This window comes from Capricornis sumatraensis, chromosome X, assembly GCF_032405125.1.
Source record: "Capricornis sumatraensis isolate serow.1 chromosome X, serow.2, whole genome shotgun sequence".
Classification (NCBI taxonomy): domain Eukaryota; kingdom Metazoa; phylum Chordata; class Mammalia; order Artiodactyla; family Bovidae; genus Capricornis; species Capricornis sumatraensis.
Window position 1 is genome coordinate 64089044 of NC_091092.1, and position 72089 is coordinate 64161132.

At 45.4% G+C, this 72089-nt stretch overlaps 1 pseudogene; it reads right to left on the reverse strand.

Annotated features, from left to right (window-relative positions):
- Positions 1-8241: 8241 nt before the first annotated feature.
- LOC138071727 (protein SET-like) lies at positions 8242-45433 on the reverse strand (annotated as a pseudogene).
- Positions 45434-72089: the final 26656 nt, after the last annotated feature.

A 72089-nucleotide genomic window follows, 5' to 3' on the forward strand; every position in this document is an offset into this window, starting at 1 on the left:
CTGTAAGTGATATCATATCATATTTGTCTTTCTTACAGTGCAGATTTTTTAGCTTCTTTTTTTCTTTTGGCTGCTTCCTGCCACACCGCTCTGCCCACTTCCTTTCCACCTCCTCATCACCCCTCCCACTCCACCCACAGGTGACGTATGTCAACAACTCAGTTCATGTCCTTTAATATAACCAAATACAGACATCTGTCTATGTACACTTATATATATAGAAAAAATTTTCCCATTTGTGTTTCACAAAGTTGGGCTCACGTTATACACATTTTGGGCCTCCTTTTATTCCTCACTTAGTAACCAACATCCATCTTTCCCAATTAATTGTCATAACTCTGGATCATTCTTTTTAATGCCCACATAATAATTGCGGGTATTGATTGAACTGCTTCCCTCTGTTGGCTATTCACCTTATTTCCAGGTTTTTTCACCACCATGAGAAAAGTAGCAATAAACATTCTTTTCACATATAGACCAGATGTGCAGATTCATTGACAACATTTAAAAGACCAGCAACTCTTAATGCTGACGGGGACGTATTCTGGGAAATGTATTCTGGTCTATTTCAGGTGGAAATGGAAGGGACACAGCCTTTTTGGAAACCAGTTGGGCAATATTTTTTTCTTTCTGGGAATCATTCCCAGAGAATAAGAATAGCCTCTCTGCAAAGTCAGCACTGGTGCACAGCAGAGGGATAAAGAGAGACAAGGAGCTGTGACCATGCAGTTAATGGCAGTTAAGAGCCAGAGAAGGACAGAGAAATAAGCCTGGCATGGGGTTGTGAAGAGTCAGACACAACTTGGTGACTGAATAAGAGCCAGGGAGCCTGGTGGGAGAGGGCAGTGGAGGAGAGGGGCCTTTCCTATGAAGCTCAGGTCAGGGACTTATTGGGAAAATCTGACACTCTGAAATATGAAATTGTTCTACATGGGGGGATGTCCCTGAGGATGTTGCCTCTGCAGAACCCCCTGGGCTCTCTGAATGGCAGGGGATCCTTCATTTACCCAGCAGAGCTAGGGAAGACACAGAGGAGAAGCCGTGTGAAGAAGATACGGAGACTGGAGTCATGAAGCCACGATCCAAAGAACACTTTGGCTGGAAGGTGGAAGCTGGGAAACAAGGAAGGATCCTCCCCTACAGTCCCCGGAGGGAGCCCAACCATGCCAACACTCTTGATTTTGGATTTCTGGCTTCCAGAATCCCGAGAGGATAAATCTCTGTTGTTTAAAACCACTCAGTTTGTGGTAATGTGTTGTGCTTAGTTGCTCAGTTGTGTCCAACTCTTTGTGACCCCATGGACTGTAGCCTGCCAGGCTCTTCTGTCCATGGGGATTCTCCAGGCAAGAATACTGGAGTGGGTTTCCATGCCCTCCTCCCAACCCAGGGATCGAACCCAGGTCTGCTGCATTGCAGGCAGATTCTTTACCATTTGATTCTTCCTCCACCAGGGAAGCCCAATGTTGTGGCAATTCTATAACATATATTGTGCTTGTGTGCTGAGTCATGTCTGACTCTTTGCGACCCCATGAACTGTAGCCCACCAGGCTCCTCTGTCCATGGGATTTCCCAGGCAAGAATACTGGAGTGGATTGCCATGCCCTCCAATAGGGAATCTTCCCAACCCAGGGATCAAAACTGCATATCCTCATCTCTTACATTGGCAGGCAGATTCTTTTACCACTGCACCACCTCGGAAAGCCCTATAACATATATTACCAATACATATATAAATAGAACACAGACATATATGCATGTAATATATTGTGTATATATATATATAATGTATTATAGGACTTCCCTGGTGGTTCAGTGGTTAAGAATCCTCCTGCCAATGCAGGGGACACAAGTTTGATGCCTAGTCCAGGAACTAAAATCCAAGATGCCATGGAGCAACTAAGCCCAAATGCCACAACTACTGAACCTGTGCGCCTAGAGCCTGTGCTCCGCAACAATAGAAGCCACCACAAACAGAAGCCCACGCACTGCAATGAGGAGTAGCCTCACTCGCCACAGCTAGGGAAAACGCACACGCAACAACAAAGACCCAATGCAGCCAAAATCAAATATTTTTAAAAAATTAAAAAATAGGTATTATTTATAAATTATATATAATTTTATATCATTTTTATTAATAGATATTGGAGGTGCCCAATGTCTTGGTCATTTGGTCAGAGGCCTGAAGGGAAAGGACTAGAAGATTTTTGACATGGAAGAAGTCTATCATGGAGGCTTGTGGGTGGACAGCTGGTAGTGGGTATGAAGTATGAAGATTTGAGGATTGGGAGCAAATACCCAGCAAAAAACATCCAGGCACAGAAGAGGCACTGAACAAACAAGTAGACAAATTGATCTGGCCAGCTGATGTTAGCCATCTTTTGTCATGGGTTACCTGAAACTATCCTGAGGGATCTGTGCACAGATGGTTCCCATAGGCCCAGATGGAGGCCCAAGAATAAAGGCTTCTTCCCCTTATCAACCCTGATTCATCTACTGTTACCTCTGAATGTTCAACTTGCCCGTGACAGGAACCAACTGATGCTGTGCCCCTGATGAGTGTTAAAAGAGAGACTTATTTTCATTGTATATCACTGTGCACTATTTGGGCTTCCCTGGTGCTCAGAAGCATCTGTCTACAATGTGGGAGACCTGGGTTTGATCCCTGGGTCAGGAAGATCCCCTGGAGAAGGAAACGGCAACCCACTCCAGTACTCTTGCCTGGAAAATCCCATGGGCGGAGAAGCCTGGTAGGCTGCAGTCCATGGCATTGCAAAGTCAGACATGACTGAGCCAGTTCACTCACTCACTCACTTCGTGCACTATTTGAATTTTACCATGTGCACATGTCACCTCTATAATAAAAATTACAAAACCACTCCTGCTTTGAATGAGAGAAAAAAATGAGACAAGACCTAGTTGAGCAGGAGCAGGAAATGTAGTCAGTTCTGAAGGCAGCAGCAGATGGAGCCAAAGGTAAAGTGAAAGGATGAGCTTTAGGTAGAAACACACAGGCTTGTGGGTGATGGGAACAGGGCAGAGAGGTGGGGGTCACAGCAGGAGTAAGTGTTGGGTACAAGGTGGTCAAGGAAGTGAAGAGCAAGGTCTTCTGCTAAAGGTGAGGGAGGAAGCAGGCAGCAGAGTCCCAGGGATGGAGAGAGCACAGAAGGTGTGAAAACAGCCTTGAGGATTCTTCTTGGGGGAAGGAAGGAGGGAATGAAAACAGTGATCGTTAATGTTTTTAAGATGGGTGCTGGTGTTACATTAGTCTTTGCTTTATCCTTCCTTAACCCTTTCAATGTGTTTGACATCAGTGTCATTGTGGGGCTCCGAGAGGACTTAAGCAGAGATGGGCAAGCACTGCCAGGGTCTGCTTGACATAGGATGGTGTGAATTTCTGGTGCACCCAATCTGCTCTGCTCTGTAACCTTCTTCTGTAGGATAAGCTTCTAGGTATAGCCTCAGGGGAATCAGATAATGGTGGGTTAAGAGGTGTTGACACAGTCCAGGATTCTTTTCTAAGAAACCATCCAGAATAGGGTGTGTCAGGGAAAGGCCATGTTACGCAGAGGAGTCTGAATGCAAAAGAGAGGAAGGGAGGTGAGAAAGAGGGAAGGCCTTTAGGGGATGGGAAATTGTTGAAGTCAAAGGTCTTACAGAATCCCAGGAAGGAACCACTCCTCTGGTGTCAGGGCACTCAGCTCTGGGAAGCTAGGAACCAGAAAGTGCAGAGAAACAAATGATATATCATTGACATTTTCACCCCACTTCATCCCCTTCTGTCCCCCAGCTAGTGGTAGATGTTTGCTGTGTGTCCTTGCAGACTTTTACAAAATACTTTTAGTTATGTATACACACACACACACACACACACACACACACACACACGCACGCGTGCACACACACAAACAACATGCAGGACTTGTGTGCAGAGAGGGTAGTTTACAATTTGTAGCTGACTCTATGTCCTGTTCTGCATTTTGGTTATAGTCATCAGGATGCTTTTTGAAATCAACCTAACAGTGTCATTCTTTCCTTCCCCGCTCCCCCCTGCATTTTAACCTACTAGATGACTATGATCCACTGCATTTATCCATTTACTTACTGATGGGAATTTAGATTGTTCCTAGTTTTTCCTATCACCAACATCCTTGGGCATGTGTCCTTATACACATGAGATACCAGTGTTTCTCTAGATGTGCCAGGCAGTGAGTTATAGAGAGAATGGCCATTTTCAGTTGTAATACTTTTAGTCTGAGGTCAGTATTGTTGCTTATGACCCCACAAGCTGAATGACCCTAAGCAGTTGCAGACCCTCTCAGTTTCCTGTCTGTTTACTCACCTATAGAAGGAGATAATAGTACATAGTTCAATCATAGGATTGTTTCATGGCTTACTTGATACTTATATATGGCTTTGTGTGTGTGTGTGTGTGTACACATTTAGTTTTATTGTAACAAAGCAACTTGTATACTTTTTTTTCAAGCTTCCTGTTTTAATTTAAAAAAGCACATATTGACAGCCACATGTGAATGCCAAGTGATTAAAACAAACAAACAAACAAAAAATATAAACAAAACCAAAAGTGATCTATCGTGCATCTAGGAAAAGCAAACTTCTTGGCTTAAGAGAAATGAGGTGTGTGTGTGTGTGTGTACATGTGGGGATTTTTCAGGAAAACCATTTCAGTCTAGGGTAGGGGTGGGGCGGGACACAGACCATTTCTAGTGACTAGTTTTGTTTCACCAGAAGTAAACAGAGTATTAGGGTAAATTTTTTTTAATAGTAACAATTATACTCAGTAAAAAATCTTTTCACTGAAGAAGGAAAAAATCTTTCTGTTTACAGTGAGACGAGATACCCGATAAAATAAGCATTTTAATTATTTTTACATAGCCTTGGTTGACTTTATAAATTCTCATGTTCACGCACAAGTTAGATTTTCGTTTACCAAACTTCCTTGATGACAAGGGTCATCTCTGGCACCTGTTAAACTTCCGCACTCACATGCTTCATTCCAGACTCCCAGGAAAGCTGAGCAGCTAACAGGTGTCCATGACTCTTATCGTCAACAGAAGCACTCAGTTCAGGGGCGGGACTAGAGTCCTCTGCTTTGCCCATTCCTGCCCACCCCATCCTCGAATATTTTTCTATGGGATTAAAAACCTCAAAGGTGCTCTAATACTAACTATTCATTTTCTCCTGAACATCAAAAGACTTGTCTCCAGGAATGAACATGAACAGATGGAATCCATTTGTGAAAAGGATCGGGTCTCTGAAGACACTGAATTTAGCCTGACTTTTGTCACGAAACAGCCCTGGGACCTCTGGCAAAGTCCCTTCATTTCTCTGCGCCTCGATTTCCTCTTACAAAAAGTGAGTCCTACCTGTCTTCTGGACCCAAGTGTTTCCTTTCATACAAAATTCCTGCCCAGTCTCTGAAGGTCTCTCAAAGGCTGGGTGGCTCTAATACCTCTTGAAGTTTTCAGAACCACTCAAACCTCAAGTAGTTAATCTGTAAATAAATGTAAATGAGGGGACCTCCTATTTGTTATGCAAATAATTACTGGGGGGAGGGATGGAGACCCTTAGTTGTTTAAGTTTGGGATTCTTGGGAAGCAGCTGTGAAACTGGTCAAAGCTGCAAATAAGAAGGCTTTCCCATGGAGACTTAACAGCCTTAACTTAGCATCTTCCTGAGCCAAGCTGAGGATCCAAGCTTTTTTTGCTTTTAAATCTCCAAGCATAGGGTCTTCTAAAATGCTTCACTGTGTGACTTGGATTTTCTCAAGAAACTAGCTTCTGCTTTGGCAGCATCACCTTCATACTTGCTTCTGGCCACTCACCAATCAGTAACTGCCCTCTTGCTTTGCCAACAAGAAAAGATAAAGTGTGTGCATTCGTTTGCTTTCCATTGTTTCTACTTTTCTCTTCCTGTTATTATCTCTTATTGAAAAGAGAACACCCCCTCCCCATTCTCAATACTTCAAAAAGACCTGAAAATTTGGCATAGCCTTGTTCGATTGTGTGTTTTCAAAGCAAGTGACCAAAAAATTAAAATCTCAAAAATAAAAAAGAAGGTCATGGTCAATGCCAGTGGGACTGTGAGGCAGAAACAGAAAGAAGAGGTGGGGCTTGAAGTGGAAGAACACGGCAGGGCCCGGGGACCTGGCTGCCTGGCACCCCAAAGGAAAGCTGTCAGTTACGATAGGAACCTTGGCTTAAAAGGCTAAGTGGAGTCCAATCCAGCTGTAGTGGGGAATACTATTCAGTACACAGCCATGGATTACTGCAAAGGAAGGGCAGAGAAACGGTGTGTTAGCCATGGATCATTGCCAGTCACTGCCAGCTCTCACTTTCTCACTGGTCTAACACCAAAGTCCAGTGTGCCTCATGGTCCTGACAAGGGAGGGCTCTCAACTTCAAAGGGGTTCCCAAAGCCACTATCAGAGCGGCCCCATTATACAAATCCAGGCTAGAAGTTTTCAAATATCAAATCCTTAGAGGCAAAGTTAGGGACCTTCCAAGGCACAACATCTCTTTTCTCTTCTCCGACTGACAGTCTCACCTCCTCTTCTTATTAGGAGACACATGCAAAATACAGATTGAAACTCATCATCATCAAATTCACCAAACAAATTGACTGGAAGATTCCTCAAAGCCAAACTAAAAACACTGATTCTTGACCCACTCAGTCTGGAAGTTTATGACACAGGACGCTTACACCTCTACTGACCCTGCCTTGTTGGGATGGTGTGGCATCCTCAGGGAAATTACAGAGGAGATGCAAGACACCTCATAACAATTGCATAAGACACTACACTGGTACTAATAGTCAGGTTTATTCTCCCTCCTGCATATGTAGGGTACTCAGAATTACAGAGAGGGACATTTATACTATTTTCTTCAGCAGTTGTGTTGTCTGGGAAGGGCTGGGTGCAAATAAACTCATTCCAGGTTCTTAACAGAGTTTGAGTGCAGTCACTTTTGAGTGAATCAAAACTGGAAAGGGCTGGGCTGACCGAAGGATCTCCTTCTGGAACCTTCTGAGGAGAGGCTGTGGTTCCTTGCAGGGGCTTAGTGGTGGTTGGGGAAGCCAACTAAGGGGGAAAGCCCTGCTGACTGGTGCTCACCTAGCCAGGCTGGATGCAAATACCTAGGGGGAACAAACAGCATTCAGAGTTGGAACAGGGAAGCTGGTGGTGCCGTGGAGCAGGCAGAACCCCTGCACATGTTACAGTCAAAGATGGGGTGGGGAGTGGCTGGCTGGGGGTGCTGGGAGAGGCACTGGGATGCAGGATGCAGCTTTAAACCACGTGACTGCTGGCTTCTTGCCCAGAGGCCAGACTCTCGGGCTTCTATAGACCTTGGCAGGAAGAAAGGGGAAGGCATGGGTTGTGTGCTCTGCAGACATGTTAAGGGGGAATTAGAGAAAGGGAGGCTGTTTAAAACTGAGCATCATCTTTCCTTTCCAGTGAAACAAAAAGAAAAATTTTAAAATAAACAGGAACAAAATTACAACAGAGAATGTCAATTGCAAATAAGATCCAACAGGTTCTGCTGATTCTCCCATTGAGTGGCAGGGCTCAGGTCTTCGTTAGGAGATAATTTTATTTTAAAAGTGTCATCTTAAACTGCAAGGATGTCCATTAAACATCATAAGTAAACATCCCAAAGGAGAAGCCATGTTGTTAAAATGCCCACTTAACACACCCAAACATCTCAAAGCCACCCTTTGCTGACCTTCTATAATCCCATTTTTAAAGTTTTTTTCTTTTTTTAAACAAAATAAAGTAGATACATGTTGGCAAATGCTAACTGTCCATATTCACATAGAGACACAGTGTAACCTCTGAGCCCAATATACAGAGAAAGGAGGAAAAAGCTAGAATTCTATGCACAACTACACAGAGGCCTAGCACCCTCCCGCTTCCAGCAGAGCTAAGGGAGCAGAAGGTTTTTCTTTTTTTCCCACAGAACATGGTGGTGTTGATTCTATACAGTTTTTCTTAAGAAGGGATAACAACGAATTTGGAACAGAAAGGGGTAGAGATTATTTTCCCATTGAATTCTGCTCAAGGTATTTCCTCCCCCAAATAAGTTTTGAACCATGGTATAAAGGAGAAAAGAGACCTCAAAAACAGGGCAACTGAGCACAAGAAGAGAAAAAAAAAAAGTAAAAGACTGAAACTTGCTCCTAGGGACTGGAGAAAATTTAAAAAGGTTGGAATCCATCAGTGTTCCATTAGTCATCTTCCTCTCCTTCCTCCCCTTCATCATCATCTTCATCTTCTTCACCTTCATCCTCATCACCTTCTTCACCAGTACCTTCCAATCCTTCTTTCTCTTCATCATCCTTGTCATCTTCTTCTCCTTCCCCTTCCTTGTCATCCATGTCAGGAACCAAGTAGTACTGTAATGGATTTGGCCAAATATCATCTTTGATGACCTCTCCTAACTCGTCTGCACCTGCATCAGAATGATCAGTAAACCAGGTGAAGAAGCTTTCTGGTTCCTCATGCTATCTCTTCCTGCTGGCTTTATTCTGTTTGACTTGATCATTTCGTCAAATCCTTTCCAGATTTTCAGTTGATTTCAGTGGACTTTGAAGATGGATCACCACTCTCATTCAGATGAAATTCTTTGGAGAGAATTTTATTTTCAAAGTAAAGGGTTTTGAAGGGTTTTCATCAAAATAAAAAATCTATTCTGTAACCTGATGTAATGTCTTCAAATTCTGTCACTTCAACTCTTGTCGAATAATGCTGCGCCTCTTCACCCTTCTCCCCAAGCAGAGAAGACACTTGTGGAAGGTTAACAAATGTCACCCCAAAATTTGGGATTTGGGCGATCAATTCCGACCTCCTCTGGAAAAAAAAAAATAAAGGTTGGCGGAGTTGGTAATATTTCTGTCCTACTTTCAAAAGTATTAAATTCATTATGTCTCTATTTCATTTTGTACTTCACCAGTGTGTTCAATTGCTTCTTGCTGTTTTTTTTTTTTTTTTCTGAAATTTCGGGGGCCCCATCGCGGTTGGATTTGAGCTCCTGGGTACTGACTTTGGCCGCAGGCTCCGACCTGGTGCTGCTCCGCGGTCAGGGTAGGGGCGGAGCGGGGATGGGGAGAGAGAGGGGAAGGCGCAGGGGGCAGGCCAGCAGCGTCCCCTTAAAGGCACACGCGCGGGCACTCCAACGATCAGGCCGCTTCCTTCCGGGCGCTCTGTCGCTCACTCGCTGTCCCTCCCCATGGCTCGCGTGCGCTGCCCTTGTGGCCTGACGACGAGGGAGGGACTGGGGCTACGTGCAGGGCAGCGGCCCCGGCTCCTGCTTACAGAGGGGAGGCAGCGCAGGCAGGCAGGCGGCTAGGTTCCCTCACTCGCTCTCCAGCTTGCTGCTCAATCTCTGGAGCCGCCTCCTCCTCCACATTCTCCTCAGGGCGAGAGGGGATGTATGGCTTTAAGAGCAGTACCAGAAGCAGAAGTGAATGTTGCCCACTTTGCTAGCACAGATTCTGCCAGATAACCGCACCAAGTGTCCCTCCAAAGTTTAATATATGCCCCCCTCCAGCAGTGCACACAGGCACTGGTTTCTTCATGATCTTGGTAAATTTAGCAAATCTGATGAGAAAAAATGATTTGTGGTTTGAGTATGCATCTCCCAATTATTGACGGTGAGCATTAGAATTCCCTCCCATTTGGATTAAGTCAGGGATCAGGAAACTATGGCCTATGACCCGAATGCAGCCAGGCAGTAAACGGTATCGGAGCAGATTAGTTTACATATTGGTTAGGGCAGCTGTCCTGCCACAAGTCTGGAGGCCAGGCAAATTGCAATGGATCACTTAGCCTACAGAGCAGAAACTATTTCCTGTCTGCCCTGTCACAGAAGAGCTTTCCAACGCTGCTTTTTGCCAATTTGAGTCCTCTGCTCCTTCACTGAGCGGGTTGTTAGCTACATTTGGGAATGCGAGCTTGCAACTATTCTCTGCCCCAGCAGGCTTCACAGTCACCAGTGCATTTAGTCCCCACAAGCCCAAAACGGACGGGCTGCCACTTCCCTGAAACTAAGGCTTGAGACTGAGGAACCGGAAGAAGCGGGGCCAGAGCCCTGGAACCTATAATTCAGCTTCCCTCCCCCACAACCACCTCTTCATCCGCGATCCTGCCCGAACCACGTGCCCTCCGTCCTCATTGGCGGGAGCCCTCAAAAAACGGGCACCCGGCACACGCTGATTGGTGGGCTGTGGCACGCATGCACCCTGCTGTTGTTAGGGGTAGGGTCTTGGCTCCCATTCCGAGGGCTTCTAGCACCTAGGGCTGTGAGGGTTGTGGAGTCCGCTCTGTTGAGAAATGAGCTCGTCCGACGATGATGAGCTATGTCTGACTGGGAACTGGTCTTGCCCCAGGGCACAGGGAGGGCAGTGGTGGGGACAAGGACCAACTTAGTTGGGTCACCAGGGTGGTGCAGGCGACTGTGTGTCCTGGGTAGAGTGGCCCGGATGAGGGCACTCCAAGGTGGTGAGGGCACAGCCGTTTGGAGGTTGGGGGAGGAGGCCTGGGGACCGGGGAGGTCTAGGAGAGCGATTGCTAGAACATGGCTCTGGGTCTCCAGGGGCCGACTTCACTGGACCAGCCGCCCTCAGACCTGGAGCCCTCCGACCTGTCCTCGGACGAGTTCCAGGAGACACCACACATGAAGGTGGGCATCTTCCGCAAAGAAGGCCAGCTCAAGGCCGGGGGCTTGGATGCTTCTGGAGGCAGGCCCCGCCCGACGGGCTGCCCTGAGCAGGCGGGGCACTTACCTGTGCTCCATCCAACGCGCAATAGCTGCCACCATGCAGAGGCAGTTCACAAGAGTTCAACATCTATTCTTCCAACAAGCCGTCTAAGAAAGAGCCGAGCGTGGGCAGCGGGAAGTGAGGGGGCAGGCCCGGCCACCTGCCCCAGGTCACCCCATGGAAGAAGGGCCCTCAGGAGAAATTGCCGGGTGGCGCCGTCTCCAAAGTCATCCTGGGGAGAAAGGCCCAGGCCTGCCTCTCAGATGGTCCTCTGGCACTAGACAGCTTCCCTCCCATCTCGGGCCTGCCAGTCCTTGGCAGAACTGAGAAGTATTCCTTGGTCCCTCCTGGGGCCAGACAACCCAAGCAAAACACCGGGAGGCCACCAGGGGCCAGCAGGGACTCCAACCTGGTGGTCCAAGGAGATGACAACCGAGGCAAAGAGCCGGCCCCAAAGAGCCAAGTGAGTAGGCGCCCTTCGCCTCCCCTTCCCCTTCATGCACTCCACCCTGAAGCTTGCAGGGGATCTTTTGCTCTTTGAGATTGTCATTAGGATGCCCAGTGGGGCTGGTGGAGGGAGGGTGCTGGCAGCCAGTGAACACTGACTAATCCCTCAAATGTTGGGTAGCTCCTGATTCCTGCTGCCTTCCTTGCAGTGGCCCTGAGCTTTCTCAGAGCCCCACTACTCACCCTGGCTGACTTCTGGAGAGCATTCTCAAGAGTTTAGCTTTTTACTTATCTGTTCCCTACCTTGCCCTTCCCCTACACACACACACACACACACACACACACACACACTCACAGACACACACACACTTCTCAAGAGTTCAGGTTTTTCCTTCTTAAATATTCCCTGCCTCACCATGCCCCTACACACACACACACACATACACACACACACACACAAGTTCTCAAGAGTTTAGGTTTTCACTTCTTATCTATTCCCTACCTCACCCTGCCCCTGCGCGCGCACACACACACACACACACACGTTCTCAAGAGTTTAGGTTTTCACTTCTTATCTATTCCCTACCTCACCCTGCCCCTACACACACACACAGTTCTCAAGAGTTTAGGTTTTTCCTTCTTAAGTATTCCCTACCTCACTGTGCCCCTTCACACACACACACACACACACACACACACACACACAAGTTCTCAAGAGTTTAGGTTTTCACTTATCTATTCCCTACCTCACCCTGCCCCTACACACACACACACACACACACACACACGTTCTCAGGAGTTTGGGTTTTTACTTCTTATCTATTCCCTACTTTGTGCTGCTCCTACACACACACACACACACACACACACACACCCCTAATGAGTCAGGAATGTGTGTTTTAGCTATCTTGCCCGTCCAAGCATCACGGAGGATACAATATCCGGGACCTGGATACCAAGACCTCTCAGGTTCCAGGAAATTCACTGCTTTTGGCCATGGCACAGGGAAGTGTCAAGCCCAGAGCATCTCCACCTTCAGGTGAATCTCCAAAGTTTGGTTTCTAGGACACAGGAGAACTCTTCTCAGACACTCCCAGGACCCCAGCCTCATTCCCAGACCTCTCTGCCTACCCCAACATGTCTCCCATAGGAGACAGTGAAGACAGGGCTGGCTTGAAGCCAGGGCTCCTTGGAAGGCAGGCCCAGAGCTGCTGAGCAGAGCAGGGACAGCTTGACCACAGATGGGGGTACCGCCTTGTTGCATACACTTCTAGGTGCTTCCTGCTTGTCTTCTGAGCTTAGGAGTTGGATTTTATGTTCTCTTTTAGGTTTCTGGAGGCCACTTCGTCTGTCCCAAGAGGAAATGAAGCAGCCACCACCTGGAGCACACAAGTTCCCTCAAGTAATGCTCTCTTGTCTAGGCAGCAGGGTAGGTATCTGGGTTAAACACACTTATCTTGTCCCTGCTTCACCTCCAAGGTGGGAGACTACTTCCTTTTCATGGGAGGACTCATCCTAGTGTAACCATGGGCTTTGAGATGTGGGGTCAGTACCGGGGAGGGATCTGGGAATGAAGGGAAAAAGGGTGAGACCATACTAACAATTTCTTTATCCCTTGTCTGCTGGTCTAGTGTCCTGTGCTGCAGAGAGAAATTGACAGCCTTAAAGATCAACTTGGTATGAGTGGCCTCTGCCTGGGCAGAGGGAGACCAGGGCATCCTAGTGCAGAATGTGTAGTTTGGGTGGGGGGCTGGGGGTATAAGCTGCTACCCAGGGATCAACATTCCTGTGGAAGGAGACTCTGCCAGACCCAGCCCTGGAGCCTGTGCATTTTCACCTCTCTCTGCCTACCTATCTACCTATTTCTCCATGAAGACATATATTGTTGGAACCACATATGCACTTTGCCAACAAGTCCTAGAGATCTTATTTTAGTTCATTTAGAGATACCACATTTATTTTCTCTAACTGCTGGTAGGCAGAGAATAGACATGTTTTCACAGGATCTGAATGATTCGGATACATTCTGGAGTGTGAGAACTACTTGCACATCTTGTTCTCATTTGGAAAAACATGTCTATTTTTAACCTGAGTGATGGGTGGATGAGTTAGTCGCAGGGCTGGATATCACTAGGTTTTCGGGGGGTCCAGTTTCAGGGTTAGGCTTGTCCCACAAGAAAGAGGGGGTTTCTGAATCCCTGTGCCTGGAATGCCTAGGTATGCCTTTCTCTGTTTCAGTGGTCTTGCAGCAGTTCACTGAGAAGTTCCAGAGCCTTTGAAGTGAGTGGGACATGTTCTCTCCTTGCCCAGTCTTCGTGTGAGTGGGCTGAGGGCTCCACCCTGACTCTGCTCCCTTTCACAGGCTGAACACAGCATCCCCTACATGGAAGCAGCTGGTGCTTCTTGAATCCAGAAGCTCCACACTGGCTCCCTTGTTCTCCTTGCCCACTTCTCATCAGAAGGCCCTGCCCTGCTGCCCTACCAGGGTGTCCCTCTTTCCTGAGGGTTAGCACAGCTTTTGCCCCTCATATGCCTCAGTTTTGAATTAAGAAACTTGACAGATTTGGTGGTCTGCCTCCTTTCTGTGGGGAAGCCTGGGTGGGCCCTAGTGAACTGGGTCTGATTGGTGTGTGGCTCTGCTCCTATGTGCACCACACTGTTCTCCTCCCTCTTTTCTGGGCCTTGTGGTGTCGCCACCTCCCTCTCAGCAGGAACCAACTGCCTTCTTCCAGAGCCCAGCCACACTCCTCTCTCTGCACTTGGATCTTACCTTCCTGTTCTCCCCGTGCCTCTGTGGTCATTTGAGCAGCTGCTACACAACACAGTTGACTTTTCCCCCTTCCCAGGGAAGTTGCTCAGTCATGTCCGACTCTGCAAGCTGATGGACTGTAGCCTACCCAGCTCCTCCATCCATGGAATTTTCCAGGCAAGAGTACTGGAGTGGGTCGCCATTTCCTTCTCCAGGAGATCTTCCCGACCCAGGGTTTGAACCCAGGTCTCCCACATTGCAGGCAGGTGCTTTACCGTCTGAGCCACCAGGGAAGCCCAGTCCTTTTTCTGGATTCATTATCTGCCATTGGTACTCCAACATCTTAGCCAGCACCACTGTGTCATCATTGTTTCCCCTTTGATCCTTACCTATCACTTCTTGTTCTTTAGTTCAGTAGAGGGTGGAGGCAGAAGTCACAGCACAGCAAGGTGCAGAGCAAAAGTGGGGACAGGAATCCATTTTGCTGACTCTGAGCCAACTTTAGGGAACTGCCTGCAGTTCAGTTCAGTCACTCAGTCATGCCTAACTCTTTGCAACCCTGTGGACTACAGCATGCCAGGCTTCCCTGTCCTTCATTGTCTCCCAGAGCTTGCTCAAACTCAGGTCCAGTGAGTCTGTGATTGCCCACAGGTGGTTAGAAATGGATGGTCAGAGGGTCCATATCTTCCATGCCCCAGCCACCATGACTAGTCTGGGTCCAGGTCCCACTCTGTCCCCCGTCAAGGCCCATATCACCCCAGACTGCCCAATGTTCCCATGCCTGTGGGCCTGAGCCCCTGCACCTGTGTGCCAACCCCAGTGCATCTCCTTTGCTCAGACAGACTCCACTGTTCCATCATACTTCACTTACATAACACGAGCTGAAATATGAAGTGATTATTTCAAACAACGATAGCACTGTATCAAGCATGGCACGGTGGGGTGGGGGGGGGGAGGGTGCGTGTCCTGACAACAGGGCCATGGGAAAAGGTCACACACCCAGGAAGCCAGTCACACCTAATGACATCTAGGGACAAGGGAATCTGGATCGATCTCTAGCTGAGTGGTAATGTGTACAGGTAAAACTTGAAAGACATTTATTTCCAAAAGAAAGAAGGGGAGACTCCATACAGGAAGGTGATCTGAAGTCGACTAGTTGCAGAGAACGGAGGACACACAGTCTCTGGTTCACAGCATCAGATGAAGCCCCCTGGTTAGGAAGAACACAAGCAGTCTCCCTCAGCAATGGGGCAAGGTCCTTGGCTGGCCCATCAGACAGCCACTGATGTCTGATCATTAGACAGATGATCAGACCTCTGGAGAAGGCTCACATGTCCTCACATTGTCGTCTGTAGCCACTGGCTACGTTATCTAGAGGTCTCTCCTTACCCATCTATCTCCTGGAGCCACTCCTTAAGTGAGACTCTGAGGGATCGCCCTTCTGGGAGGCCACCCAGTGCTGGTGCAGCAAGGTGGGTACTTTAGGGTCTGATGAGTCACTGGCTTTGTAGGCCCAGCTTGCAGTTTCTTACTTTTCAGCCGGTTCACACACACAGTTAGACAGCTAATTTAGACAGTTTTCAAGTCTGAAGCATTTTGTTTACTGGTCTCCATGCTGGCCTGTGCTCCTCTCTGACAAAGACCATCAACTGTCTTGAGTGAAATTCCCTCAGTCGTGTCCAACTCTTTGCAACCTCGTGGACTATAGAGTCCATGCAATTCTACAGGCCAGAATACTGGAGTGGGGAGCCTTTCCCTTCTCCAGGGTATCTTCCCAACCCAGGGATTGAACCCAGGTCTCCCACACTGCACGCGGATTCTTTAGCAGCTGAGCCACCAGGGAAGGCCAAGGATACTGGAGTGGGTAGCCTATCCCTTCTCCAGCAGATCTTCCCTACCCAGGAATTGAACCAGGATCTCCTGCATTGCAGGTGGATTCTTTACCTACTGAGCTATCAGCGAATCTAGAGAGTTCTTAAGCCTGAAGCCTTTGTTTACTGGTCTCTGTACTGGCCTGTGCCCCTCTCTGACAATGACCAGGAGCTGTCTTGAGGCCATCTGAAACAGTATGCTTAGATGCAGATGAAACATGTTCAAGTTGTCCTCCACTGCTTGGTTGGCTTGCATAGTCTCATCTCCTCCTCAGGAGGCTGATTCCAAGCCATCATGTCAAATTGCTGGCATTCAACCTTCAGAAGCAGTTAGCTTTCTCCCCCTGTAGGGTTCTGATTTATTGGGCTCTCAATCTTCAAAGGTTTCAGGTCTCAGGCATCACAGTTGAGAAGAGCATCACCATTAGAAGAACTGCAGTCCTTCCCAGCTCTGCTTGGAGACCACCCACTGTAGCCTGAGTTCCCCTTTCTTTTGTAAGGGATCTCTGAAACTAGAAAGACCATTAACACATCCCCAATATTTTGATTCTTTCTATCACTTCCTCCAACACTTCAGCCTTGGACAGCCTGTAGTCTACCTCCCAGAGTCCTGTGGGAAGCAGCTGCTTTATCAACCATGCTAGGAATACTGAACATAAAACAAACTGCATCCATTTAAAGTGTATTCCTTGGTGATTTCAGAAAAGCACATCTGCCCATGAAACCAGCACCAGGGTAACATCCAGAATGTTCTCATCATCCCTGTGGTTGTCCTTTCCCATCACACCCAACCTGCAGCAACCTAGGTATGTTTCACTCTAGATGTGTTTGCATTTTATATAAATGGATCATCCAATATATAGTCTTGTGTGTCTGAATATGTACTTTGAGTAAAAGCACTATGAACATTTGTGTCCAAGTTTTTGTGGAGACATACAGTTTTCCCTCATAGCTCAGTTGGTAAAGAATCCACCTGCAATGCAGGAGACTCCAGTTCGATTCCTGGGTTGGGAAGATCCACTGGAGAAGGGAAAGGCTACACACTCCAATATTCTGGCCTGGAGATTTCCATGGACTATACAGTACATGGGGTCGCAAAGAGTAGGACAGAACTGAGCAACTCCACTTTCACTTTCACCACCTACCAAAGAAAGGCTGTTTGCACTGGACAAGGGATGTTTTCTCTCTTTGTTGGATGGTAAAGGATGGGCCTGCCCCAAGGGGTCTCTCAGTGACTTTCCAAACCAGTGGTTAAAATGGGAAACACCTTTTCTACATATAGTTCACTTTAAATCCTTGCCTTCCCTGTGGGTTGGGAGGAACACACTGAAAACAGGAAAACATTTCTCCTTCCCAAGGGCAATTACATCATTTGTCTCTAACAAATGAGAATTGTCCTCACAAGGTCCTAGGAGTCCTTGAAGCTCCTTGGTTTTCATTCTTCCAACAGCACTACCAACCTCTCCTTGCTATCTTCATCTGCCTCATGCCCACAGATTTTGCTCTCCTGCTTTAGGGGATCAAGGCTCCAGTGTGCTTCTGAGTTCCTTCTCAGAATCCTCCTGGTGAGAGGTGGGTGAAAAGGACAGCTTGTTTTCACCGGAAGCCCTGAGACCAGGTAGAGAGGCTGGATGCACATCTGGCTATGAGAAGGTGAGTCTTGGCAGTTTCCAGCCCTAGAATCAAGATAACCTTTATCCACCTTTTCCTGCTGGGCTGGTGAAGTGAAGAAGGCCTTGGAGTAGGACAGCAGCCACTTCCTGGCACACTACAGGAGAGAGACTGATGGGTGTTGTAGGAGTACCAAGAACAGAAGACTCTTGGCACAATGATAAGGAGCTTGGAAGAAAAGCAAGGAAGGTTCCTGGGCAGGGGCTTTAACAGGCATCAGGAGTGCCAGCTAATGTTTCCTCAGGGACTGGGGATTGAGCAAACCCCTTCCCTGACAGAGGAGCAGGTTGGGACTGGCACTGAGAACAGAAGCCCATATATATGGTGGGGCTGCTGAGCTAGCCCTGATCACCCTGTGGCATGCTGGGGGCTTTGGGTTCTCTTTCAGGGTGTCAGGGCTGTGAGCAAGAGCAGTCTTGTGCTCCCTGCACAGCCAGGCAAACTGGGCCTTCCAGATGATCTTGACCAGGGTTTGCCAAGGCTGAACCTCCAAGTCTCCAACTCAGCAATAAGGCCCTGAAGGCAGCCACATAAAAAGCACAGCGTGGAATAAAGTCTGAAGCAACGCTGGCCATGCACCCAAGAGGAGCCTCAAGAGGGTGTCAAGGGCCCCTGGTTTTCTCCTGTGACAGGTCCCAAGTGCAGCTGTGTCTGTGACATCTGACAGAGTTAATCAGGCTCTCTGAGCAGCTGACTCCTCTGACCAGGCTCATGGACCCCATCATGCCAAGCCCAGGTGACACAAGAAGACTTGTAATCGAGTAGACTCGTCACTGGGGACTTGACAGGTAGGTGCCAGTACAGACACCCAAGGGGTAGAGGCAAGTTCTGGCAAACCTTTCATCCTCTTATTGTTAGATTCTGATACCTTTCAAACCTACGGTGGGGGAGACATAGAGTGTACTCCAGACCCCAGACATCGGGGGCCACTGGCTCAGCTGACTTTCATGCTCTAGAGACCTCCCCTTTCTGCATCATCCATGGAGGGAGCAGGCTGATTGGTAGCTGCTCTTGCCTCCACTGCAGCTACACCTTGCACCCTTCTCTCCTTCGTGGAGGAGCTTTATTAAGATGGCTTTCTACACTTGTTTGTGCTTCTAAATCTTCTCTATAAAACACACAAGAGGCAGGGTATGGGCATCAGGCTGTATGAAAATCCACAAATTTAAATACCATGGCTATTTAAACCAGTACCATATAGATATATAAAAATGTATATCTAGACCTTCTTGCTGTTTCTCATTTTTTAGTATTATGAACAATGCCAAAATGAATATCCTACTATAGTTGTTTTTCTGTACTAGATATATTAGAAGAGGAATTGTTGGGTCAAAGAGTAAGCCCCTTTAAAGAGTTTGATACGTATTAACAAATTGCTCCCCAAAAATGTTGCATCCATTCACATCCTAACCAATTGTGTATGAAAGTGATCATTTTCATACATCCCACTGCAAGCAGAATAAATTCAGTCTTTTACATCTTTGCCCATGTAGTCACTCAAGTCACAAGTCCACTTTCCTTTTGATTTTATTTATTTTACTTTACAATATTGTATTGGTTTTGCCATACATTGACATGAACCCGCCATAATGTAACTGAATACGTAGGGCATTTGGCCAATGGTATCTCTTCTTGGAGAACTGCCCGTTCATATTGTTTACCAGTGTTTTATTTGGGACCGTAATATTTTTCACACTGATGGGTAATTGCTCTTCACATGTTTGAAATATCAAATATTTGTCATAATTGGAAAATACATTCTCTCTACTTATTTTATCTTTGTATGTGGTCTTTTCTATGTACAAATTTGAACAATTTAAATATGTTTAAGTGATCTTTTTTTCATTATGCTTTCTGAATTTTGTTTCCAACCAACAGCCCTGCCCATTATAAAATTATGAAAACCTTCATTCAAAGCAACTTCTAAGACTTCACATTTTTTATCTATTGGGTGAGACAAATATTTATGTATTTTGTAAGAAATGACATAGAAATCTAGGATTATTTTCTCTCCAAAGTGTTGGTCAGGTGTCCCAATACCATTTCCTAAATAATCCATATCTCCCCACTGAAGTGAAATGTCATTTTCACCAAATTCTAAATTCCCATCTGGGCTTATTCTTGAAAATTTGTTCAACCAGTTAATATAGGTTGCATGATTCCAGGATGACCTCTCTGAGGAAACTACCTGAAGAAAACTTTAGGGAAGGTAGGGGGCAGAATTAGGAGACAGAAGGACAGAGAAACAGAGACAGACAAACTCTTTACATTAATGGAGATAGTCAATGAATAGCTGCCATCTTTAAACTGTATTAAAATGCAAAACTATAAACTATGTCCATCACTCTTAATGTTCTATAAACCTGTATATCTCAATATGATTTTTTAATTATACACATTGGAATAGAAGGCAATCTTTTGTCAAAAATTTTCAATAAAACATTGTTAATTGAAAAAAAAAAAAAGAAAAGAAATCTTTTGCAATACTGAAAGGAAAGCTTACAGAACTATTAGGTGGGTGACATTTTGAATGGATCTCTGGTTCTCTGAATCTTCTCAATAATCTCAGATATCCCCATGGCAACTGTGAGGAAACCACTCTATTAAACTGTGCTCTTACTTTCATGACAGAGACACAGTTGGGATAGAATCCAACTACAAAATTGCAATTTATTAACTCTAAGAATCCTTTTCCAAATTGAGTTTTCTGGGCATCCCACACTTTGGCTACATGCACTAAGGGGACCCTATCAGCAAGGTCAGGTAGAAACTGGAAGGTTCCTTCTAGGTGGGGAGGAGATAAAGTCAATATTGGAGTTGTGGCTCCCAGGCTCTAGGTTACCTAAGACCATGATGAGTGACTTTGTCCTGCAGTCACACTTAAAGATGGCTTCATGGAAGCCTCTACTCAAACCCCAGAGTTTGCCCTCAGAGAACACACAGCCCCATTTGCTCAGTGGTAACAGCTGGGTTCTCTGCTCCCTTCCCTTGCAATGTGAAGGGAGTCACTTGGCCTTCTCGCAACTTGACCAAGTAAGTAATTGCAAATCACCCCCAAACAGCTTGCGTTTCTTGAGTCTGTTGCTTGAAACTCACTTGTGCAGGTCTGCATGACTTGGATCTCTTTACTTGTAAGTGACAAAACATAGCTGTGAGTAAATGAAGTAGGCTCCCTGGAGGGACATGGAGGACCTCATAGTATTGAAGATAGGGGCAGAATAACAAAGCACCAGGAACTTGGGGTCCCGTGCAGTTCCCTATGCATTTTTGGATGAGCTTTTCCATTTATGCAAAAAAAAATGCTGTTGAGATTTTGATGATGATTGCATTGTCTGTAGACCACTTTGTGAGTACTATCATCTTAACAATATTAAGTCTCCCAATCCATGTACATGGAAAATCTTTCCATTTAATTTCAGTTCAGTTCAGTCGCTGAGTCGTGTCCAACTCTGCAACCCAATGTTCCACAGCACGCTAGGCCTCCCTGTCCATCACCAACTATTGGAATTTACTCAGACTCATATCCATTGAGTTGGTGATGCCATCTAACCATCTCATCCTCTGTCATCCCCTTCTCCTCCTGCCCTCAATCTTTCCCAGAATCAGGGTCTTTTCAAATGACTCAGATCTTCACATCAGGTGGCCAAAGTATTGCAGTTTCAGCTTCAACATCAATCCTTCCAATGAACACTCAGGACTGATCTCCTTTAGGATGGACTGGATGGATCTCCTTGCAGCCCAAGGGACTCTCAAGAGTCTTCTCTAACACCACAGTACAAAGCTTCAATTCTTTGGCGTTCAGCTTCCTCTATATTCCAACTCTCACGTGCATACATGACTACTGGAAAAACCATAGCCTTGAATACACGGACCATTGTTGGCAAAGTAATGTCTCTGCTTTTTAATATACTGTCTAGGTTGGAGAATCCCAGGGACAGAGGAGCCTAGTGGGCTGCCGTCTATGGGGTTGCACAGTCGGATATGACTGAAGCAACTTAGCAGCAGCAGCTAGATTGGTCATAACTTTCCTTCCAAGGAGTAAGTGTCTTTTAATTTCATGGCTGAAGTCACCATCTGCAGTGATTTTGGAGTCCCCCCAAAATAAAGTCAGCCACTGTTTCCAATGATTCGCCATCTATTTGCCATGAAGTGATGGGACGAAATGCCATACATAATCTTAGTTTTCTGAATGTTGAGTTTAGAGCCAACGTTTTCACTCTCGTCTTTCACTTTCATAGGGAGGCTCTTTAGTTCTTCTTCACTTTCTGCCATGAGGGTGGTGTCATTTATATACCTTTGATTATTGATATTTCTCTCATCTATCTTGATTCCACATTTAGCTTCAGTCAGCACAGTGATATAGTCTGCATATAAGTTCAATAAGAAGGGTTACAATATACACCCTTGATGTACTCCTTTCCCGATTTGAACCCAGTTTGTTTTTCCATGTCCAGTTCTAACTGTTGCTTCCTGACCTGCATACAGATTTCTCAAGAGGCAGGTCATGAGGTCTGGTATTCCCATTTCTTTCAGAATTTTCAACAGTTTATTGTGATCAACACAGGCTTTGGCATAGTCAATAAAGCAGAAATAGATGGGGCTTTTTTTTTTTTTTAGAATTCTCTAGCTTTTTTGATGATCCAGCAGATGGTGGCAATTTGATCTATGGTTCTTCTGCCTTTTCTAAAATCAGCTTGAACATCTGGAAGTACACAGTTCATGTATTACTGAAGCCTGGCTTGGAGACTATGACTAACATCCAAAAAACATGTCCTTTTCACTATAGGGGTCTGGAATGCAAAGTAGGAAGTCAAGAATCACCTGGAGTAACAGGCAACTTTGGCCTTGCAGGACAGAATGAAGCAGAGGAAAGGCTAATAGAGTTTTGCCAACGGAACACACTAGTCATAGTAAACACCCTCTTCCAACAATACAAGAGAAGACTCTACACGTGGACATCACCAGATGGCCAACACTGAAATCAGATTATATTCTTTGCAGCAAAGAGGGAAAAGCTCTATACAGTCAGCAAATATAAGATGGGGAGCTGACTGTGGCTTGGATCATGAACTACTTACTGCCAAATTCAGATTATATTCTTTGCAGCAAAGAGGGAGAAGCTCTATACAATCAGCAAATGTAAGATGGGGAGCTGACTGTGGCTTGGATCATGAACTACTTACTGCCAAATTCAGACTCAAATTGAAGAAAAAGGGGAAGAACACTAGACCATTCAGGTATGAACTAAATCAAATCCCTTATGATTATACAGTGGAAGTGACAAATAGATTTAAGGGACAAGATCTGATAGACAGATTTCATTATGAACTATGGACAGAGGTCCGTGCCACTGTACAGGAGACAGGGATCAAGACCATCTCCAAGAAAAAGAAATGCAAAAAAGCAAAATGGCTCTCTGAGGAGGCCTTACAAATAGCTGTGAAAAGAAGAGAAGTGAAAGGCCAAGGAGAAAAGGAAAGATATACCCATTTGAATGCAGAGTTCAAAGAATAGCAAGGCGAGAAAAGAAATCCTTCCTCCGTGATCAGTGAAAGGATATAGAGGAAAAGAACAGAATGGGAAAGACTAGAGATCTCTTCAAGAAAATTAGAGATACCAAGGGAACATTTCATGCAAAGATGGGCTCCATAAAGGACAGAAATGGTATGGACCTAACAGAAGCAGAAGATATTAAGAAGAGGTGGCAAGAATACACTGTACTGTACTGTACAAAAAGATCTTCATGACCCAGAAAATCATGATGGTGTGATCACTCACCTAGAGCCAGACATCCTGGAATGTGAAGTCAAGTGGGTGTTAGGAAGAATCAGTAGAAACAAAGCTAGTGGAAGTGATGGCATTCCAGTTGTGCTATTTTAAATCCTGAAAGATGATGCTGTGAAAATGCTGCACTCAATATGCCAGCAAATTTGGAAAACTTAGCAGTGGCCATGGGACTGGAAGAGGTCAGTTTTCCTTCCAATTGCAAAGAAAGGCAATGCCAGAGAATGCTGAAACTACCACACAATTGTACTCATCTCACACGCCAGTACAGTAATGCTCAAAACTCTCCAAGCCAGGCTTCAACAGTACGTGAACTGTGAACCTCCAGATGTTCAAGTTGGTTTTAGAAAAGGCAGAGGAACCAGAGATCAAATTGCCAACATCCGCTGGATCATCAAAAAAGCAAGAGAGTTCCAGAACAAACATCAATTTTTGCTTTATTGACTATGCCAAAGCCTTTGACTCTGTGGGTCACAATAAACCGTGGAAAATTCTGAAAGAGATAGGAATCAGACCACATGACCTGCCTCCTGATAAATCTGTATGCAGGTCAGGAAGCAAAAGTTAGAACTGGACATGGAACAACAGACTGGTTCCAAATAAGAAAAGGAGTATGTCAAGGCTGTATATTGCCACCCTGCTTATTTAACTTATATTCAGAGTACATCATGAGAAATGCTGTGCTGGATGAATCACAAGCTGGAATCAAGATTGTCGGGAGAAATATCAATAACCTCAGATATGCAGATGACACTACCCTTATGGCTGAAAGTGAAGAAGAACTAAAGAGCTTCTTGATAAAAGGGAAAGAGGAGAGTGAAAAGGTTGGCTTAAAGTTCTACATTCAGAAAATGAAGATCATGGCCTTGGGCCCCATCATTCATGGCAAATAGATGGGGAAACAGTGGAAACAGTGGCTGACTTTGTTTTTTTGGGCTCTAAGATCACTGCATATAGTAACTTCAGCCACGAAATAAAAAGACACTTACTCCTTGGAAGGAAAGTTATGACGAACCTAGAGAGCATATTAAAAAGCAGAGACATTACTTTGCCAGGAAATGTCCGTCTAGTCAAGGCTATGGTTTTTCCAGTAGTCATGTATGGATGTGAGAGTGGGTCCATAAAGAAGATTGAATGCCTAAGAATTGATGCTTTTGAATTGTGGTGTTGGAGAAGACTCTTGAGAGTCCCTTGGACTGCAAGGAGATCCAACCAGTCCATCCTAGAGGAAATTAGTCCTGAATATTCATTGGAAGGACTGATGTTGAAGCTGAAACTCCAATACTTTGGCCACCTGATGTGAAGAGCTGACTCATTTAAAAAGATCCTGATGCTGGGAAAGATTAAGGGCAGGAGCAAAAGGGGACAACAGAGGATGAGATGGTTGGATGACATCACCGGCTCAATGGACATGAGTTTGAGTAAACTCTTGTAGTTAGTGATGGACAGGGATGCTGCGGTCCATGGGGTTGCAAAATTCAGACACACTGAGCAACTGAAGTTAAGTGATTATGTAGAGTTACTTAATTGAATTATGTCTGTGTGTTGATCTCATATCCACAACTCTGATGAATTAAATAAATAGGTCTACTAAGTTCTTTATGTGGATTCTTTTGTCCAGTTCAGTTCAGTTGCACAGTGGTGTCTGGCGCTTTGTGACCCCATGGACTGCAAAATGCCAGTCTTCCCTGTTCTTCACCAACTCCCATGGCTTGCTGAAACTCATGTCCATTGTGTTGGTGATGCCACCCAATCACATTATCCTCTGTTGTCCCCTTCTCCTCCCGCCTTCAATCATTCCTGGTATCAGGGTCTTTTCAAATGAGTCAGTTCTTTCCATCAGGTGTCCAAAGTATTGAAATTTCAGCTTCAGCATCAATCCTTCCAATCAATATTCAGGGTTGATTTCCTTTAGGCTGGACCGGTTGGATATCTTTGCTATCCAAGGATTTTTTAGGATTTTATATATAAGATCAAATCATCTGTTAGTAGAGTTACTCATGATTCTTACATTCCATTTTAGGTGCTCTTTCTTCTTATTTAATTGCAATGGCTAAAATTCCCAGTCCAATGTTGAGCAGAAATGATGAAAGTCAGCATCCTTGCCTTGTTCCTGATCTTTTTTAAGGCAGGTGTTTACAGTCATAAATTTCCCTCTGAGCACTTCTTTCAAAGTATACCATAAGTTTTGGGGTGTTTTTTTTCATTTTCATTCATCTCAAATTATTTTCTAATGTACCTGTAATTTCTTCTTGATTCACTGTTTGTTTCAAGACTATGTTATTTAATTTCCACATATTTGTGAATTTTCTATTTTTCTCTCTGTTACTTGACTTGTGGTTTCCTTTCATTGAGGGTACAGATCACACTATGGATTATTTCAATTTTTTAAGCTTTCCCAAGACTTTTTTTGCCCAACACATGTTCTATTCTGGAGAATATTCCATGTATTCTGCTGTTGTTTGGTGGCAGCTACTGTATACATATGCTAGGTCTAGTTGGTTTTTTATATTGTTAAAGTCCTCTTTTTCTTTACTTATCTTCTGTTTGGCTATTCTACCCATTATTAAAGGTAGAGTATTGAAGTCTCCAACTGCCACTGTAGAACGGTTGTCTCTCCCTACCATTCTGTCAATGTTTACTTCAAACAATTTGGGATTTTGTTGTTAGGTGTAAACTATGCTTACAATAGTTATATCTGTTTTATTAATTTATCACTTTCATCATTGTATGATCTTTGTCTTTTTTGATAAAGTTTGACTTAAAGTCTAATTTTATCTGATATTACTACAGCCACTCTAGATCTCTTTTGAGTATTATTTGTACAGAAAGCTTTTTCATCTAACTTTCAACCTACTTGTTCTTTTGGTTTTAAAGTGAGTTTCTTGCACATGATGTGTAGTTGGGTCACATTGTTTAGATCCATTTTTTCTCATCTCTAATTTTATTTGGAGCAGATAATCCACTTACATTTAAAGTAGTTAGTTATTGATAAGAACTTCCTTTCACCGATTTTCTTTTTCCTTGCATATGTATTATATATTTTATCTCTCAGGTCCTCCATTACTGACAAACGTGGGTTAGATTGGTATTTTCTAGATACTTACCGTCTTGAGTCCCTTCTCATTTATTTCAGTGTATATGTTCTTAGTGGTTTCCCTGGAGAGTACAATGAATATCTTTTCTCAATATTTAGAAGAATCTAGTTTGAAGTAACTCAACTATTGAAGCAAAGTTGACATTAATTCAAACTAGGTTGTTCTAAACCCTTTTATAATGTTATTGCCACAGTTTATATCTTTCTACATTGTGTGCCCATTGGCATTGTTTTATAATCATTGTTTCATGTTTTTGTATTTAATCATATATGAAAAGAGAGAAGTTATAAACTGAAAATATATTAATATTAACTTTTATGTTTACTTATGTATTTACTTTTGCTGATATGCTTTATTTCTCAGCACAACTTCAACTTATTGTCTACTGTCCTTTCATCTCAATCTAAAAATCTCCCTTCAGCACTGCTTGTAGAGCTCATCTACTAGAAATGAATTATCTCAGATTGAATTTATCAGGGAATGTCTTAATTTGTTGTTCTATTTTGGAGGAAAGTTTTGCCAGGTATGGAGTTCTCAGGTGACAGTTTTTTGTTTTTTGTGTTTTTTTTTTTCAGAACTTTCAATATGTAACCCGATTGCCTTCTAGACTTCATGGATTTTGATGAGAAACTGTCACTCTTATGAGGATCAATTTGTACAAAAAAGTTGCTCCTGCTTTGCTGTTTTCAAGGTTCTCTCTTTGGTTTTTGATAGTTTGATCACAATCTGTCTTGGTGTGCATCTTTTGTTTTTATCCTTTTTGAGATTCATTGAGTTTTTTTGATGGAGAGCTTCATCATCTGCCTATTCTAGAGTCAACATTCTAAAATCAGGTTTCAATCAGTTTTGAAGTTCCTCTGGATTTTAGATATGTAAGTGCACATCAGTATGCCTAGTGGAATCACACCACATGAGCATTTTGCCTTTGTGGATTCTGTGACATGGACTTGAGAAGGAGCGACAAAGACAAAGGGACATAACTTCTTAGACATGCCCTCTTAGACTTCTTATGACAAGGTCTCATGGGCCTTGAGCTCCTCACTGTGATTGTGCTTCCAACATAGACCATCACACACACCTCCTGAAAGACTTCCTAACATGCAAGCAGTATAGTTTGGGAGATTTATAGCTGTTTAGCATTGAAAGAAAGACACAAGTAAAGCTCCTGTACCCCAGAGATAACCACTGTCAGTATTTTGGAGAACATCGTTTTGTGAATCTTTCTGTGAATATAAACACATAACATATATGTCTCTGTATTCATCTATGAAAGAGCTATGTCTAAGGACATACACGCACAACACACACACAAAGAATTTGTCCTAGGGGTCCTCACCCAGACTCTTTCCTGACTAAACCAAAAAACCCTTAGGGATCCAACCAACGCACTCGATGACAACTCAACTGCCCTTGCTGTCTCCAGCCACTCTCCCCAAAGCAGACCTTCCATTCATTGCTGTCTGGTTCTTCTTTCCTCCTGGGGAAGCAGGAATGCCTGACTGAGGAGGTAAGTCACAAAGAGAGCCACAGCTCGCCCCTTCTCCATTCTGTGGTGACCAGACAGCCCCACAAATAAGTCATGTCCTTACTACCCCAGGCTGGAGCTCCTTGGTCAAAAGTAACCAGTATGGTTTTAACCGTGGTTTTAACCATGGAGGGAGGCTGCAGTGTGTGATTCCCCAGATTGCCTCTGGTCTTGTTGACAGATGTATTTCCAATGCTACCTACAGAAACCAGAAGCCATGGGGAGAGGCAACTGAACTGTCATCTCAGAATTCCTCCTCCTGGGACTGTCAGAGGTGCCCAAACATCAGCCCCTCCTCTTCTGTCTGTTCCTGTCCATGGACCTGGTCGCTGTGGTGGGGAACGTACTCATCATCCTGGCCATCGGCTCAACCTCCTACTTCCACACCCCCATGTACTTCTTTATAGACACCCTGTCCAGTGTGGACATCTGCTTCACCTCCATCACTGTACCAAAGATGCTGCTAAACATCCAAACCCAAAGCCAAGCCATCCTCTACGTGGCATGCCTCACATAGATGTATTTCCTAATTTTGTTTCCAGAGCTGGACATTGTCCTCTTGGCAGTGATGGCTTATGACATATTTGTAGCCATATGTCACCCTCTCTACTATGCCACAACCATGAGTCCCCAATACTGTATCACATCGGTGCCTTTGGTTCTGATAGTCACAAACATCTATCCCTTGATCCACACTGTCCTAATGAGCACACTGTCATTCTGCACAAGTGTCAGAATTCACCACATCTTCTGTGAACTCTATGCAAATTCACCACATCTTCTCTGAACTCTATGCATTGCTAAAGCTCTCCTGCTCAGTGAGTTGGTGGTTTATACCATGGGGAGCTTTCTTTTTGTCACTCGTTTGTCTGTATCTGTGCCTCCTGCATGCACAATTTCTCAGCCATCCTGAGACTTCGGTCTTGCCAGGATAAGCTGAAAGCCTTTTCCACTTGCAGTCCCCACTTTGCTGTGGTGTCATTATTCTATGGGACCCTGTTTGGGGTGTACCTGCTCCCCTCTTCCTCCTACACAGCCAAGGACTCAGTGGCCACGGTGTTGTATGCGGTGATACCTCCCATGTTCAGCCCCTTCATTTACTGTCTGAGGAACAAGGACATGAAAGGGGCCCTAAGGACCTCCTGGGCTGGAGAAGGCTCTTGTCTCAGTAACAGCAGTTTCTGCTTGGTCACAACAAGACAAAGCTGGCTTGTCTTCTCTGTGCCTTCAGGTGGGAAGGGACTGTCCACAGGACAGATGTGATCAGATGCCCAGCTCAGCGCCAGATTTCTGCTGTCCTCACACCCATCTGCTCATTCAGCCACTTGTCCCTGAGTGACTCTTGTGTGCCAGGCCATGGGTGGAAAGGTGGGACAGCCTGTCTTCAGTTCAGTTCAGTTCAGTAGCTCAGTCATGCTTGACTCTTTGCGACCCCATGAACTGCAGCACACCAGGCTCCCTGTCCATCACGAACTACCAGAGTCCACCCAAACCCCTGTCCATTGAGTCAGTGATGCCATCCAACCATCTCATCCTCTGTTGTCCCCTTCTCTCCCTGCCCTCAGTCTTTCCCACCATCAGGGTCTTTTCAAATGAGTCAGCTCTTCACATCAGGTGGCCAAAGTACTGGAGTTTCAGCTTCAACATCAGTCCTTCCAAAGAACACCCAGGACTGATCTCTTTAGTATGGACTGGTTGGATCTCCTTGCAATCCAAGGGATTCTCAAGAGTCTTCTTCAATGCCACAGTTTAAAAGCATCAATTTTTAGTGCTTAGTTTTCTTTATAGTCCAACTCTCATATCCATACATGACCACTGGAAAAACCATAGCCTTGGCTAGACGGACCTTTGTAGACAATGTCTCTGTTATTTAATATGTTGTCTAGGTTGGTCATCGGAGAAGGCAATGGCAACCCACTCCAGTACTTTTGTCTGGAAAATCCCGTGGGTGGAGGAGCCTGGTAGGATGCAGTCCCATGGGGTCGCTAAGAGTCGGACATGACTGAGCGACTTCACTTTCACTTTTCACTTTGATGCATTGGAGAAGGAAATGGAAGCCCACTCCAGTGTTCTTGCCTGGAGAATCCCAGGGATGGGGGAGCCTGGTGGGCTACCATCTATGGGGTCGCACAGAGTCAGACATGACTGAAGCGACTTAGCAGCAGTAGCAGCAGCAGGTTGGTGATATTTTTCCTTCCAAATAGTAAGTGTCTTTTTATTTCATGGCTGCAATTACTATCTGCAGTGATCTTAGAGCACAAAGAATAAAGTCAGTCATTGTTTCCAATGTTTCCCCATCTATTTGCCTTGAAGTGATGGGACCAGATGCCATGATCTTTGTTTTCTGAATGTAGAACTTTAAGCCTACTTTTTCACTCTCCTCTCTCTTTCATCAAGAGGCTCTTTAGTTCTTCTTCAATTTCTGCCATAAGGGTGGTGTCATCTGCATGTCTGAGGTTATTGATATTTCTCCCAGCAATCTTGATTCCAGCTTGTGCTTCTTCCAGCCTAGCATTTCTCATGATGTACTCTGCATGTAAGTTAATAAGCAGGGTGACAATATACATTCTTGACATACTCCTTTTCCTTTTTGGAACCAGTCTGTTGCTCCATGTCCAGTTCTAAATGTTGCTTCCTGACCTGCATACAGGTTTCTCAAGAGGCATGTCAGGTGGTCTGGTACTTCCATCTCTTTCAGAAGTTTCCACAGTTTATTGTGATCCACACAGTTAAAGGCTTTGGCATAGTCAATAAAGCAGAAAGAGATGCTTTTCTAGAATTCTCTTGACTTTTCAATGATCCAGCAGATGTTGGCAATTTGATCTCTGGTTCCACTGCCTTTTCAAAAACCAGCTTGAACATCTGGAAGTTCATGGTTCACGTATTGCTAAAGCCTGGTTTGGAGAATTTTAAGCATTGTCTGCATGAACATTTAATTTTCCATGAATTCTATATGTCTTTCTAGACCATCTCAAACTCTGAGTGCCCCGTGAATTTTTACCTCATCACGAGTAATGGAGTGGTTTGTTTTGTGCTGGGCAGGCACTGATTTGAATGAGTTTATGTAATGATTCAATGTTCCAAATATACTGTGATGGAGAAGCTGGAATAGTCCCCATTTTCTAGATGAGGAATATCATGAAGCAAGAGACGACGCTCCCACCTTCTGCTTCTGGGGGAGAGATGTTTTCTCCTCAAGACACGAAAATCGGCCATGAGGTGCTTCTTTCACCCAGTGGCAGAAAATGCACGTGTTGAAGAAGACAGGAGAAGGGGCAGTGGGGCAGGGGGTGGTGCCTCAAACTCCTGGGCTGATCAGGGCTAGTCAATACCTTTCTCAAACCACAGAGCTACCCGCTACCTTCATAAAAGACGTTCCCTGTGCAAGTGAAGTGAATGGTTCACCCGCCTTTCTCCACAAATAAACATGACAACCATCATAACTGTGTAGCTGGGAGCCTTTCCGGCCAATGGACATGATGGCCATCAGGCCCAGGTGCTCTGCTGAGATGGGCTTTTCAGCCTTCTCTACAGACAAAGGTGGAGTCTGTGTCCCCGACAGTTGAATCTAAGCTGGATTGGGACTGGTTGTTCTGATGGAGCGTGGCAGAAAGTGATGCTGTATGACATCCAAGGCCGAGTGGCAGATGGCAGTGCTTCTTCTGGAGTGGTTCCAGGGCAGTGGGATCCCTGAGCTGCCTCTGGGAAGACAGTATCCCCTGAGGCCACCGCACTGGGAGGAAGTCAAGCTCCTCTAAAGTGCTCTGGTCCTCAGAGCCCAGCCTTCCGTGCATCCCAGATGGCAAACATGTGAGTGAGGGTGCCCTCAAAGGATTCCATGACCACCTGCCTCAGGCTTCCCAGCCAAGGCCTCAGACATCACGGAGCAGAGAAAACAGTCCCCCCTGTGGCCTGTCCTAATTCCAGACCCACAGACCCTATGCACACAACTTGTGCAGGTTTTAAGCCACCACCTCTTCAGGGTAAACTCTTATGCAGCCACAGTAACTGGTACACATAGTGATGACTACAATAGCAGCAACACAGTAAAGAATGGTGGCCAACTATTGAGGCTTTCAATGGCTGAGTCAAAGATCTCTCTTGGTAAATGTCACATTGCATTTGAAAATATGTGGGCTATTTTCAAATCTCTTTTGATATTGGTTTCTAACAATTCAGTGATATTACAGCAGAGTCTGTTGAACTTTTGCCCCTGGTTTGATGTTCCTATGGGCTTCCCTGGTGGTTTCCCTGGGGCCTCCCTGACAGTAAAGAATCTGCCTGAATTGCAGGAGACTCAAGTTTGATCCCTGGTTCAGGAAGATCCCCTGGAGAAGGAAATAGAAAACCACTCCAGTATTTTTGCCTGGAGATGTCCATGACAGAGGAGCCTGTTAGGCTACAGTCCGTGGGGTCACAAAGAGTTGGACACAACTGAGCAACTAACACTTTCACTTTCATGTTTTTTATGTTCCTGTGTATGTTCCAGTGTCTCCTAGTGCCTGTGGGTACTTAAATAGAATTTGTATCCTACTGTTGTGTGAAAATTAGATACATCTAAATTACGTTGAATTGGTTCATGGTGCATTTCAGGTCTACTATATCCTTCTACATTAGTGTATATTCATTCCATTAATTTTTGAGACTTTGATATTGAAACTCCAACTAAAAATCTTTATTTCTGTACTGAAAACTAATTGCAATATATAGCAGAACTGTATGTACATTTGTTCTGTATTTTCCAAGTCTCCTGTAAAAATATTATCATGCTTTCATAATTAAAAAAATAATGAAGTAACAAAGAAAAAAATGGTGGCCAACATTTACATGACACTGACTTTGTATGTATTCTAATTATATCTACTTTATTCACGCTCACCAGTCAGTTCTCATGACAACCCGCCCAGGTAGGTATTCTTACTAACTTGAATTCCCAGACTACAAAGCCAAGGTCCAGAGCTATTACCAAGGAGAGTACAAATCAAAAACTCAATGTGATATCATCAGAGTTTTTCAGAGTGGCTGTCACCAGGCGGACAACAAATAACAAGTGTTGGTGTGGATGTGGAGAAAGGGAAGCCTTGTACGTTGCTGGTGGGAAAGTGAAGTGATGCAATCACTATGGAAAACAGTATAGAGGTTTCTCAAAACGTTAAAAATCGAATGGCCATATGATCCAGCAATCTCACATCTGAGGATTTATTCAAAGAAAACAAAAGCACTAATGTGAAAAGATATATGAACTCCAATGCTTGTTGCAGTGCTATTTACAGTAGCCAGAAGTGGAAGCAACAGAAGGATCCAGTATCAGATGAATGAACCAACAAAATGTGGTGTGTGTAGTAGTTCAGTTTAGTTCACTCGCTCAGGCATGTCCGACTCTTTGTGACTCCATGGACTGTAGCACACCAGGCCTCCCTGTCCATCACCAACTCCTGGAGTTTATTCAAACTCGTGTCCATTGAGTCAGTGATGCCATCCAACCATCTCATCCTTGGTACATGTATATCTCAGCCATAAAAAATGAAATCTTGCCATTTTGACAACATGAATGAATCTAGAGGGTATTTTGCTGAGCAAAATAAGCCAGACAGAGGAAGACAAATACCGCTTGATCTCTCTTATATGTGGAATCTAAAAAAAAAAAAAAAGGAAAGCAGAATCATAGAAATAGAACAAATGAGTGGCTTGCAGAAGGGTTGAGTGTGGGGAAAATAGGTGTAGAAGATGAAGAACTATAAAATCTCCAGTTATGTAAAAAGTAAGTCACAGGTATGTTTACAGGTTAGCTCAGCAATTGTACCCAGCTGACTGTCTGGAGAGAGTTTCCTCGTGGAACCCAATGAATACCTGGCACTTAGGAGATGGCACTGAAATTCGAAGGCCCTAGAGTTGGTGGGCAGAAGATGGGAGAGAAGGGACAGACAGTGGGAGAGAAGCCTGCATATGGACCGAGGGTCCCCCTGGAGTCTGCCACAGACCACTGACCTCCACAGGACTGTGAACAAAGTACTCAAAGTCAAGGAAAGGGCCACTAGAGAGGATAAACGGTAACTCTGCCCAGCACCCAAGCTGGACAGGGACTGGTGACTGTCCCCACCGGTCACAGTGACAAACCTCATAATTTCAGGAGGCCTGGGGCACAGAGCTCACAGCACTCTCAGCTGAGTAGTGTGGGGAAAATATGAATCCTACACCGAAAGGATGGATGTGAGAGTTGGACTATAAGGAAAGCTGAGCGCCAAAGAATTGGTGCTTTTGAACTGTGGTGTTGGGGAAGACTCTTGAGAGTCCCTTGGAATTCAAAGAGATCCAAGCAGTCCATCCTAAAGGAAATGAGTCTTGAATATTCATGGGATAGACTGATGTTGAAGCTGAAACTCCAATACTTTGGCCACCTGATGCGAAGAACTGACTCATTTGAAGAGACCCTGATGCTGGGAAAGATTGAAGGCAGGAGGAGAAGGGAACAACCGAGGATGAGATGGTTGGATGGCATCATTGATTCAATGGGCATCAGTTTGAGGAAGCTCTGGGAGTTGGTGACAGACATGGAGGCCTGCTGTGCTGTAGTCCATGGGGTCACAAAGACTCGGACACGACTGAGCCACTGAACTGACACTGAAAGGTGCTCTGGTCCCACATAGCAAATCTTCAGAGGAAATATCAAAAGCTTCCAACTATTTCAAAGTCACTTCACAGCATCCCAGATCAGAATATAAAGACTACCCAGAACCCAGTGTGAAATCATAATGCCTGATAGCCAATCTAAATTAACCAGGCATTCAGAAAACTGGGAGAGTCCAACCCATAATGAGAGAAATGGAGCAATAAGATGCATCCAGATTGGAGAGAAAAAGAAAAATTGCCTTTATTTGAAGACATGTACACCCATATAGAAAATCTGATGGAGTCTTAAAAGAATGACTAGTCTAATGATGGAGTTTAGCAAGTTTGCAGGATGCACACCATTGTAGAAAGAGCTACTGTAAGAATGCACACAAATTAAAACTAAGAGGCTCAATATTCCCTGTTGAAAATAAGGGGAGAGGTGGCCCCTCCTTTCCTTAAATCATTTGCTTTAGAAACGTGTAAGTTGTTTCTGTGTATCCCTTTGAAACTATGCATATAATTTCGTTTTCTTTTTTTATGTTCTGTCTGCAGCATGAAAGAGGAAAGGGCAACCCACTCAGGTATGTTTGCCTGGAAAATCCCATGGATAGAGGAGTCTGGTGGGCTACAGTCCAGAGAATCACAGAGAGTCGGATACGACTGACTGACTGAGCACGCACGCACACACTGCACCATGATCTGCATGCAGGATCTTGCTTCCCTGGACAGGGATCAAAAGAGTACGCCCTGCAGCTGAAGCACAGAAGCCTAACCATTGGATGGCCAGGAAAGTCCCTGAAAGTATGACTATACTTTTAAAGGCTATACAAGCCTCCTGTTCAGCTTTACATCCCAGAAATATCTTTTTCAAGGACCTAGCAAACATCTCTTTGGAATGTAAACATCAATCAAGAGAGCACTCTCTTTCTCCCAGTTTCCATTGGAGGGGAGACACCTAACTTCAGTGGGCACCTGGCTCCCAATTGTGAAACTGGCTCCTGTCATAAAGATGAGAGGCTAATTTTTCACTAGTATAAACCAATTGGATTAGTATGCTTTAGATGCTGTAACAAAATGCTGAATCACTCCCCTGATCCACACTGGGTGGACTAAAGGACAGAAAGTTATTTTCTCACAGTTCTGGAGGCTACAACTTCACAATCAGGGAGCCGGTAAATTTGGCTTCCAGTGAGGACCCTTTTTCTGGGCTGTAGATGGCCACCATCTATATTGCCTTGTGGCCTTTCCTCAGTGCACATGTGGAGACAGATAAGAAAGGTGGGGGTACGGTGAGAGGGAGAGAGAGAATGCATGTGCTCTCAGGTGTCCTCTTATAAGAACACGGAAGTGTTTGTTTATGTGTGCATGTGCAAGTGTGCACAGTCAGATGAATGGTTGTGAGACCAGGGCCTCATTCTTTTGGTAGAAATTTGAAGTATATTTGATTTACAATGTTGTGCTCTTTTCTGGTGTACACCAAAGTAATCCAGTTATATATATTTTTTCATATTATTCTCCATTATAGTAAATTATAAGGTACTGAATATAGCTTTATGCACTCTAGAATAGACACTAATTGCTTTTCTATTTCATATACAGCAGTCTGTAAGTGCTAATCCCAAACTGCAAATGTATCCCTACCCAGCCTTTCCCCTTTGGTAATGGTGAGTTTGTTTACTATGCCTGCAAACTTTCTGTTTCTGCTTTGTGAATAAATCTTTTGTATCACATTTTCGATTCCACATATCAGTCATATCATATGATACTCGTCTTTCTTTCTCACTTTCCTTCGTATGTTCATCTCTAGGGCAGGGATCCATTCATAGGACTTCATGTAACATTAATCATGTCCTTGAGAGCCCTCTCTGCAAATAGAGCTGTGTGTGTGTGCATGCGTGTGCGTGTGTGCACAATCTGTCGTGTCTGACTCTTTGCGACCCCATAGACTGTAGCCCACCAGGCGACTCTATCCATGGGATTCTCCAGGCAAGAATACTGGAATGGGTTGCTATGCCCTTCTCCAGGGCATCTTCCCGAGCCAGGGATTGTACTGCCGTCTCTTGCATCCCGTGCGTCGATAGGTGGATTCTTTACCACTGCTCCGTGTGGGAGGCCCAATTAGAGCCATACTGGGGTTAAAGTCTTCAAATATTAATTTGGAAGGGGCAGCAGATAGCGTGGGTCTCAAATCTCAATCCAAAACATTAATTAACTAATACATAAGAGTCACCACACTTGCTGGGCATACTTAGGATGAAGCAAAAGTGAGACCTGGTGGTGTGAAGTCCTCTTACATGAGGACAAGTAAGTAAGGAGTCAGATCTACTGGCTATACAGAAGGCTGAGAGTTCTCTCTGTCTCTGGAATCTCTCAGGAGATTGCCTGTGACGTGCCTCAGATTCTGGTACAATGCCAGCTCAGTAAGACACCTGTTTTTATTCTGCCTTTGTGGAGATGACTTCTGGGGTGGCAAAAGACTGTGTTCTAGTTTTATTTCTTAGCTACTAAAGTCTGTGAAACGAGAGAAGAGAAAGTGCAGGGTGGCTGGGGATCCCGTACACTATGGAATGTCCACCTCAAAGGGGGGCAAAGAAGGTTTCAAGATACAAACGGACTTCGCAGGACAGGGAAGCCACTGGAAAGTCAGTCCTGGGCTTCGCATCACCCTGTCTTCTCCGCAACTGCCATCATCTACTGGACTTCCCTGGTGGCTCAGACGGTAAAGCGTCTGTCTACAATGCGGGAGACCTGGGTTCGATGCCTGGATGGGGAAGATCCCCTGGAGAAGGAAATGCCAATCCACTCCAGTACTATTGCCTGAAAAATCCCATGGATAGAGGAGCCTGGTAGGCTACAGTCCATGGGGTCGCAAAGAGTTGGACATGGCTGAGCGACTTCACTTTCACTTTCACTGTTCTTGCACTTGCCCAGTGCCAAGTTTGCATTATTCACACAGATGTTCCTTGAAGCCTCCAGCAGGAAAAGCACAGTCTCAGTCTGTGGCCACAGTGCAGAGGCTGGTGTGGTACCGTGGCCAAGAAAATTTAAGCTTCAATGGTATTTTTCAGAGAACTGTAACAAATAATTTCACAATTTGTATGGTAATACAAAAAACCTCCAATACCCAAAGCAATCTTTAGAAAGAAGAATGGAACTGGAGGAATCCACCTGCCTGACTTCAGGCTATTCTACAAAGCTTCAGGCATCGAGACAGTATGGTAATGGCACAAAGACAGAAATACAGATCAATGGAACAGAATTGATAGCCTAGAGATAAATCCACGCACCTATGGACACCTTATCTTTGACAAAGGAGGCAAGAATATACAATGGAGGAAGGACAATCTCTTCACCAAATGGTGCTGGGAAAACTGCTCAACCACTTGTAAAAGAACGAAACTAGGACACTTTCTAACACAATTTACAAAAATAAACTCAAAATGGATTAAACATACAAGTGTAAGACCAGAAGCTATAAATCTACTAGAAGAAAGCATAGGCAAAACACTCTCTCACAGAAATCCCAGCAGGATCCTCAATGACCCACCTCCCAGAGCAATGGAGATGAAAGCAAAAATAAACAAATGGGACCTAATTAAACTTAAAAGCTTTTGCACAATGAAGGACAGTACAAGCACGGTGAAAGACAGCCTTCAGAATGGGAGAAAATAATAGCAGTCAAAGCAACTGACAAAGAAGTAATCTCAATAGTACACAAGCATCTCATGTAGCTCAATGCCAGAAAAATAAACGACCCAATCAAAAAATGGACCAAAGGAATAATCAGACATTTCTCCAGAGAAGACATACAGATGGCTAACCAACACATGAAAAAGATGCCCAACATCACTCATTATCACAGAAATGCAAATCAAAACCGCAATTAGGTACCACCTCACGCCGGTCAGAATGGGGGACATGCGAGAGAGGGTGTGGAGAAAAGGGAACGCTCTCACACTGTTGGTGGCAATGAAAACTAGTACAGCCACTGTGGAGACAGTGTGGAGATTCGTTAAAAAAATTTGAAATAGAACTGCCAGGTTTGTTTGTTTGTTTAAGTCACTCGGTTGTGTCTGACTCTGCGATCCCATGGACTGTAGTCTAATAGGGATCCATGGGATTTTCCAGGCAAGAGTACTGGAGTGGGTTGCCATTTCCTTATCCATATGACCCAGCTATCCCACTGCTGGGCATACACTCCGGGGAAATCAGAATTGAAAGAGACTCGTGTACCCCAATGTTCATCACAACACTGTATACAATAGCTAGGATACGGAATCACCCAAGAGGTCCATCCTTAGAGGAATGGATAACAAAGCCATGGTACCTATACACAATTGAATATTACTCAGCTTTGAAAAAGAATGAATTTAAATCACTTTTAATGAGGTGGATGAAACTGGAGCCTATCATACAGTGAAGTAAGGCAGAAAGAAAAACACCAATACAGTATATTAATGCATATATATGGGATTTAGAAAGGTGGTAGCGATGACTCTATATGTGAGACAGCAAAAGAGACACAGATGTAAAGAACATCTAGAGAACAGCATTGACACATGTATATTACCATATGTGAAATAGATCACCAGTCAGTTTTGATGCATGAGACATGGTGCTCAGGGTCAGCACACTGGGATGACCCTGAGGGATGGGATGGGGAGGGAGGTGGAAGGGGTGTTCAGGATGGGGAACACATGTACTGCTGCTACTGCTGCTGCTGCTGCTAAGTCGCTTCAGTCTTGTCTGACTCTGTGCGACCCCACAGACGGCAGCCCACCAGGCTCCCCCGTCCCTGGGATTCTCCAGGCAAGAATACTGGAGTGGGTTGCTGTTTCCTTCTCCAATGCATGAAAAGTGAAAAGCAAAGTGAAGTCGCTCAGTCGTGTCCACCTCTTAGCAACCTCATGGGCTGCAGCCTACCAGGCTCCTCCGTCCATGGGATTTTCCAGGCAAGAGTACTGGAGTGGGGTGCCATTGCCTTCTCCAGAACACATATACACCCACGGCTAATTCTTGTCAATGTACGGCAAAAACCACTACAATATTGTAAATAATTAGCCTCTGATTAAAATTAATTAATTGTTTAAAAACGTAGAAGCTTGAATCAAAAGGGCATAGATTCAAATCCAGCCTCTCTCTGGATTTGAGATCCTAGCTGAGAGAACTGAAGAAAGTTACCAAGCCACTCAGCTTCAGTTACTCAACTCCAAAAGGTATCATGACTATTAGACATGATAATGCAGGTAACGTGCATTAACGTAGTGCCTGCAAAAGATTTTTGATTTTAATTATATTTTCTCAAGATTATACTAACTGCCTCCCCCCTCATTCTGGGAACACTTAACCAATTGTTCCAGCACTTTTCTTTTCTTGGTGTAAAACAAGGCCAGTAAAGCACAAAGTTTTTACTCAAGTGTTACTGGATTCTTTGCTCATGAAAATTGAGGTGTTTTGTTTGCTTGACTATGGCAGGAAACAGATCTAGTAGTAAAAAGGAGTGTGAGGAAAATAGCATTCTGGTGGGGGCAGCTCATTTTCTGAAGAGCAATTCTGTATTGTAGATATACCTCCCAGAATCTATATTAAAAACAGAACCATTCATACAGAGACTACAAGAATCCCACTGAAATATTATGTATAATGGGGTAAAACTGAGGACAATTAAGTCTTGAGCAATTACATTATAATGCACCTTTTACGCATCAGTTCAATGTGATGTTTGAAGAAGTTTTAGACAGAGGTAAAGCTCAGACGTTAGATGAGAAAACCCTAGAAAACAGTTAATGCCAAACCTTGAAATCCTTACTCATTGATATGACTGTTGTATACATTTAATGTACACCTACAACTCAGAACTACCAAAGTATTCCAAAAGGTAGACAGCGGCCAATGCTGAACAACAGGACCCCAATATATATATCTATATCTATTACTTTATTTTACATTACAATACTATATTGGTTTTGCCATACATCAACATGAATCCGCCAAGGGTGTACATGTATTCCCAATCCAGAACCCCCCTCCCACCGCCCTCCCCATACCATCTCTCTGGGTCATCCCAGTGCACCAGCCTCAAGCATCCTGTATCCTGCATCAAACCTAGGCTGGCAATTCGTTTCTTATATGATATTATACATGTCCCATTTCCTAAATTGCCTTCAGTTGCTTTGTGATGCTTGACTATCTGGACCCAGAATCTCCCCTCAGACTCAAGGACAGAGGCAAGAAAATCTGGCCACTGCAAAGAAACTCAAACACGGAAATAGCTCAGTTTTCCTATCTGTGGTAACCAGTATTTAAGCACCAATCAAAACAAGAGGTCAGAGGGTGTTCAATATCCAGTAGGGGCCAACAATTAGGCTCCCGATCAAGTGGCAAATAGTGCAAAAATCCTGGCCTAGGGAAGGGCTCACCACTTAGGACAGGACATTCCTGTGGCCTCAACCTCCGTTTCCCGGCTGAGAATTCAAAAAGAAGGGGACACAAAGTGCTGCACTCCCCACTTTGCACTCCCCAGTGTGTCCATCAAAGTGGACATCTGGCGTGACAACTGCAGTGGTTCAGCCCCGACTCACCAAAGACTGAGGCCTCCACACGTGTACAGGCTGGGCTCAGCACAGGCAGAGGTGGGTGCACCACCCCTTCCCTAGTCCTCTTGTCCAAAAACAGTATCAGATCACTGCCAGTCACCACCAGCTCCCTCTCAACAGCTTCGGGGTCGAGGTCAGCATCCTGGGTCAGGTACCTGATGACCACGTCCACATCCAGGTAGGACAGGGAGGACACCGAGAGGGTGCCGGCATATTTAGTTAAGGGCCAGCTCACAGGGACATCCCGGTTCTGGCCCCCAGGTCTGGCTGAGGCCTGCTTAACCCCAGATCACCTTGGGGGAACTGTGCACCACTGACCATCAGGCCACCCACAAGTCTCTCTGGCCATATGGCCGCAGCTCACGGGCTGCTAGTTTTGGACTCCCTTGGTCCCCGACTTCCCTTCTGTATCCCAGTGGCACCCCTGCACCCCAGCCTCTGAAGCTTCTACGGGTCATCTTACTGTGCTCCTCCACCAACCACTGCCTTACAGCCTCGGTGAACCTGCAGGCTCCTTGGAAAGGATACAACTTCAGCACCAGGCCTCGTGGGGCTCCACGCAAGGCCAAAGCCTCTGCACTTTGCACTGGGACAGTTGATGCACCCAGGGTCTGGGGGGCCGCCCCAGACATAGCGCCCTAATCTGTAGCCTGCTTTCAGCCTCCCATGGATCTGTGGGCTCCAAAACAATGTGGCATTCTTTCAATACCCTCTCCACTGCCCAGAAAGCCAGCACCACTGTCACAGGACTCCATGGCCGCCACCTGTCCTTCCCAGAGATCAACAGGAGCTGAAGAGAGACTGAGCCCCTCACAAAGTCCTTCCCCTTCTGTGAAAGGATGCCCAGTGCACCTGCAGAGACTCCCCTAAGGGTGCCTCCTCACACCAGACTTGTTATAACCTAGCGTGACCGGCTACCCATGTGCCACTAGGGAGACCCCGTGAGGCCAGAGGGACTCAGCTCCCTCATGAAACCAAGCTCATTTCAGGTCCCCCCAATGGGCCTGCGCATACAGGCCCGTCCTGTGCGGGCCCAGACGGTGTGGAATGGACACAGCTAAGTGTCCACAGAGAGGCCACTGAGAGAAGGGCCATGGCTTTCTACTCCCAAGGCCTTGAACGATGCTCCTAAACATCTCCTCAAGGTGATAAAGGTTAATGTTGCTCCCCTACACCCTCCAACAACTCCCCACAATAAAACTCCAAGTAAAACACACACAGCAGGGAAGAGTAGGACCTCCAAGAAGAGGGGTCTTCCCCAAGTTGGGGGATCAGGAATGATGGGCGTCCTCACTGAGCCCACCATGGAGGCACCACCCTCAGGACCTCATCTAGACCCTAGTACATCCCAAAGGCCCGTCTCCAAAATCCAGCCCCTGGGGCTTAGGGCTTCAATATGGGAACTGAGGGTGGAAGAAGGACTCAGACACTCAGTCCACAGGCCAGTGTTACTGGCTTCCTATCTATGCTCACGTGAGCCTTTTAGGTAGGGAGACAGCGATTGATTAAACCAAGCATAGAAACCACATCTCTTCTGCCTGATAGCCCACCTTAGCTATACGGACAGGTGTGACAGCCAAGGCCTCACAGGTCCCCAGCTGAGGGACAGATGGAAACAGGAAAGGAAGACTTCCTGACATAACAGGGTTAAAGCAAGGCAAAGCCATGCGTCCTAAGGAAGTTCCTGGAATCAGAGGAGCTGTGGAGGTGACATCAGCTGTGGTGACCTATGGTCACTCTACTTTCTCTCCAGTTCTGCTCAGGGGTGCACTCCCCTCGGGCGGGCCCAGGCTTCCCCAGCTGTCCTGGCCAGTGGTGTGGACCCTCCTTCTCCTGGGCCAACAACACCCCTCTCATCTCAAGGCCAAGAGTTGACAGGGCCTCTCTAGGATCCTCTCACCCATTTCCAGGCCACTTCTCCACCTGAGGGGCTGGTTCCCATGTGTCCCCAGAGGCTGCGCAGAGGTGCAGGTGTCACTCAAGAGGCTCCCACCCTCGGGCTTCCAGTGGCACTGGTGGAGCTTTAACAACGGGATCTCCACACACAGAAGGGGCCCTGCCTTTGTTGATCTCTGTGCTGTACACTCCCAGGACAGTTGACTATAAGCCGCCAACAAAACGCCACCACCACCAAGTGCCTGGCTGCAAAAAAGATGCTCCTGGTCAGCTGCCTTAAGCAGCGAACTCCCAGGGCTGCAACCTGCCTCTCACCACACACAGGCACTCTACTCTGAGTCTCTGTACCTCCCACGAGGGGCACCCAGACTCCCATTGCATTTGCCGCCCACACCACGCACAAGGGTAATTAGCTGGCCCAACCTGGACCCATCTAGAATGCGCATTCCACAATGCAGCTTTGACTTTGCCCGCATGCACCACAGAAGGGGTTCACTAGACAAAGGTAGCAGATGGTGAGGGGCTGAAACACTTAACCCACCAGCATCTTCCCTTTGCCTGTTGCTGTTCATTCAGTCATGTCCGATTCTTTACAAACCCAAGGACTGTAGCACTGCAGGCTTCCCTGTCCTTCACCATCTCCTGCAACTTGCTCAAGTTCATGTCCATTGACTCGGTGATGCCATCCAACCATCTCATCCTCCATTGTCCCCTTCTCTTCCTGCCTTCAAATGTTCCCAGCATCAGGGACTTTGCCAATGAGTCACCTCTTCCAATCAGGTGGTCAAAGTGTTGGAACTTTTCATTTTACAGAAATCAGATAAAACGCATCAATTGGAAAGATAGAAAGAAATATGTATTTATCTACAGACAAAATGATCGTCTATGTGCGAAGTCCTATTGGACGTATAAGAGAGCTATTACAATTAACTAGTGAGTTTAGCAAGGTTTCAGGGTCCAAGGATACTCTGGAGTGGACTTGGACTGCAAGGAGAACAGACCAGTCAATCCTAAAGGAAATCAACCCTGAATATTCATTGGACGGACTCATGCTGATCCTGAAGGTCTATACTTTGGCTACCTGATGTGAAGGGCCAACTAACTGGAAGAGATCCTGATTCTGGGGAAGACTGAAGGCAACAGGTGAAGGGGGAGATAGAGGATGAGATGGTTAGATAGCATAACCCACTCAATGGACATGAATTTGAGCAAATTCCAGGAGATAGTGGAGGACAAAGGAGTCTGCTGCATTACAGTCCATGGGGGCACAAATAGTTGGCCATGAATTATAGACTGAAAAACAACATCATTCAGGTGTTATATGAAAAGTGCAATGTGCACTTGTTCTGTGGAGTCCAACTCCTTGCAACCCCATGAATTGTAGCCTGCAAGCTCCACTGTCCAGGATTTCTCCAGGCAAAAATACTGGAGTGGATTGCCATTACCTTCTCCAGAGGATATTCCCAACCCAGAGACTGAACCCAGTCTAGCACACTGCAGGCAGATGCTTTACCATCTGACCCACCAGGGAAGGCCTCTGGTAAGTCTTAACGTTTAATAGAACTATAAGATCGTAAAATATTCCAAAATTAATACTGAATGAGAGTATACAACTTTCTTATTCTCCCACTTCTTACATTGTCTTCAATTACGTTGTACTCCTTGAATATCTGGATCTCAGAACCTCCCTTCCAACTGAAAGAAAAATGCAGTATCAGGAAGTGCAGCAGCTAAAGAATAAAGTCAGAGACAGCACAATAGCTCAGTTTTATTTTTTGCAGTTAACAATCACCAAACAAACTATGTAGACACTGAGCCGCCAAAATCAGCACAGACATAAGATGAAGCCCAGTCAAAGTACTGCAGAAAGCAATCCCCTGGGGAGGGTCACTTGAAGCTACGGCACATAGGCTAGGATCAAACCCCTCTTTTGTGCTGAGAAACGGGGCCCCCAATGTGCTGCAAGGACCGCATCACCTGGGAAAGCTGCTCCAGACAGAAAACGATGGAGCTCTGGAGCAGGCCAGGGTCTTCAGCAGTCAATCGGCTAAAAGGGAGGGAAAAGAAATTCAACTTTCTGCTGAGAAGCAGAAAGAGGAACATGTCCTCCCTCTGTTCCCGCACACCCACAAGCCCAGAGCACCACACTTTTCCTTTAGGCTTAACCGTCCATTATGGCTCCTCCTGGGCCCAGACTGGCCTTGCCCACCACCCACCACCCACCACCCACCACCCACCACCCCCTCCCCGGCCTTGGCCCCCTGTAGAACTCACAGAACCAGCATGCGGCCGTTAACATCGAGCTCCTTCCGAATCGGCCCTCGCAGTTGAGTACGTGGAGTCAGGAAGTGGCGGGCGATGTCAGCTTCCGCGTGTGATGAGAAAGGCACAGTGAGGCTGCTGGTGGACATATGGTTAAGGCATCATCCGCATTTCTCATTTTGCCTGTACGTCAGGATCCCTGCTCACTGAGACACGCCTTCTCCCACAGGAGGCCGACTAGAAAGTCCGGACCTCTCAGCCTATACTCTGAGTACACCCTGGATATCACCGCACGACCCTCTGGGTCCCTTCAGGTTGCTTTCCCTCACCACCATCGACACTACTCATTTTGCCTTTACGTCAGGCTCCCTGCTCACGGAAACGCCTTCTCCCACAAGGCCACCACCAGACACCCTGGATATCACCACCTGACTCTCTGGTTCCCTTCAGGTTGCTTTTCTTCACTATCTTCCCCTGGCAGCCTGACCACTCTGACCCATATCCTCCAGCCCCCAGAGTACCCTCCTCCTACACTTTAGCACCACTTGCAACCCCCCAAATCACCCCTCTCCCACAACCCGGCCCCCGCGGCCCCCTGGCCCACCAGGGTTCCTGGAATAGGATACAACCGGAGGTCTCGGTTACTCAGAACTGCGGCTCCAGGTGCAGCATCTCTACTAGGCCCTGGAGCGTGAGGTGGCCCCGAGATCTGCAGAATGGCACCAGCTGCGCCACCTGGCTCTCCTGCAGCGCTGGGGCCTCTGGGACCAGCCAGGTCACCAGCGCCTCCAAGAACCCCGCGACCGACGACGTCACCAGGGTCATCCTGGCCACCAGCACCACCCGGCACTCTGTGGCTACCATGTGCTGTGCCCGCTGCAAATTCCACGGCACCTGGGTCTTCTTGGGCTGCCCTGGTGGCTCCTCCACCATGTGCATCGGACTCCATCTTGAACCCTCTCCCCTTCCCTCCGCAGCGCGAAAGACTGAACCCTCCTTACAGAAACCAGGCGTGTACTGCCACCTGCAGCTCAGCATAGGCAGAGCGCCTGCGCACACTCACTCTGGTCCTGCCTCTCGATGGGTTCCCACTGACCATTTGTTCTCGCGATGACTGCAGGCTCTTTGGCAACGGGCGCCCCCTGCTGAAATTTCCTGCCTTAGTGTGCCGCGTCGCCCCCTTCCGCCTGTGCGGACACACACTCATGTGGTCTGGGTGCTCTAAGTCAGCCCTGCCATGGCCCGGAAACCTGGTGAACGGCTTAGTGGTGAGGCCTCTGGTGTGGGGTCCAGCCCCTCAGTGTGCATGCTCAAACAGACAGTGCCACACTCCTCAGTGACACGACTGATTCTGTTCCAAGCCTGCAAACCCCAAATGAGCCCCTGTCCCTGTGCACCTCCAAGTCTGTGCCGCTGCCAACCCGGCCACACTGACAGGTGACCATCTTGCTGAGCGCAGGTCCTTGTCATCCACTTCCGGGAGGTAGTCGGGCCCCCACTGTGTCACACCTGGTCTGTCCCTCTGGTGTCCCACACATAGCTCACATGTGCATTCGTGTGTCTCCAGGTAGGTACAGCACATGGGCATCTGCCTGTCCATGTCTGTGTATGTGTGCCCGAGAAAGACAGAGAGTGCCTGTGCACAGGTGCTAGCACGTGTGTGTACCTGTGTGTGAGAGAGCATGTGGTCAGGTGCGTGCACATGGGAGTGTAAGTGTGTTTGTGCACAGGGTCATGCACATGGGTGTGTGTGTGTGTATGTGCGAAAGAGAGCACGTGTCCGAGGCATGCACACTGGGATCTCTGTGTGCTTTGTTCATGCGCAGATGCCTTTGCATGGCAGTGTACGGGGACCCGGTCCTGGAGTCCTGAGACTAGGGATGCGGAGTAGACTGTGCTTGGCCGCCTGGGAATGGAAGCAAGGACTGCTGTTGGACTCACTGGAGATGGCATGGGGCTGGGCCTGTTGAGGCTGCAGGCACACAGATGGCATGGAATCCAGGCTAGGGGCTTACCCCAGGCCTCCAGAAGCAGCGGTGCGAACAGCCTCACATAAGGGCTGCCGGAAGGGCATCGGCCTCCAGGAATCAATCCCCTAGTCACATGGCCTCTGCTGGCACAACTCTCACGGGCTTTCCCTCTCCAGGAACAAGGTCTTGCAGCTCTCCGAAGGGCTGTAGCTGCCAGGTGCTCTCAACTGGGAGGTAACCCTGTGTCTGCTGGCCTGCTGGGTGCTGGTCTATTTCTGTGTCTGGAAGGAGGTCAAGTCAAGAGACACAGTGCAGCTGGGGGCTGATGGGGCTGGGGCACCACTATCTGGTAGGTGGTGTGTGTCTGCCAGGGAACCACTGGTGCCACGGAAGGTGACTGGATCAGAGCCACTGCACGAGGAGGGGATAGGTACTTCAATCAGTCCGCTTGAGCCTCACTGCCTGGCTGGATAGGCCTCTCAGTTCAGTTCAGTTCAGTTCAGTCGCTCAGTCGTGTCCGACTCTTTGCAACCCCATGAATTACATTACGCCAGGCCTCCCTGTCCATCACCAACTCCCGGAGTTCACTCAGACTTGCGTCCATCGAGTCAGTGATGCCATCCGGCCATCTCATCCTCTGCCGTCCCCTTCTTCTCCTGCCCCCAATCCCTCCCAGCATCAGAGTCTTTTCCAGTGAGGCAACTCTTTGCATGAGGTGGCCAAAGTACTGGAGTTTCAGCTTTAGCATCATTCCTTCCAAAGAAATCCCAGGGCTGATCTCCTTCAGAACGGACTGGTTGGATCTCCTTGCAGTCCAAGGGACTCTCAAGAGTCTTCTCCAACACCACAGTTCAAAAGCATCAATTCTTCAGCACTCAGCTTTCTTCACAGTCCAACTCTCACATCCACACATGACTACTGGAAAAACCATAGCATTGACTAGATGGAACTTTGTTGGAAAAGTTGAGGTTAGAACTTCAAAAATACAATATTAAAAACACAAAACAAAATCAAGTACAAATCATTATATATATATATATATATATATATATATATATATGAAACTTGCTTTAAAAATAAGTCTTTTGTTGCAAGGTAATGGGAGGTTATAAACATGAAAATTAAAAGAGTGATAAAGAAATTAAAAGAAAAAATGATAAAATGATAATTGTAAAAATATATCAAGGAATTGGTCTGAGGTGCTGAAGGTAGTGTGGGATCAGTTCAGTTTCAGATAGTTCCTCATTCCAGTTTATACTTCTTCTGAACGACTTTAGGCCCCTTCCAATGTTTAGTCAATGCCAACTACAGGGTTTTAATCTGTTGCACCTGTCACTTCCAGAGCGGTTCCCTCTGCTTTATCTTGGCTTCTTCTCTTTGCAAGTCTCTTCATTGTCTAATTTAGGCCCTGCCACAAGGGGGCAAAGGTGGTCACTTATTTAGGCTCAGTTGTTCAGTTGTGCTGTGGGGGAGTGAGTTCAGTTCATTTCAGTTCAGTCACTCAGCCCTTTCTGACTCTTTGTGATGCCATGGACTGCAGCATGCCAGACCTCCCTGTCCATCACCAACTCCCAGAGTTTACTCAAACTCATGTCCATTAAGTCAGTGATGCCATCCAACCATCTCATCCTCTGTCATCCCCTTTTCCTTCCACCTTCAATCTTTCCCACGATCAGGGTCTTTTCAAATGAGTTCTTCACATCAGGTGGCCAAATGTTGGAGTTTCACTTTCAACATCAGCCCTTGCAATGAATATTCAGGATTGATTTTCTTTAGGATGAACTGGTTGGATCTCCTTGCAGTCCAAGGGACTCGCAAGAGTCTTCTCAAACACCACAGTTCCAAAGCATCAATTCACTGGCACTCAGCTTTCTTTGTATTCCAACTCTTACACCCATGTATGACTACTGGAAAACCATAGCCTTGACTAGATGGATGTTTTTGGCAAAGCAGTGTCTCTGCTTTTTAATATGCTGTCTAGGTTGGTCATCACTTTTCTTGCAAGGAGCAACTGTCTGTTAATTTCATGGTTGCAATCACCATCTGCAGTGATTTTGGAGCCCCCGAAATAAAGCCTGTCACTGTTTCTACTGTTTCCCCATCTATTTGCTATGAAGTGATGGGACTGGATGTCATGATCTTAATTTTCTGAGTGTTGAGTTTTAAACCAACGTTTTCACTCTCCTCTTTCACTTTCATCCAGAGGATCTTTAGTTCTTCTTCACTTTCTGCCAGAAGGGTGGTGTCATCTGGATATCTGAGGTTATTGATATTTCTCTCGGCCATGTTGATTCCAGCTTGTGCTTCACCCACCCTAGTGTTTCTTATGATGTATTGTGCATATAAGTTAAATGGACAGGGTGACAATACACAGCCTTGACATATTCCTTTCCCTATTTGGAACCAGTCTGTTGTTCCATATGCAGTTCTAACTGTTTCCTGACCTGCGTACAGATTTCTCAAGGGGTAGGACAAGTGGTCTGGTATTTCTGTCTCTTTAAGAACACTGCAAACAAATATCACTGTGTGGAGTGTGTGCAGTGTATGTACCACACGGAGTTTGCCCCAGGTAATGACAGCCTGTGTTTTAACAGTCTACACTGTTCAGTCTCCAGGTTGCTCTGCAGGGGTGCTCTCCAAAGTGGGCCCTGCACTTTTTGCACTTCCCAGGACTAATGTGCTAAGGTTCAGTTTCTCGGGCCCTCCACAAGGCACAGACTTTGTTGGGCATCTACTTTTTGCCCTTCCCAGGTCTGAACTGCTCAGGTCACAGGTGCTTGGCAAGCGCAGACTTCCAGGTGTGCTGTGCATCTTAATCACCTCCCCGGTCCCAGTGGCTTGCTTTCCCATGTGTGCTATGAAAGCACTGTGTTTGGTGTGCCCTGTGTCTCTTCTGCAGAGCTGATCTCAGGCTCTGGCCCCCTGGCAGATGTAAACATCCAGAATCCCAGGAAGATGTGGTTAGCAACTGGGAACCTACTCACAGTTTGGTGGAGGATGCTATCTCTGAGACTGAGATTGCCCCTTGCCTTCCAGCTCTGGCTGTCACCCACATGTCTCTCTGCCTCTGGCTGGCAAGGAGCCAGTCCAATGCTGCTAGGTCTCCTCTGGTATTCGCTCAGTCCTTTGTTCTGTGAACAGGCCAGGCTGCTCATTAGGTCACAGGTCTTCCCAGGAAAGTTCTCTGTGTGTCTCTCTCTTTTCTTAACTCTGTCTGGCTATCCCAGAGTTTGGGTTGCTATCTCTCGTTAGCTCCCTCAGGTTGTCGTCAGGACATTCAGGCCGAGTCCTTATCCTAAGCACACAGACCATGCCTTCCTGTCCAGCTCCCACTCATAGGTGGTGGATGTGAGCATCTGGGGTACTTCTCCATTGGCAGTTGCGCTTAAGTGCGTATTCTCTGTTTTTGTTTATTCTTTCTCCCGGTTATGTTGCCCTCTGAGATTACAAAACTCCCCAGAGACCCGCCAGTGAGAGGGATTCCTGCTGTTTGGAAACTTCTCCTCCTTCATGACTCCCTCCCCAGGACAGGTCTCCATTCCTAACCCTTTTGCCTCTCTTTTTGGCTTTTATATTTTGTCCTACCTCCTTTGGAAGAGAATGAGCTGCCTTTCTGGGTGCCTGGTGTCCTCCACCTGGGTTCAGAAGCTGTTTATTGTAAGTTGCTTAGCATTCAAATGATCTTTTGATGAATTTGTGTGAGTGAACGTGGACTCCCCATCCTATTCCTCCATCTTAGAACACCCCTAAATTGGCAAATTTATTCACAAACATTGTTCCTAATGTGTTGTGCTTAGTCGTTCAGTCATGTCCAACTCTTTGTGACCTCATGGACTGTGGCCCCCCGGGCTCCTCTTTCCATAGGGATTCTCCAGGCAAGAAAGCTGGAGTGGGTTCCCATGTCCTCCAGGGTATCATTCCGAGCCAGGGATCAAATCCAGGTCTCCCACACTGCACACAGATTCTTTACCAGCTGAGCCACCAGGAAAACCCAAGCATACTAGAGTGGGTAGCCTTTCCCTTCTCCAGTGGATATTCCTGACCTAGAAGTCTAACCAGGGTCTCCTGCATTGCAGGTGAATTCTTTACCAACTGAGCTATCAGGGAATATAGAGAGTTCTTAAGCCTGAAGCCTTTTGTTTACTTGTCTCTGTATAGGCCTGTGCCCCTCTCTAACAATGACAAGGAGCTGTCTTGACACCACCTGAAATAGTGTGCTTAGATCCAGATGAAACACGTTTAAGTTGGCCTCCACTGCTTGGTTGGCTTGCATAGTCTCATCTCCTCCTCAGGAGGCTGATTGCAAGCCATTTTTTCAAGTTGCTGGCATTCAACCTTCAGAGGTGGTTAGCTTTCTCCACCTGTAGGTTTCTGATTTATTGGGCTCTCACTCACCAAAGGTTTCAGATCTCAGGCAGAGAGCATCACTGTTAGAAGATCTGAATCCCTTCCCAGCTCTGCTTGGAGACCACCTGCTTCGCCCGAGTTCCTCTTTCTTTTGTAGGACTTCTCTGAAAGTAGAAAGACCATCAACACATCCCCAACATTTTGGTTCGTTCTATCACTTCCTCCAACACTTCAGCTTTGGACAGCCTGTCGTCCACCTCCCAAAGTCCTGTGGGGAGTAGCTGCTTTATCAACCGTGCTAAGAATACAGCACATACAACGAACTGCATCCATTTAAATTGTGTTCCTTGGTGATTTCAGAAAATTGTGTCTGCCCATGCAGCCAGCACCAGAGTGACATACAGAATGTTCTCAATCATCCCTGTGTTGTCCTTTCCCATCACACCGAACCTGCAGCAAACTAGAGGTGTTTCACTCTAGATGTGTTTGCATTTTATGTAAATGGATCATCCAATGTGTGTCTGAATATGTACTTTGAATAAAAGTACTGTGAACATTTGTGTCCAAGTTTTAGTGGGGACATACAGTTTTCCCTCATAGCTCAGTTAGGAAAGAGTCCGCCTGCAATGCACGAGCCCCTGGTTTTCAATGTGACTCTAAAGTTGATGGTAAGGGGGCAGGAATGGGACGAGTTAAAATGCCACAAAGCTCCCTGTTGTTACTGAATGAGGTTCAATACAATGATGCTGAAAATGCTAGCCTGTGGATCACTTTGAGAACCACTGGATGAACGGATGTATGGGATGAACAGTCCTCCCGTCACTTCATGGGAAACAGAAGGGGAGAAGTGGAAGCACTAACAGATTTTATTTTCTTGGGCTTCAAAATCACTGCAGATGGTAACTGCAGCCGTGAAATTAAAAGACCCTTGCTCCCTGGAAGGAAAGCTATGATAAAACTAGACAGAGACATCACTTTGCCTGTCTGTATAGTCAAAGGTCTGTATAGTCAAAGCTATGTTTTTTCCAGCAGTCATGTACAGATGTAAGCATGTGATTATAAAGAAGGCTGAGTGCCAAAGAACTGACATGTTTGAACTGTGGTGTTGGAGAAGACTCTTGGGAGTTGCTTGGACAGCAAGGAGATCAAACCAGTCAATCCTAAAGGAAATCAACCCTAAAGATACATTGGAAGGATTGATGCTGAAACTTAGGCTCTAATACTTTGGCCACCTGATGCATACAGCCAACTGATTGGCAAAGACGCTGATGCTGCAAAGATTGAGGGCAGGAGGAAAAGTGGCTGATAGATGATGAGGTGGTTGGGTGGAGTCACTGACACAATAGACATGAGTTTGAGCAAATTCTGGGAGATGGTGAAAGATTCAGAATCATGGCGTGCTGCAGTCCATGGGATCCGAGTGTCAGACAAAACTCAGTGGTTGAACAACACTCCTCTACTACAATAGGAACACAGAACTGGCCTCTTTTTTCTTCGTTACTAAATTCTGATCATTGAACAAACAGGTATATGAAAAGGAGGGATGTTTTCCTTCTCTGTTGGATGGTAAAGGATGGGCCCACCCCAAGGGATCTCTCAGTGACTTTTCAAACCGGTACTTACAATGGGAAACACCTTTTCTAAATATAGTTCATTTTAAATCCCTGCCTTCCCTGTGGGTTGGGAGGAACACACTGGAAAAAGGAAAACATTTCTCCTTCCCAAGGGAAATTACATCATTTGTTTCTACCTAGTAATTCTGATAATTGCCCTCCCAAGGTCCATAGGAGTCCCTGAAGGTCCTTGGTATTTATTCTTCCAACAGCACTCCCAAACTCTCCTTGCTACCTTCACCTGCCTCGTGCCCACAGATTTTGCTCTCCTGCTTCAGTGGTTCAAGGCTCCAGTGTGCTCCTAGCTTCACTCTCAGAATATTCGTGGTGAGAGGTGAGTGAACAGGACAACTGGTTTCCACCGGTAGCCTTGAGACCAGGTAGAGAGGCTGGATGCACATCTGGCTATGAGAAGGTGAGTCTTGGCAGTTTTTTCCAGCCCTGGAATCAAGATAAACTTTATCCCTCCTTTCTTGGTGGGCTGATGAAATGGAGGAGGCCTTGGAGTAGGAGAGCAGCCACTTCCTGGCACACTACAGGAGAGAGACTGATGGGTGTTGTAGGAGCTCCAAGAACAGAAGACTCTGGGCATGGTGATGAGGAGCTTGGAAGGAAAGCAAGTAAGGTTCCTGGGCAGGGGCTTTAACTGGCAATAGGAGTGCCAGCCAATGTTTCCTCAGGGACTGGAAACTGAGCAAACCCCTTCCCTGACAGAGGAGCAGGTTGGGGCTGGCACTGAGAATAGAAGCCCATATATATGGTGGGGCTTCTGAGCTAGCCCTGATCACCCTGTGGCATGTTGGGGGGATTTGCATTCTCTTTCGGGGTGTCAGGGCTGTGAAGAGTAACAGCCTTGTGCTCCCTGCACAGCCAGGCAAACTGGGCCTTCCGGATGACCTTGACCAGGGTTTGTCAAGGCTGAACCTCCGAGTCTCCATTGCGGCAATAAGGCCCTGAAGGCAACCACGTGAAAAGCACAGGGTGGAAGAGAGAAAGTTTGAAGCAAAGCTGGCCATGCATCCAAGAGGAGCCTCAACAGGGTGTCTCAGTCCCCTGGTATTCTCCTGTGACAGGTCCCAAGTGCAGCTGTGTCTGTGACAACCAGCAGGGTTAGTCAGGCTCTGAGCAGCTGACTCCTCTGACTAGCTTCATGGACCCCATCATGCCAAGCCCAGGTGACACAATAAGACTTGTAGTCAAGTAGACTCGGCACTGGGGACTCAACAGGCAGGTGCCAGGACAAACACCTGAGGGGTAGAGGTGGGTTCTGGCAAACCTTTGATCCTCTTATTGTAGAATTCTGATACCTTTCAAACCTATGGTGGGGGAGACATAGAGTGTGCACCAGATCCCAGGCGTCAGGGGGCCACTGGCTCAGCTGACTTTCACGCTTCGGAGAGCTCCCCTTTCCGCATCGTCCATGGAGGGAGAAGGCCTATTGGTGGCTTCTTTTCGCTCCACTACAGCTACTCCTTGCAGCCTTCTCTCCTTCTTGGAGGAGCTTTATTATGATGGCTTGCTACACTTGTTTGTGCTTCTAAAGCTTCTCTATACAAACACACAGGAGGCAGGGTATGGGCAGCAGGCTGTATGAAAAGCCACACATTTAAAGAACATGGCTATTTTAACCAGTACCATATAGATACGTATGTATATCTAGACCTTCATACTGTTTCTCATTTTTTAGTATTATGAATAATGCCAAAATGAATATGCTGTTATTGTTGTTTTTCTGCACTAGATTTTCTAGGAGAGGAGTTGTTGGGATAAAGAGTAAGCCCCTCTAAATAATTTGATACATATTAACAAATTGCTCCCCCCAAAGATGCATCCATTCACATCCTAACCAATTGTGTATGAAAGTGATCATTTTCATACATCCCACTGCAAACAGAATAGATTCAAGCTTGTACATCTTTGCCCATCTAGTCACTCCAGTCACATCGCAATACAAGTCCACTTTCCTTTCGATTTTAATTTACTGGAACAATATGTAGGGCATTTGGCCAATGGTATCACTTCTTTGAGAAGTGCCCATTCATAGTGTTTACCAGTGTTCTATTTGGGACAATAATATTTTTCATACTGATGGGTAAGCGCTCTTTACATGTTTAAAATATCGAATCTTGGTCATAACACATTTCCTCCACATTCCGTCATTGTATGGTCTTTTTCTATGTACAAGTTAAAGCGATTTACATTTAAATGATTTAAGTGATCATTTTTTTCATTATACTTTCTGAATTTTGTTTCCAACCAACAGCCCTGCCCATTATAAAATTATGTAAACGTTCATTCAAAATAACTTCTAGGACTTTACATTTTTTAATCTATTAGGAAGATATTTGGTGAGAAATGACATCTGAATCTAGCATTATTTTCTCTCCAAAGTGTTGGTCAGCTGTCCCAATTAGGTAAGCTCCCTGGAAGGACATGGAGGAACTCATAGTGTTGAAGTTAGGGGCACAATAACAAAGTACCGGTAAGTTGGTGTCCCGTGCAGTTCCCTATGGATTTTTGGATGAGATTTTCCATTTATGCCAAAAATGCTGTTGAGATTTTGATGAGGATTGCATTGTCTGTAGACCACTTTGTGAGTACTGTCAGCTTAACAATATTAAGTCTTCCAATCCATGTACATGAAAATGTTTCCATTTAATTTCAGTTCAGTTCAGTCTCTGAGTTGTGTCCAGCTTGTTGCGACCCCATGGACCGCAGAATTTCAGGCCTCCCCTGTTCATCACAAACACCCGGGGTTTCCCCAAACTCATGTCCATTGACTCGGTGAGTTCACCCAACCATCTCATCCTTTGTCCTCCCCTTCTCCTCCTGCCCTCAATCTTTCCCAACATCAGTATCTTTTCATTTGAGTCATATCTTTGCATCAGGTGGCCAAAGTACTGCAGTTTCAGCTTCAACATCAGTCCTTCCAATGAACACCAAGGAGTGATCTCCTTTAGGATTGACTGGTCGAATCTCCTTGCAGTCCAAGGGACTCTCATGAGTCCTGTCCAACACCACAGTTCAAAAAGATCAATTCCTCAGTGTTCAGCTTTCTTTATAGTCCAACTCTCACATCCATACATGATTACTGGAAAAACCATAGCCCTGACTAGACGGAACGTTGTTGGCAAAGTAATGTCTGCTTTTTAATATGCTGTGTAGGTTGGTCATAACTTTCCTTCCAAGTAGTAAGCATCTTTTAACTTCATGGCTGCAGTCACCTTCTGCAGTGATTTTGGAGCCCCCCAGATAAAGTCTGCCGCTGTTTCCCCATATATATGCCATGAAATGATGGGACCGGATGCCATGACCTCCCTTTTCTGCATGTTGTGCTTTAAGCCAGCTTTTTCATTCTCCTCTTTCACTTTCATCAAGAGGCTGTTTAGTTCTTCTTTACTTTCTGCCATAAGGCTGATGTCATGTGCATATCTGAGGTTATTGATATTTCTCCCAACAATCTTGATTCCAGCTTGTGCTTCATTCAGCACAGCATTTCTCAAGATGTACTCTGCATAGAAGTTAAATTAGCAGGGTGACAATATACAGCCTTGACATACTCGTTTCCTGATTTGGTTTCATTCTGTGTTTCCATGTCCAGTTCTAACTGTTGCTTCCTGGCCTGCATACAGATTTCTAAAGAGGCAGGTCAGGTTCTCTGGTATTCCCACCTTTCAGAATTTCCCACAGTTTTTTGTGATCCACAGGGTCAAAATCTTTGGCAGAGTCAATAAAGAAGAAACAGATGTGTCTCTGTAATTCTCTTTTAAACTCTTTTTCAATGATTCAGTGGATGTTGGCAATTTGATCTCTGGTTCCTCTGCCTTTTCAAAAAACCAGCTTGACTATCTGGAAATTCACAGTTCCAGTATTGCTGAAGCCTGGCTTGGAGAATTTTGAGACATTTTAGAATTGATACCCAAAAAAGATGTCCGTTTCATTATGGAGAATTGGAATGTAAACATAAGAAGTCAAGAAACACCTGGAGAAATGGGCTAATTTGCCCTTGGAATACAGAATGAAGCAGGGCACAGGCTAATAGAGTTTTGCCAAGAGAACACTCTGGTCATAGCGAATACCCTCTTCCAACAACACAAAAGAAGACTACACGTGGACATCACCAGATGGCCAACAACAAAATCAAGTCGATAGTATTCTTTACAGCCAAAGATGGAGAAGTCAGCAAAAACAAGACCGGGAGCTGACTGGCTCAGATCATGAGCCCCTTATTACCAAATTCATACTTAAATTGAAGAAAGTGGGGAATGCCACTAGACCATTCAGGTATGAGCTAAATTAAATCCCTAATGATCATACAGTAGAAGTGACAAATAGATTCAAGGGACTAGATTCATTAGAGAGAGTGCCTGATGAACTCTGGATGGAGTTTCAAGTCATTGTACATAACACAGGAATCAAGATTATTCCCAAGAAAAAGAAATGCAAAAAAGCAAAATGGCTGTCTGAAGAGGACTTCCAAATAGCTGTGAAAAGAAGAGAAGTGAAAGGCAAAGCAGAAAAGGAAAGATATACCCACTTGAATGCAGAGTTCCAAAAAATAGCAGAGAGAGATAAGAAGCCTTCCTCAGTGACCAGTGCAAAGAAATAGAGGAAATCAATAGAATGGGAAAGACTAGAGAGCTCTTCCAGAAAATTAGAGCTACCAAGGGAACATTTCATGCAAAGATGGGCACAATAAAGGACAATGGTATTGACCTAACAGAAGCAGAAGATGTTAAGAAGAGGTGTCAAGAATACACAGAAGAAGGATGTAAAAAAGATCTTCATGACCCAGATAATCACGATGGTGTGATCACTCACCTAGAGCAAGACGTCCTGGAATGTGAAGTCAAGTAGGCTTTAGGAAGCGTCACTATGAACACAGCTAGTGGACGTGATGGCATTCCAGTTGAGCTATTTCAAATCCTAAAAGATGATGCTGTGAAAGTACTGCACTCAATATGCCAGCAAATTTGAAAAACTCAGTAGTGGCCACAAGACTGTAAATGGTCACTTTTCACTCCAATACCAAAGAAAGGCAATGCCAGAAAATGTTGAAACTACCGCACAATAGCACTCATCTCACATGCTAGTAAAGTAATGCTCAAATTTCTGCAAGCCAGGCTTCAACACTACGTGAACTGAAAACTTCCAGATGTTCAAGCTAGTTTTAGAAAATGAACCAGAGGGACCAGAGATCACATTGCCAACATCCACTGGATCATCAAAAAAGCAAGAGTTCCAGGAAAAAACAAACCTATTTCTGCTTTATTGACTGTGCCAAAGCCTTTGACTGTGTGGATAACAATAAACTGTGAAAAATTCTGAAAGAGATGAGAATATCAGACCACCTGAAGGGCCTCTTGAGAAATCTGTATGCAGGTCAGGAAGCAACACTTAGAACTAAACATGGAACAACAGACTGCTTCCAAATAGGAAAAGGAGTATCTCAAGGCTGTTTATTGTCACCCTGTTTATTGAACTTATATGCAGAGACAAACATGAGAAACTCTGGGCTGGATGAAGCACAAGCTGGAATCAAGATTGCTGGTCATATTATCAGTAACCTCAGATATGTAGATGACACCACCATTGTGGCAGAAAATGAAGATGAATTAAAGAACCTCTGGATGAAAGTGAAAGAGGAGAGTTAAAAAGTTGGCTTAAAGCTCAACATTCAGAAAACTAATATCATGGTATCTGGTCCCATAACTTCATGGCAAATAGATATGGAAACAGTGGAAACAGTGACTGACTTTATTTTTTGGGGCTCCAAAATCACTGCAGATGGTGAATGCAGTCACGAAATTAAAAGATGTTTACTCCTTGGAAGGAGAGTTATGACCAACCTAGATAGCATATTAAAAAGCAGAGACATTACTTTGCTAACCAAGGTCTGTCTAGTCAAGGTTATGGCTTTTCCAGTGGTCATGTATGGATGTGTGAGTTGGACTGTGAAGAAAGCTGAGCACCGAAGAATTAATGCTTTTGAACTGTGGTGTTGGAGAAGACTCTTGAGAGTCCCTTGACCTGCAAGGACATCCAACCAGTCCATCCTAAAGATTAGTCCTGGGTGTTCATTGGAAGGACTGATGGTGAAGCTGAAACTCCAATACTCTGGCCACCTCATGCGAAGAGTTGACTCATTGGGAAAGACCCTGATGCTGGGAGAGGTTGGAGGCAGGAGAAGGGAATGACAGAGGATGAGATGGCTGCATGGTATCACCGACTTGATGGACATGAGTTTGAATAAACTCTGGGATTTGGTATTGGACAGGGAGGCCTGGCGTGCTGCGATTCATGGGGTCACAGAGAGTCGGACACGACTGAACAACTGACCGGAACTGAAGTTCTTTATGTGGATTCTTTCTGTCAGTTCAGTTCAGCCGCACAGTGGTGTCCGACTCTTTGTGACCCCACGGAGTGCCGAACGCCAGGCTTCCCTGTCCATGACCAACTCCCAGAACTTGGTCAAACTCATGTCCACTGAGCTGATGATGACATCCAACCATCTCATCCACCGTTGTCCCCTTCTCCTCCTGCCTTCATTCATTCCCAGCATCAGGGTCTTTTCAAATGAGTCAGTTCTTCCCATCAGTGGCCAAAGTATTGGAGTTTTAGCTTCAGCATCCCTCCTTCCAATGAATACTCAGGGTGGATTTTCCTTTACAATGAGCTGATTAGGTCTCCTCGCTGTCCTATGATTCTTTAGGATTTTATATATATGATCAAATCATCTGTCAATAGAGTTACTCATGATTCTTACATTCAAATTTATGTGCTCTTTCTTCCTGTTTCTTTCTTAATTGCAATGATTACAAATTCCAGTCCAATGCTGAGCAGAAATGATGAAAATCAGCATCCTTGCCTTCTTCCTGATCATTTTAAAGGCAGGTGTTTACAGCCATAAATTTCCCTCTGAGCACTTCTTTCAAAGCATGCCATAAGTTTTCGTGCATTGTTTTTTCATTTTCATGCATCTCAATGTATTTCCTAATTTATCTCTAATTTGTTCTTTGATTCTTTGTTTCAAGGCGATGTTATTTAATTTCCACATATTAGTGAATTTTCAGTTTTTCTGTTACTTGTGGGTCCCGCTCATACTATGGGTGATTTCAATCTTTTAAACTTTCCCAAGACTTTTTTGGACCAACACATTGTCTATTCTGGAGAATATTGCATGTATTCTGCTGTTGTTCGGTGGCAGATACTGTATACATATGCCAGGTCTAGTTGGCTTTTTATGTTGTTCAAGTCCTCTTTTTCTTTACTGATCTTCTGCTTGAATGGTCTACCCATTATTAAAGGTAGAGTATTGAAGTCTCCAACTACCATTGTAGAACAGGTGTGTCTCCCTTCCATTCTGTCAATGTTTGCTTCAAACAATTTGGGATTTTGCTGTTAGGTGTAAACTATGTTTACAAAAATTATATCTGGCTTATGAATTTATCTTTTTAATCATTTTATGATCTTTGTCTTTTATGATAAATTTTGACTTAAAGTCTATTTCTATCTGGTATTACTATAGCCACCCTCACATCCATACATGACCACAGGAAAAACCATAGCCTTGACTAGATGGACCTTAGTCAGCAAAGTAATGTCTCTGCTTTGGAATATGCTATCTAGGTTGCTCATAACTTTTCTTCCAAGGATTAAGCGTCTTTTAACTTCATGGCTGTAGTCACCATCTGCAGTGATTTTGGAGCCCCAAAAATAAAGTCTGACACTGTTTCTACTGTTTCCCCACCTATTTCCCATGAAGTGATGAGACCGGATGCCATGATCTTCGTTTTCTGAATGTTGAGCTTTAAGCCAACTTTGTCACTCTCCTCTTTCACTTTCATCAAGAGGCTTTTTAGCTCCTCTTCACTTTCTGCCATAAGGGTGGTGTCATCTGCATATCTGAGGTTATTGATATTTCTCCCGGCAATCTTGATTCTAGCTTGTGCTTCTTGCAGTCCAGCGTTTCTCATGATGTACTCTGCATAGAAGTTACATAAGCAGGGTGACAATATACAGCCTTGACATACTCCTTGACTCTTGAGAGTCCCTTGGACTGGAAGGAGATCCACCCAGTCCATTCTGAAGGAGATCAACCCTGGGATTTCTTTGGAAGGAATGATGCTAAAGCTGAAGCTCTAGTACTTTGGCCACCTCATGCGAAGAGTTGACTCATTGGAAAAGACTCTGATGCTGGGAGGGATTAGGGGCAGGAGGAGAAGGGGATGACCGAGGATGAGATGGCTGGATGGCATCACGGACTCGATGGATGTGAGTCTGAGTGAACTCTGGGAGATGGTGATGGACAGGGAGGCCTGGTGTGCTGCGATTCATGGGGTTGCAAAGAGTTGGACACGACTGAGCGACTGAACTGAACTGAACTATAGCCACCCTAGATCTCGTTTGAGTATTATTTGTACAGAAAGCTTTTTCATCTCTTAACTGTCAACCTACTAGTGCTTTTGGTTCTAAAGAGATTTTCTTGTACAAGGTATGTAGTTGGGTCATATTTTTTAGATCCGTTTTTTCTCGTCTCTAATTTTATTTGGAGCAGATAATCCACTTACATTTAAAGTAGTTATTGATAAGAGCTTCCTTTCAGCAATATTCTTTTTCCTTGCTTATGTATTATATCTTTTATCTCTCAGTTCCTCCATTACTGACAAACATGGGTTAGATTGGTATTTTCTAGACACCTACCATCTTGAGTCCCTTCTCATTTATTTCAGTGTACATGAAGGGGCAGCAAGGGAAAGGGTGGTGCCTCAAACTCCTGGGCTGATCAGGGATAGTCAACACCTTTCTCAAACCACAGAGCTACCCACTACCTTCATAAAGGACATTCCCTGTGCAAGTGAAGAGAATGGATTCACCCCCTTTCTCTGCACATAAACATGTCAACCATCATAACTGTGTAGCTGGGAGCCTGTCCAGCTAATGGACACGAAGGCCTTCGGGCCCAGGTGCTCTGCTGAGGTGGGCTTTTCAGCCTTCTCTACAGACAGAGGTGGGGTCCGTGTCCCCGACAGCTGAGTCTACGCTGGATTGGGACTGGCTGTTCCGATGGAGCGTGGCAGAAAGTGATGCTGTATGACGTCCAAGGCCGAGTGGCAGATGGCAGTGCTGCTTCTGGACTGGTCCCAGGATGGTGGGATCCCTGAGCTGCCTCTGGGAAGACAATATCCCCAGAGGTCACCACACTGGGAGGAAGCCAAGCTCCCCTAAAGTGCTCTGGTCCTCAGAGCCCTCCTTTTGTGCATCCCAGTTGGCAGACATGTCAGTGAGTGTGCCCTGAGAGGATTCCGTGACCACCTGTCTCAGCCTTCCCAGCCAAGGCCTCAGACATCACGGAGCAGAGAAAACAGTCCCCCCTGTGGCCTGTCCTAATTCCAGAACCACAGACTTTATGCACACAACTTGTGCAGGTTTTAAGCCACCACCTCTTCAAGATAAATTCTTATGCAGCCACAGTAACTGGTACACACAGTGATGACTACAATAGCAGCAACACAGTAAAGAATGGTGGCCAACTATTGAGGCTTTCAATGCCTAAGTCAGAGATCTTTCTTGGTAAATGTCACATTGCACTTGAAATTATGTAGGCTATTTTCAAATCTCTTTTGATATTGGTTTCTAACAATTCCAGTGATATTACAGGAGACTCTGTTTGAACTTTCGCACCTGGTTTGATGTTCCTATGGTATTCCCTGATGGTTTCCCTGGTACCTCCCTGACAGTAAAGAATCTGCCTGAGTTGCAGGAGACTCAGGTTTGATCCCTGGCTCAGCAAGATCCCCTGCAGAAGGAAATAGCAAACCCCTCCAATATTCTTGCCTGGAGATGTCCATGGACAGTGGAGCCTGTTTGGCCACAGTCTGTGGGGTCACAAAGAGTTGGACACACTGAGTGATTTACACTTTCACTTTCATGTTCTTATGTCCCTGTGTATGTTCCAGTATCTCCTAGTTTATAGCCTGTGGGTACTTAAATAGAATTTGTATCCTACTGTTGCGTGAAAATTCAGTCAGTTCAGTTCAGTCGCTCAGTCATCCGACTCTTTGCGACCCTATGAATTGCAGCACGCCAGGCCTCCCTGTCCATCACCAACTCCAGGAGTTCACTCAGACTCACGTCCATCGAGTCAGTGATGCCATCCAGCCATCTCATCCTCTGTCGTCCCCTTCTCCTCCTGCCCCCAATCCCTCCCGGCATCAGAGTCTTTTCCAATGAGTCAACTCTTCACATGAGGTGGCCAAAGTACTGGAGTTTCAGCATTAGCATCATTCCTCCCAAAGAAATCCCAGGACTGATCTCCTTCAGAATGGACTGGTTGGATCTCCTAGCAGTCCAAGGGACTCTCAAGAGTCTTCTCCAGCACCACAGTTCAAAAGCATCAATTCTTCAGCGCTCAGCCTTCTTCACAGTCCAACCTTCACATCCATACATGACCACAGGAAAAACCATAGCCTTGACTAGATGGACCTTAGTCGGCAAAGTAATGTCTCTGCTTTTGAATATGCTATCTAGGTTGGTCATAACTTTCCTTCCAAGGAGTAAGCGTCTTTTAATTTCATGGCTGCACTCACCATCTGCAGTGATTTTGGAGTCCAAAGAAATAAAGTCAGACACTGTTTCTACGGGTTCCCCATCTATTTCCCATGAAGTGATGAGACCGGATGCCATGATCTTCGTTTTCTGAATGTTGAGCTTTAAGCCAACTTTTTCACTCTCCACTTTCACTTTCATCAAGAGGCTCTTTAGTTTGCCTGCACTTTCTGCCATAAGGGTGGTGTCATCTGCATATCTGAGGTGATTGATATTTCTCCCGGCAATCTTGATTCCAGCTTGTGTTTCTTCCAGTCCAGCGTTTCTCATGATGTACTCTGCATAGAAGTTAAATAAGCAGGGTCACAATATACAGCCTTGACCAATTCCTTTTCCTATTTGAAACCAGTCTGTTGTTCCATGTCCAGTTCTAACTGTTGCTTCCTGACCTGCATACAGATTTCTCAAGAGGCAGGTCAGGTGGTCTGATATTCCCATCTCATTCAGAATTTTCCCCAGTTTATTGTGATCCACACATTCAAAGGCGTTGGCATAGTCAATAAGGCAGAAATAGATGTTCTTCTGGAACTCCCTTGCTTTTTCCATGATCCAGCGGATGTTGGCAATTTGATCTCTGGTTCCTCTGCCTTTTCTAAAACCAGCTGGAACATCAGGGAGTTCACGGTTCACGTATTGCTGAAGCCTGGCTTGGAGAAGTTTGAGCGTTGTTTTACTAGCATGTGAGATGAGTGCAATTGTGTGGTAGTTTGAGCATTCTTTGGCATTGCCTTTCTTTGGGATTGGAATGAAAAGTGACCTTTTCCAGTCCTGTGGCCACTGCTGAGTTTTCCAAATTTGCTGGCATATTGAGTGCAGCACTTTCACAGCATCATCGCTCAGGATTTGAAATAGCTCGACTGGAATTCCATCACCTCCACTAGCTTTGTTCATAGTGATGCTTTCTAAGGCCCACTTGACTTCACATTCCAGGATGTCTGGCTCTAGATGAGTGATCGCATCATCATGATTATCTGGGTCTTGAAGATCTTTTTTGTGCAGTTCTTCTGTGTATTCTTGCCACCTCTTCTTAATATCTTCTGTTTCTGTTAGGTCCATACCATTTCTGTCCTTTATCGAGCCCATCTTTGCATGAAATGTTCCCTTGGTATCTCTAATTTTCTTGAAGAGATCTCTCGTTTTTCCCATTCTGTTCGTTTCCTCTGTTTCTTTGCACTGATCACTGAAGAAGGCTTTCTTATCTCTTCTTGCTATTCTCTGGAACTCTGCATTCAGATGCTTATATCTTTCTTTTTCTCCTTTGTTTTTCACCTCTCTTCTTTTCAAAGCTATTTGTAAGGCCTCCCCAGACAGCCATTTTGCTTTTTTGCATTTGTTTTCCATGGGGATGGTCTTGATCCCTGTCTTCTGTACAATGTCACGAACCTCTGTCCATAGTTCATCAGGCACTCTATCTATCAGATCTAGGCCCTTAAATCTATTTCTCACTTCCACTGTTTAAACATAAGGGATTTGATCTAGGTCATTCCTGAATGGTCTAGGGGTTTTCCCTACTTTCTTCAATTTAAATCTGAATTTGGTAATAAGGAATTCATGATCTAAGCCACAGTCAGCTCCTGGTCTTGTTTTTGTTGACTGTATAGACCTTCTCCATCTTTGGCGGCAAAGAATATAATCCATCTGATTTTGGTGTTGACCATCTGGTAATGTCCATGTGTAGAGTCTTCTCTTGTGTTGTTGGAAGAGGCTGTTTGCTATGACCAGTGCATTTTCTTGGCAAAACTCTATTAGTCTTTGCCCTGCTACATTCCGCATTCCAAGGCCAAATTTGCCTGTTACTCCAGGTGTTTCTTGACTTCCTACTTTTGCGTTCCAGTCCCCTATAATGAAAAGGACATCTTTTCGGGTGTTAGTTCTAAAAGGTCCTGTAGGTCTTCATAGAACCATTCAGCTTCTTCAGCATTACTGGTTGGGGCATAGAGTTGGTTTACTCTGATATTGAATGGTTTGCCTTGGAAACAAACAGAGATCATTCTGTCATTTTTGAGTCTGCATCCAAGTACTGCATTTTGGACTCTTTTGTTGACCATGATGGCTACTCCATTTCTTCTGAGAGATTCCTGCCCGTGGTAGTAGACATAATGGTCATCTGAGTTAAATTCACCCATTCCAGTCCATTTTAGTTCGCTGATCCCTAGAATGTCGATGTTCACTCTTGCCATCTCCTGTTTGACCACTTCCAATTTGCCTTGATTCATGGACCTGACATTCCAGGTTCCTATGCAATATTGCTCTTTACAGCATCAGACCTTGCTTCTATCACCAGTCACATCCACAGCTGGGTACTGTTTTTGCTTTGGCTCCATCCCTTCATTCTTCCTGGAGTTATTTCTCCACTGATCTCCAGTAGCATGTTGGGCACCTACTGGCCTGGGGAGTTCCTCTTTCAGTGTCCTATCATTTTGCCTTTTCATACTGTTCATGGGGTTCTCAAGGCAAGAATATTGAAGTGGTTTGCCATTCCCTTCTCCAATGGACCACATTCTATCAGACCTCTCCACTATGACCCGCCCGTCTTGGGTTGCCCCATGGGCATGGCTTAGTTTCATTGAGTTAGACAAGGCTGTGGTCCTAGTGTGATTAGATTGACTAGTTTTCTGTGAGTATGGTTTCAGTGTGTCTGCCCTCTGATGCCCTCTTGCAACACCTACCATCTTACTTTGGTTTCTCTTACCTTGGGCATAGGGTATCTCTTCACGGCTGCTCCAGCAAAGCACAGCCACTGCTCCTTACCTTGGACGAAGGGTACCTCCTCACCGCTGCCCTTCCTGACCTTCAACTTCGGATATCTCCTCTAGGCCCTCCTGCGCCCGTGCAGCCACCGCACCTTGGACAAGGGGTGGCTCGTCCCGGCCGTCCCCCCAACGTCAGACACGGGCTAACTCCTCTCGGCCGCCGCCCCTGACCTCGGATGGGGGGTCGCTCCTCCCGGCCTCCCCAACCTCGTATGTGGGGTAGCTCCTCTCAGCCGTTACGGCGCCGTCGCAGCCTGGTACTCTCGGCCGCTGCCCCTGACCTCGGACGTGGGGTAACTCTTCTTGGCCACGCTTAGAGTGCCAGTCGCAGCCGCCTGCGCTTAGTGCGCCAGTTCAGGTCTACTATATCCTTCTACTTTAGTGTATATTCATTCCATTAATTTTTGAGAGTTTTATATTGAAACTCCAACTAAAAATCCTTATTTCTCTACTGAAAATTAATCGTGATATATTTCGCAGAACTATATGAACATTTGTTCTGTGTTTTCCAAGTCCCCTCTAAAAATCTTATCATGCTTTCATAATTAAAAAAAAATAAAGAAGAGACAAAGAAAGAATGGTGGCCAACATTTGCATGATACTTACTTCGCATGTATCCTAATTATACCCACTTTATTCATGCTCACCAGTCAGTTATACCCACTTTATTCATGCTCACCAGTCAGTTCTCATGACAAGCCTGCCAGGTAGGTACTCTTACTAACGTTCCCAGACCACAAAGCCGAGGTCCAGAGCAAATACCTATGGGAGTGCAAATCAAAACCCCAATGTGATATCATCAAAGTCTTTCAGAGTGGCTGTCACCAGGCGGACAACAAATAACAAGTGTTGGTGTGGATGTGGAGAAAGGGAAGCCTTGTACGTTGCTGGTGGGAATGTAAAGTGATGCAATCACTATGGAAAACAGTATAGAGGTTTCTCAAAACCTTATATATAGTATAGAGGTTCTCAAAAATTGAATGGCCACATGATCCAGCAATCTCACATCTGAGGATTTATTCAAAGAAAACAAAAGCACTAATGGGAAAAGGTATATGAAGTCCAGTGTTTGTTGCAGTGCTATTTACAGTAGCCAGAAGTGGAAGCAACAGAAGGATCCACTAACAGACGAATGAACAAACAAAATGTGGTGCGTGTATCAGTTCAGTTTAGTTCACTCGCTCAGGCATGTCCAACTCTTTGCGACCCCATGGACTGCAGCACACCAGGCCTCCCTGTCCATCCCCAACTCCTAGAGTTTACTCAAACTCCTGTCCATTGAGTCAGTGATGGCATCCAACCATCTTATCCTCGGTAGATGTATATCTCAGCCATAAAAAATGAAATCTTGCCATTTTGACAACATGAATGAATCTAGAGGGTATTTTGCTGAGCAAAATAAGCCAGACAGAGGAAGACAAATACTGCATGCTCTCTTTTATATGTGGAATCGAAAAAATAAACAAAACGGAAAGCAGAATCATAGAGACAGAACAAATGAGTGGCTCGCGGAAGGGTGGGGTGTGGGGAAAATAGGTGTAGGAAATGAAGAATTATAAAGCCCCCAGTTATGTAAAAATAAAGACACAGATATGTATACAAGTTAGCCCAGCAATTGTACCCAGCTGACTGTCTGGAGAGAGAGTTTCCTGGTAGAGTCCAATGAATACCTGGCACTTAGGAGATGGCACTGAAATTGGAAGGGCCTAGAGTTGGTGGGCGGAAGATGGGAGAGAAGGGACAGACAGTGGGAGAGAAGCCTGCATATGGACCGAGGGTCCCCCTGGAGTCTGCCATAGACCATTGACCTCCACAGGACAGTGAGGAAAGTACTCAAGGTCAAGGAAAGGAGAGGATAAATGGTAATTTGGCCCAGCACCCAAGCTGGACAGGGACTGGTGACTGTCCCCACCGGTCACAGTGACAAACCTCACAATTTCAGAAGGCCTGGGGCACAGAGCTCACAGCACTCTCGGCTGAGTAGTGTGGGGAAAATATGAATCCTACACTGAAAGGACGGATGTGAGAGTTGGACTAGAAGGAAAGCTGAGTGCCAAAGATTTGGTGCTTTTGAACTGTGGTGTTGGAGAAGACTCTTGAGAGTCCCTTGGATTGCAAAGAGATCCAAGCAGTCCATCCAAAAAGAAATGAGTCCTGAATATTCATTGGATGGAGGAAATGAGTCCTGAATATTCATTGGATGGACTGATGTTGAAGCCGAAACTCCAATACTTTGGCCGCTGACGCGGAGAACTGACTCATTTGAAAAGACCCTGATGCAGGGAAAGACTGAAGGCAGGAGGAAAAGGGGACAACCGAGGACGAGATGGTTGGATGGCATCACCAATTCAATGGGCATGAGTTTGAGTAAACTCTGGGAGTTGGTGACAGACAGGGAGGCCTGCTGTGCTGTAGTCCATGGGGCCACAATGAGTCGGACATGACTGGGAGACTGAACTGACAGTGAAAGGTGCTCTGGCCCTACCTAGCAAATCTTCAAAGCAAATATCAAAAGCATCCAACTAGTTCAAAGTCACTTCACAGCATCCCACATCAAAGCTTATGCATATACTTCAGAATACAAAGAATACCCAGAACACAGTGTGAAATTATAATGCCTGATAGCCAATCTAAATTAACCAGGAATGCTGAAAACTGGGAGAGTCCAATCCATAATGAGAGAAATGGAGCAATAAGATGCATCCAGACTGGAGGGAAAGAAGAAAAACTGCCTTTATTTGCAGACATGTACACACATACAGAAAATCTGATGGAGTCTCGAAAAGAATGACTAGTCTAATGATGGAGTTTAGCAAGTTTGCAGGATGCACCCCATTGTAGAAAGAGCTACTGTAAGAATGCACACAAATTAAAACTAAGGGGCTCAATATTCCCTGTTGAAAATTATGGGAGAAGTGGCCCCTCCTTTCCTTAAATCATTTGCTTTAGAAACGTGTAAGTTGTTTTTGTGTCTCCCTTCTAAACTATGCATATAATTTCATTTTCTTATGTTTTGTCTGGATCACGAAGGAGGAAATGGCAACCCACTCCAGTATTTTTGCCTGGAGAATCCCATAGATAGAGGAGTCTGGTGGGCTACAGTCCAGAGGGTCACAGAGAGTTGGATACGACTGAGTGACTGAACACACACGCACACACTGCACCATGATCTGCATGCAGGATCTTGCTTCCCTGACCAGGGATCGACTGGTACACCCTGCAGCTGAAGCACAGAAGCCTAACCACTGGACTGCCAGGAAAGTCCCTGAAAGTACTACTGTACTTTTAAAGGCTATAAAAGCCTCCTGTTCAGCTTTACAACCCAGAAATGTCTTTTTCAAGGACCTAGCAAACATCTCTTTGGAATGTAAACATCAATCAAGAGAGCACCCTCTTTCTCCCAGTTTCCATTGGAGGGAAGACACCTAACTTCAGTGGGCACCTGGCTCCCAGTTGCAAAACTGGCTTCTGTCATGAACATGAGAGGCTAATTTTTCACTAGTATAAACCAATTAGATTAGTATGCTTTAGATGCTGAAACAATATGCTGAATCACTCTCCTGATCCACACTGGGTGGACTAAAGAACAGAAACTTCTTTTCTCACAGTTTTGGAGGCTACAACTTCACAATCAGGGAGCCAGTAAATTTGGCTTCCAGTGAAGACCCTTTTTCTGGGCTGTAGACGGCCACCATCTATATTGCCTTGTGGCCTTTCCTCAGTGCACATGTGGAGACAGATAAGAAAGGTGGGGGTACGGTGAGAGGGAGAGAGAGAATGCATGTGCTCTCAGGTGTCCTCTTATAAGAACACGGAAGTGTTTGTTTATGTGTGCATGTGCAAGTGTGCACAGTCAGATGAATGGTTGTGAGACCAGGGCCTCATTCTTTTGGTAGAAATTTGAAGTATATTTGATTTACAATGTTGTGCTCTTTTCTGGTGTACACCAAAGTAATCCAGTTATATATTTTTTCATATTTTTCTCCATTATAGTAAATTATAAGGTACTGAATATAGCTTTATGCACTCTAGAATAGACACTAATTGTTTTTCTATTTCATATACAGCAGTCTGTAAGTGCTAATCCCAAACTGCAAATGTATCCCTACCCAGCCTTTCCCCTTTGTAATCATGAGTTTGTTTTCTATGCCTGCAAGCTTCTGTTTCTGCTTTGTGAATAAATTCTTTTGTATTATGTTTTAGATTCCACATATTAGTAATATCATACAATAATTGTCTTTCTTTCTCACTTTCCTTCGTATGATCATCTCTAGGGCAGGGCTCCATTCATAGGACTTCATGTAACATTAACCATGTTCTTGACAGCCCTCTCTGCAAACAGAGCTGTGGTTGTGTGCATGTGTTGGCGTGTGTGCACAGTGTCGTGTCTGACTCTTTTCGACCCCATAGACTGTAGCTCACCAGGCTCATCTATCCGTGGGATTCTCCAGGCAACGATACTGGAATGAGTTACCATTCCCTTCTCCAGGGTATCTTCCCAACCCAGGGATTGTACGCCTGTCTCTTGCATCCTGTGCATCGGTAGGTGGATTCTTTACCACTGCTCCATGTGGGAGGCCCAAGTAGAGCCATATTGGGGTTAAAGTCTTCAAATATTAATTTGAAAGGGGCAGCAGATGGGTTGGGTCTCTAATCTAAATCCCAAATATCAATTAACTAATACGCAAGAGTCACCGCACTTGCTGGGCATACTCAAGATGAAGCAAAAGTGAGACCTGGTGGTGTGAAGTCCTCTTACATGAGGACAAGTAAGTAAGGAGTCAGATCTACTGGCTATACAGAAGGCAGAGAGTTCTCTCTGTCTCTGGAATCTCTCATCAGACTCTGGTACAATGCCAGCTCAGTAAGACACCTGTTTTTATTCTGCCTTTGTGGAGATGACTTCTGGGGTGGCAAAAGACTGCGTTCTACTTTTTATTTCTTCGCTACTAGAGTCCCTGAAACAGAGAGACAAGAGAGGGTAGGGTGGCTGGGGAGTAGGTACACTATGCTATATCGCCCTCAAAGGGGATCAAACAAAGGTTTCAAGATACAAAAAGACTTTGCAGGACATGGTAGCCATTGGAAAGTCAGGACTGGGCTTCTCATCAACCTTTCTTCTCCTCAATTGCCATCATCTACTCTTCTTGCACTTGCCCAGTGCCAAGTTTGCATTATCCACACAGATGTTCCTTGAAGCCTCCAGCAGGAAAAGCACAGTCCCAGTCTGTGGCCACAGTGCAGAGGCTGGTGTGGTACCGTGGCCAAGAAAATTTAAGCTTCAATGGTATTTTTCAGAGAACTATAACAAATAATTTCACAATTTGTATGGAAATACAAAAAACCTCGGATAGCCAAAGCAATCTCGAGAAAGAAGAATGGAACTGGAGGAATCAACCTGTCTGACTTCAGGCTATTCTACAAAGCTTCAGGCATCAAGACAGTATACAGAAATACAGATCAACGGAACAGAATTGATAGCCTAGAGATAAATCCACGCACCTATGGACACCT